The following is a 72089-nucleotide window of genomic DNA, read 5'->3' as shown; positions in this document are numbered from 1 at the left end:
TAGAAAATATTTCATAAAATTCACAGTTTTACAGATTCGATTATGAAATTTTTTATGAAGTCTTGGAAGACTTGTGGCCTTAGCTACACTGTGTTTTCAAACTCATTTCCTACATCAACATTTTTTTAAATACATTTAAAACATATGTTTTTAATATTTTTATTTTTGTTTTTATGTTTGAGCTTATATATCTCTATTATCATAACAGTCTGAGTGATTCTGATTCCTGAACAGTAAACTTTAAAGTGTCAGCTTTGTGAACATATGTTGATTATGTATCTAGTCAGAAAGAATCATGAGCAGAAACCTTTTTATTTTGGGTATGTAATTTCGGTCTCCATGCCAAAAAAGGGGGGTTACTAGTAAGGGGTTAACATTATTAAATCAAAGAAAGAATTATTTGTTTATGGTGGGGTGATTCATCATTGTGTAATTTTTACAAGGAAAAAAAAGATTATTTATTGTACCATGGTGAGTGAAAACAAATTACATTTCATGATTCATAAATCATAAAAAGACCAAACTGTAAACATATTTCTAATATTTCAAACATTTGAAATGCATAAATCCAAAAACAGGAAGCAAAAAGAGAGAGAAATAATGAAAATGAGCTTCGTCTTGAGGATGATCAGATCTTAACCTTAAAGTAAAAACTATTTGAAATCACAATTAGAAAATGTTAGATTTTTAAAAAATATATATTATTATTATATTCTTTCAGAGAAATATTAAATAATCATTCATTTTTTGCCAGCAAATGATACCACTAAGCCTAATGTTTCATAATAGGCACAACAGTATAATAGAAAGCTGCTGAGAGTTGAAAGTAAAGCGAATGTAGAGTGCAGCAACTAATTGGCTATATTGGCCTGAGGGAGTTCATTTTGTTCCTTCTTCCAATCTATTTATTCATCATCCCGTTCCTTCTGCCTGTCGCTCTCTTTTTCTCCCTCTCTGGCATCCCTGATCACACTGCACACATTTCACAGTATGAAGCGAATCAGTGGTTAACAGACATCTAAATATTCCCAATACATAAATAGCTAACTGTTAAATTGCTGGTAATTGGATGTCTGTTCTCATGCAGTCTGGCTGTAAAATGGCATGGGTGACCCATTCGCTCTGTGTCTGTACAATTCATTTATAGCCTGATCATTTACAACATTTCTGTAAAGAACTGTTTTATGGATACATCTGTGGCAGCTGTCACAACTGGAATCACATTCATAGGAACATTGTGTGGTATGAGGAATTGACCGGTGTTTTTACTGGTCTTTATTTTTATTTGCTTTGTATGATGTTAGTCGGTTATGTTATAGGTACAACAGATAAGCAAAGTAGAGTTAAAATGAACTACTCTGTTTACAAATATTTCTGGATGCTAAGTCATAGTGGTAATGCCGAGCTAGATGTGAGTGGCAAATCAAGTTGCTACCATTCATCACACCATAAGCAGGTGTCTTTATCGGTATTTACAACAGCAGTTAATCAGTGCGGACCTGAGCCAAATCAATAATCAGCCCTGCTTGCCCCATACATTTGTCTTCTTCCAACTTTGTGTACCAAATCAGCTTTGGTTTTAAACCTACAGACGCAACATTCAGAGCAGAGACATATCTTCCAACTGTTTGCTTCTCCTCTCTTTTGATCTTGTTTTGTTGATGACAGTAAGATTTAGATCAAAGCCCAAGGTTTGGAAAGCTACATTCCACTAAAGGAAAAACTAACATGAACCTTGATGTCGAAACATAGGGAACTCTAGACTCATCGAAGCGAAAATGTCAAGCACTGCGCTGAAATTTATACTATTCAAACAAGAGCTATGACTAAACTGTCAAAGTGAGGCTTTTGCATGAAGAGGAATATTATTTGGGACCTATATGGAATTGAGAGTAGCATTCTGAAACAAGACTATAACATGTATAATATATATATCTGAATACATATCCCCCATGATTATCCCTCAAAGCTGGCCACTCTTGCATTTTAAAAGCATTTCATTCTTAAGAGAAAATGAAAACTGGCAATCAAAAAGATGGTTCAGACCAAGAGCAACACCTTTCATTGTGCCGATTGGTGGCCTGGAAGTATCATGCTATCATAAATTGAGTAAACGACATAAATGTTTCGACTCCAAGCATGGTTGAGATTAAAATTAGTTACGACCTATCACCTGAATATTGGTCTTCTGACTAACTGCCGATGGAGCAATATGTGATGGTTGGAGTTTAAATAAGCATCCTTCAAGGGGTGGAAATGAAACCGATGCACTGCATTTCTGTCCCTTACTCTTGACAATAAAGCACATGCATTCCTTGTAAGCGGCATCAAGCATGTGCCCACCCTTCAGCCTGCTGAAGCGTTATAGGTTATTTCAGCCCATGGTCTGGCTAAATTTGTAAAGCTATGGCTGCTGTCAGGTTCCTTGTCATGGCGCGGAGTCTAATTGGGTACAGTCCCATGTCAATCCTCCCCTCAGCTTTCCGGCAACGGTTAATAATAATTCCATAAAGTGTTTTTCATTCCTCATTAATTCTCTTGAGATTCACTTTAAATTCACCGCTACCAGCAGGCAAAGCTGGTAATTACTCCAACCTTTTTTCCTCTTTTAAACACAGGGCTCTTTGTTTTGGGTTTAATTGAAACAAAAGAAGAGAGAAAATGTGGAGAGAATATAGGACGACCGTAATCCCAAAAGCAATCTAGCTCAAGCTGAGCTCCTTGGAGTTCTTTATCAATGGTTCTATTAGGAAGGAGCTTATCTCACGAAATTAGCTACGGGGTAATCACTCTCGAGCTTCCTGAATTATGCCAGCATTGTTCTTCTGACCAGCACTCTATCCAAGGCTAATAATTTGATTACTCTGACAGATACAATGATATCTTCCTCTCGTCTTTCACAAGGCGCAAATTTAGCCATCAGCAGCCACCCAGATGATCGGTGGAGATACGATGCCAAGTTCTCCGAAACAACAGAAAGCATTACTTCAAACATGTAAACATCATTTTCATTCACAACATCCGTAACCCTTCTAAACGGGGTGGCATGGAAGTAAGGCATAGGCCCATTCTCGTATTTTTGACTTTTCACATGAAGCTGTTATGATTAAATTTTAATGGGAGAGTCTGCTGCAGGGAAGCGACTCTGTGACCTTCTGAATACATTTGTGGGAGGCTGGAGTGAGTGTGTGCTGTCTGATATGCCACTTGGTCGCCTCTCACAGCGGCCCCTTGCTGGCTTTCCTGCTATGTACAGCCTATTTCAATAGTCCCTCATTTTGTGTGACAGAAACGAGCCGTTTCGCTGATGGCGTCCGATTCTTGCATCTCTCCACAATGAGGACAAACGCACACCCGGTCTATCTATGCCACCACAGACTGACTTCTTAAAAAGCATATAGAAGAGAATGAATAGGAAAGCAGAGAGGGATATGGCGGGTTCGCAATCGGAAAGGATCTGAATTTCAATTATTTTGGGGATTTGGCTCCCTTCTTCTGCTCAGGCTGCATCATTTACAAAAGCTATGAAAACACGAGGTCTGACAGGCACGGGTTGTAATCTACGTGTGACACACAGCACAAGAGCAAGAGGTGATGCAGTTCTCCTGTAGCACTGCCTTATCTTGTTTCGTCTGCTGTTTGTTATCAGACTGCAGCATTATCATAATGGCTATTACCACCAGCTGAGAATCTGCTCAATGGGGAGACTGCCTTTTAACACAATCGCTAACATACTGAAACATATATCAATGTATAGGCCGTTTTATTTGTATCGCTATTCAGTGATAGCTTTTCAGCCATTGCTCCTCTGTTTTGGCCTGGTTTTCTCCACTGGCAGCTACATCATGTTTAGAATGTGGCCAGGATACTGTTGCCATGCAGTTGTTTCATGTTCCCATCTTTCTACTCAGCACAAGCCTATATGCATATTGCAGATGCATTGTGTTTTGATGGATAACCCTGTTTTTCAGGTTTTTGGGACGTTGCCTTAGTGTCTTGGACTTGAATCTGAGAATTAGCTCACACCTGTGAATATTATTGGCCTGTATATGTAGGATGGTGAATAATAATCATAATAATAATAAAAACATGAATCTTGGTCTTTATAGATGTGTACTGACAATGCACCTTTACATAAGAAATCATGGATAGAGCGATCTGACAGCTGTAAAGGATGTACTAATGAGAACACCGAGATAGCATGAATCTTTGATGTATCCAGTAAGACTCATCTTAATGTATTTTTGACAGCCTGCCAAGATTAAGAAATGAAGTGTAATGTTGTTATTCCTTTAAATGCCACATTAGTTGCGGAGGAAGTTGCTTCCAAGCAGTAAAACAGAGGCAGAGGAAAAAGAGAGCAAGAAAGAGAGAAAGTGAGTGAGTGTGTGTGTGTTTGTGTGTGTGTGTGTGTGAGTGAGAGAGAGAGAGAGAGAGAGGAAAAAAGGAGAGAAAAGAGGCTCTATAATGAGGACTGTGAATTAAAGACTCAACCGCGTCAAAAGCAATACATTATTTTCTTCCATAATGCATCCTGCAGAATAAAAAGCCTTTAGCAATAAACCATGACAACAGCACCAAAAATACACTCAGAAGTCTTGCATAGATTCAAACCTGCACCCCAGACAACATGTACCTGGGCGTAGAGAAATGTATATATATATATATATGTATATATAAACAAAGTGCAGGTGAAAATAAGCATGAATATTTACTGGGCCAGATATTCATTTATAGCAAATGACCCCCTCCTTGTGCAATGACAGTCCACAGTATTAGGTCCCTTGTCCGGTTCAGAAGCATTATTCAGCATCTTTCTCTCCTGAGCCTGTGCCCTATCCCTCTTGAACAACCCCCCCCCCCACCCCCTTAAAATCCCAGTCTCGTCTCCCCCATTCAAACCATTGTAGAATCTCAGAGTTCATGAAACGCTTATCTGGCATTGAATGCAAACTGCTCTTACCAGAAACGTCATGCGGTGGAGTCTAAATTTGGCAATTCCATCCTGCCGGAGTGCAGCCTAGATCTGAATCGCTCCAGAGTGGCAGGGTGGCACACAGGAGGCCTATGAAGAATTCAATGAATGAGAGGGAAAACTAAAACGGCACACAATTCCTCAAAGCAAGCAAAGCGTCCAGAAAAATCTCAGAGTGGGGAGCATGAGCATCTTCAGTCCACAGAATGCGCGAGAGTCTGTCCCAGATGCAGGCATGCATGTAAACAGGAGTGCACCCGCTCACATACATGCCATACCCAGCAGAGCGAGAGCAGGAGTGTGAGTGAGGGAAGAAAGATGGAGAGGGAGGAGTCGACGCTGTGCAAGGTGGAGGGAGGAGCTTTGGCGCATTGAGATGGAGAGATGGAGGAGACAGAGGGAGCGAGGGAGGGGGACAGAAAGCCTGAGTCTGGCAGGCTGAGAGGGATAAGAAGTGAGAAGGAGGGGTGAGGAAAAGAAAGCAGCACAAAGCTCAAAAAAGGGACAATGTAACTAATGCAATTCAATTCTGCTGTTCATCAAACCGACTGCAGCAGGAAACAGGAGCAAGGACAGAGGGATGCCGGCATGGGGCGTAGGGGGTTGTCCCAGAAATTTGAGTATACATTTGTGAAACCTGTCTCTGCCTCTCCGTCATCCTGTCAGAACACAGCGATTAATGCCTGGCTTTTATGCAAAAGGCAGAGTTCGTCAAATGCAAACGGGAGCTGCAATGTGACAAATGGATGACTCATGGAGGTAAACAGGCAGGGTGGATAAACAACAGCCAATGGAGAGAGAGTGAGCGAGAGCCGGAGATACAAAACGGAGAGAGAGAGAGAGATGAGGAATTGTTCAGAATCTGAGTCTGCTTAGCCAAACGCAATAGGGAACTGCCAGGTCAGTCTATGGTGGATTCGTCCTGCAGGATATAATCTGGTGTAAATCCTTGTAAGTCCCCACACCATTATACTAAACAATAAGTGAGAGGCGGTGGCGCGGCAGGTAGAGAGACGAATTTGATTACTGGAGGGGAAGGGTGATGTGGAGCATGAGGCACAGGGGTTGTTAAGCTGCACAAACAAACTGAAGAGGTGCCTCAATTTTCCTGAGAGTGAGAGGGCAGAGGAGGAGGACAAAGAGCAGCAGAACCGACCCTATGTGTTTGAGGGATTTATCACTGCACAGTACAGCCAGATCAAGGCACGATGTGGGAGAGGGAGTGTGCGTGTGATCCGCTGTGGATCTGTCCTAGACGTTTTGTTAACGCTCTAATCTTCCCATGAAACACCAACGCAGAACTGGCAATGGTGTGACTTATTAGATGAGCTGTTGTGTGGTATATGGCACTGGTTGAGGTTCTTTCTTGTGATAGAATTATCACTGCATATTACAGAGCTGTGTGTTACATCAGTGGCAGTTCCTAAGTGGCATTTTGAAATAATCATAGGCGGAAACCCCAGGGGGTCTGAGGGTTGTCCCCCCTAAAAATATAATTAAAAACCATGCTGTGCATTGTAAATAACAATGTTTTATACTTAAAATGATGAGTCCCCTATTTTAGCAATAACAACGTTACCTGTTTGAGGGAAAGGGTTGCCAGATTTTCAAAACAAAACCCGCCCAATTGCTTCTCAAAACTAGCCCAAACTATCCATGTTTCAAGGGGGTGCCCTGGTAAAAAATGTATTCCTGGGGGCTAAATATCACATTATTAGGGTCGCTTAAACCCACAGACATGAAAAACAAAAAAGAGGACTTGGCAACACTGAGAGCTATCCGTGGAATAGGCGACATAGGGAGTTGCCTAGGGCACAAAAAGACTGTTTTTAATATATGCACACCCATATATTAAGCAAGATAATTTCTGACAATTAACATAATTTTAGTACTGATTGATCATCAAACTGATTAACATAATGTTAGAATAAAATAAAACTGACATAGACGAAAAATCAGATTTGACAACATGTCTTGGACTAATTTAAACACTTTCTGCGTCAAGGTACTTATAATAAAAACATTAATTATGCATGGCACACACAGTTAAAATAGTTTTGCCATTTATGTGCTCTTAAAGTATAATTTCTGAATAATTAGTGAAAAAAATTAAATTTTAGGGGCACAAGGCAAGAAGCGACAAACAAAGAAGAGGAGCAGAAAACCAAATATCAATATAGAAGTTAATGACTAAAGTTAATAAAGTTAATGAGTATTTGCCTGTGATGTTTATGTAGTATTTTGAAATAGCCTTTTTAGAACATCTTAAATGGCAACACTGACACTGTGGAACATTTTTGCTTCAGTTAACTGCTTATTTAAATGTTTATTTATCTTTAATATTGTTTTAATGTCAGTTACATTACTGCATGCTTTTAATTCACCAAAAAGTGTCTAAATGTCTTTTGAAAAAGACCATGACTAGGACTATAATCTAGCATTCATAAAATGAAACAATTTAGTTTAAGTATGTCATTTTCCACTATATGCACAACATTGAAATGAAAGGTATGGGTTTGCTTATAAGACTAACCTATAAGCCCATTAGTGGAAGTTGTGGTGTGATGGTTTATCGAGTCAGACTCGTAACCCAAAGGTTGCAGGTTTGATGCTCATACTGGCTCCCTGGGCACTGAAGCTAAAATGGCTGCTCACTGTTTTGGGTGTGTGTGTTCACTGCTGTGTGTGTGCACTTAAGATGGGATAAATGGGCAACAACAGAGCCTGGGCCAGCCCTAAATGAGATGGATAGTAATGTCTACAACCGTCATGAGCGCTGTCACAGCGCGACCACAACATCTTGAAGTTGTCTAATTTGGCATGGTCTCTCTGCTGCAATAATCGTAGTAAGGCGTTCCTTGGTGTATTCATATCCTTGCAAGTACTTATACAATTTTAGCTGTATTATTTGAGTCCCCTTCAAAGGTTTACTTCTGAGAAATTTTATGTTTATTGTCCCCCACTACTGTTAGACTAAATTTGCACCCCTGGAATTAATATTTATGGCATGGATGCATCCTATGAACAAGCTGCTTTTTGAAGCAGACAGACAACAAAAAAGTCTGAAAAGAATGAAAATAATAAGTTCATCCTACAGATGCATTAGTACTTTCTGAGTGCAATCTGCAGAGCAAAATCTCTATAATGGTGTGAGCATAGTCTTAACGAACTCCATTTCCACTTTATGCTTTTTTACTCAATTAGTTCACTGAACTTACCTGATTTGACCTGGCAAGACATGCTGAAGGTCTCAAGAGCCCAGGAATCTTTCCTGCGCTGGTGTTTTTTTTTTTTTTTTAGGAAGTTCAGATGGGATCATTGAATAGCCTTTGAACCATGATTTGTGGCATGGATGGATCCTCTGAACAAGTTGCTTTTTTATGCAGACAGACAATAAAAAAGTCTGAAAAGAATGAAAATAATGAGTTCATACTACAGACGCATTATACTTTCTGAGTGCAAGCTGCACACCAAAATCTCTATAATGGTGTGAGCATAGTCTTAACGAACTCCATTTCCACTTTATGCTTTTTTACTCAATTAGTTCACTGAACTTACCTGATTTGACCTGGCAAGACATGCTGAAGGTCTCAAGAGCCCAGGAATCTTTCCTGCGCTGGTGTTTTTTTTTTTTTTTTAGGAAGTTCAGATGGGATCATTGAATAGCCTTTGAACCATGATTTGTGGCATGGATGGATCCTCTGAACAAGTTGCTTTTTTATGCAGACAGACAATAAAAAAGTCTGAAAAGAATGAAAATAATGAGTTCATACTACAGACGCATTATACTTTCTGAGTGCAAGCTGCACACCAAAATCTCTATAATGGTGTGAGCATAGTCTTAACGAACTCCATTTCCACTTTATGCTTTTTTACTCAATTAGTTCACTGAACTTACCTGATTTGACCTGGCAAGACATGCTGAAGGTCTCAAGAGCCCAGGAATCTTTCCTGTGTTGGTGTTTTTTTTTTTTTTCAACAGGAAGTTGAGATTGGATCATTGAATAGCCTTTGAACCATGATTTGCTCGATGCAAGTGGTAGCGGGAGCAACATTGTTATACTAAAGAGCATTTAATTGGACAAAACATTATTTACACCCATTAATGCAAGATAAGTCATGTGTTTTGTTCCACGCTCCATAAAAGTCTCAGTGGAAATTCTAAGGTTTTGCTCTAGGTTTTACACTTGGGTGAGACAACGAGTGATGACATATAATAAACAGAACTAAACAAACAAACACGTGACACATACGTACAAGATATCTATATATTAGGGGTGTAACGGTACGCAAAAATCACGGTACGGTACGTACCTTGGTTTTAAAGTCCCGATTCGGTTCATTTTTGGTAGGGAAAGAAATGCAAACTTTAAACTGCAGGTTGTTTATTACTATACACTTTTCTTTTTTTAAATACTTTTTAATAAAATATATATAAAATAAAAAAAGAATAAGAAATAAAATACTGCTGAAAAGTTATCCACTAAATAAAATACTCTCAGTCTCAAACCAATACCATATAATAAAATATAATGAAAAATATAAATAGATAACTATTATTACAATGCAGCATTACCAATCCCAGTTTGTAGGCCTGCTTCACCAGAACCGTGCCGTGCCTGCTGCTGTAGGTGACAGGGAGACCGCCGACAGACCAGGCTCTTTTCTTCATGACAACAATATCTATACTTCATGTTGAGCATAAATATAATGCCTACTGATAAAGGACACCGTCAACAGTATTGACGGCAAAATAGACTATGTTTGACAAGTGCAATATTTGAAAACCAATAATTATTCATGAATTTTTTTATAATTACATTTATATCTGAATTTATGTCAACCTATAGACTTTCAAACATCAAAGTGTCATGAATTAATATGTTTTTGTGTACAAAATGACACATAAACATATTTTCCTTTTCTATTTTTCCAACACGCTTGCGTGTCGCGTGAAAAATAGGCGCCGGTTCATATCTAGCATTAACGAGTTTTCCGCGTTTGCGCATCTCACTCAAGCAGTCTGCAAGCTCTAACCTGTTAACATGGGACCCGCACGCAGCTGAGACACTTGCGCCATGCATCCAGTGTGTCGCCGGTGTTCTGTCGATTTGTCCTATGCTGTCAGATTTTCCTACCTCCCACTAAAACAGTGGGTAGTACAATTCCATAACGAAAAAAGCTACTGTAAAGTTATGGTTTATTAACGTCTACACCTACCACAACCCTAATCATACCCTTAAAGTACTGCAAATACAGTAATTATGTGTTATATTCGCGGTTGTAGCTAGAAGGGATACAGTTACATGAAACCGACAATAAATATTATTTTCTACCAATTAGATTGCGTTTTTATTAAAGTCTACACCTACCCCAACCCTAAACCTACCCTTACAGTAATGCAGATACATTAAATATCGTTGTTAAGCAAGAGACAAAGGACGCGATATTGATGTGCGCGTGCGCAGTAAACCCGGGTAGGAAAATCTGACAGGGTAGGATAAAATGTCAGGACACCGGCATTAGAATTAGCTTTAGGGCGGGATTTGCGCCGAAAGCGGAGACTTCCGCCACTTAATATGTTCGTTTGGAAACACGAAAATGTACTTATTTTCCGCGCACAAAATATTGCATTCCGTCATTCGGTACACACGTGCACCGAACCGAAAGCCCTGTACCGAAACGGTCCGGTACGAATACACATACCATAACACCCCTAATATATATATATATATATATATATATATATATATATATATATATATATATATATATATATATATATATATCTTGTACGTATGTGTCACATGTTTGTTTCTGTTTAGTTCTCGTCTGCCCTCATTCGGTTCAGTTCCCGTTCTCATTTAGTTAATCGTTGTTTATTCAGATCACCTGTGTGTATCATTCATCTCACTTGCTTCTTAGTTTGCCTGCCCCTATAAGCCCTCAGTTTCTTTGTATTCTTTGTGCTGGATTAATTTCATTTTCAACGGTCTTAGTGTGTTGATGGTTTTTAAAAACTTCTTTAATTCTACTCCTTCGTCATGTGTCTTTCCAACAACCACGACCGTGTGACAGTGTGATTATGTAGGGTCAAAAATAATCAAAGACTTCTGCTGTCCTGTCCCAAAGATATCATGGGTATCAAAAGTGCCGTTTGTCTTTCTTTAAAGCACAGAAGTTCTGATATCGATCAAGGCCTGTAGGCCAACATGTGTATACATCGGGGGTCTGCTAACTCTCACACCTTTTACACTGTGGTTGAGGCTGTAATCTTCGGATTGGTCAGTTTGAATGTCTCACATTTGGTTTTAGTCACATGGTCAAGAAGTAGACAAAAGAAGACTGTAACTGTTGCTCTGTCTCTTTTCTTTGCTGACTCTTTTATTTGCTGGAACTCTCTTCTCGGGGCTCTGTTTCTTTAGTCCATTCAGCAATCCTACAGCCTGAACCACTGTAGGGAAACCACCCTTACTATTAGACTTTAACTTGCATTTGACCATTTTCATGTTCTTTTTTTTATTATTTTCTTCTCTTTTTTCCCTCTAAAACTTGATTGCTTGGAATGCTGGAATGGAGCTGATTTATATGAGCATTTTTTTCTTATAAATGTGTTCAATGCTTATAGATATTCTTGGGATGTTGGATAAAATATACATTTAATATATAAAATGACACAAGCAAAAACAAATAATACACAGTAAAGTATATAACAATGTTCCAAAGACCCAGCTTAAAGTAGCAACAAGTATAATATGGTCAAATAAAAATAAAAATATATATATATTTCAAGAGTGGTGGGGTGGAAGTAAATGAAGTGTGATCTGCTGTGATGTCACAGTCGTGTTGCATTTTGTTATGTGGAGCTGCCTGTAGTCAACATATGAGTAGACACCCTAGGTCAAAATCGAGGGGACAAGCATCTCTCCAAATAAATTTCCCTCGTCCACTTGATGAAGTGGAACACATTTTAAAGTTCAACTGAGGGGAAGTGCTTAGTGAAGTTTGTGAGTGTGTCTAAAAGCCATGATCTCCGTTCCGCAACATTGTTCTAGAACAGTTTAAGGAATTTGATTTAAGAGCTTAATTTAATGGCTGCAACTGTGATCTCCTAAAAATGTGTGTTTAACTTCAGAATGGCTTGGCAGTAGAGGTTGACCATTGAAAATCTCTATTTTTTCTGTGATATTTCTCAGTGTCCCTCTTTTAAATAATGCAGGAAACATAAATCAGAGGATGTCAGCAGTGCAGCAGAGGCGTTTTTTTTTCTTTGTCTTTTTTTTTTTTTTTTTTACATTTAAGGAATAAGCTCATTCTCCTGAGAGTCACTGGAATGTTGTAAACCCTGCAAATGGGTAATAAAGAACAAAAAAGTCCTGAAGCTGAAAATGTCCTTAAGTATTCACACCTGACAGTGACAGTGATGGAAGAAAATAGGCTTACTTTGGGGATGTGGTTGGTACAGATGTGCTTCAAAGGGAAATAACATTTTCCTTACTGCTCTCCCAATTGTCTCATGGACCTCTCGGGTAGGGACACACAACCACAGGTGGCAAATGACTACATCAAAGTCTGGTTTAATTAAACTTGGCTTTTTGATCCTGCCATTTATTTTAATGAGTCTTGGCTGAAGAAAAGGAAACCAAGTTCTCTCATTCTTGATGTCTCTAAGAAACCGTCTTCATGATGCTCGTGGGTTCATTTTGGGTGTATTTGTTCTATTTTGCTTGTGCTACAAATAATTCCTATTTTCAGGGCAGCTGTTTCATGGTTTGGGGCAATCTAATTTTAAAATACATAACGCTTGCAGTGTATGCAATACCCAGCGCCATCATAAAACAAATCTACTCTGTCTACAGGGGCATCAGGTGATGACAAGCATTTGAAAACATTAGGTATGCTATATTTAGGTTTCCACAGTTCAGAAACACTATGTAAACCCATTTTAGACCATAAACAAGCATCCAGTACCTCCATATCTTATACAAATATGTATATGTTTCATCAGTGCTAGATATGTAACACAATTCTATCAGTACCTGAAGCTGATAAAGTGTAAATGAAGTATTTTCCCCATTGTCTTTTACAAGTATATTATTGCATGTGGGATTGTCATGTTCTGATAAAAATGGCTTGGAAACCTTAAAAAAAGAAAGACAACTTTAGAGTAAGTTTCAATTATTTAAAACCATATATAAACACATAAGAATCATGAACTAAAAACGTACTCAGTTACTAACGTAGCCTCAGTGAAAACCGACCATTTAACCCTTACGAAAGGAAAATATATTTACCAATATATTTCTTAAAATATATTGTGATATATTGTAATATATTATTTCCCCTTTTTATTTTCTAATATTTAATATATTTGAATACATTTAATAATATATTTATGATACATATATTATATAATATATTGCAAAATATACAAATGATTGCCGCTTTTAATATATTGCAATATATTGGAAAAATATAAATATATATAAGAATTTATTATATATTACATGATATTTTCCAGTATATTGCAATATATTTTTGTTTCATAAGGGAAGACTATAGAAGCACCTTGTCGATGGAGCTCTGGCCTGTAATATGGTATTCATGACACTCTCTGGGAGGTGTACCAACTCCCGTTGAGAGGCCATACATGGAGAGCCCACAGGTCTGAGGTGCCATATTGTTCATTGAAAGAGGAGGTCCCATCTTAAGGGGATCGGTCATGGCTCTGCTAGCGACAGCTGTGACAGGTCTGAGAGCTATGGTTGGCTCATCCAAAGAGGGGCTACCAGGAGGACATTGTGGACATCCTCCCTGATTCGTCTGATGACCTGGGGAATCAGAGCAATCAGGAGAAAAGCATAAAGGAGGAGACTGGGCCAGTCATGGGCTAGAGTATCCTTGACTTTTGAAAAATAGATTGGGCAATGAGAATTGTCTTCGGAGGCGAAGAAGTTGACCTCTGCCCTCCCAAGGACATCCCAAATCCTTTGAACAGTTTGGGGATGGCGCCTCCACTCCTTTGAGGGGAGGTTACCCCAGGACAACATGTCCGCCCCAGTGTTCAGAATACCCTGCACATGCGCTGCCCTCAGCGAGACCCACTCTAGGATGCTTTTCACTAGAATGAATAAAGGTTTTGATGAGAGCCCACTTTGGAGACTTATGAAGGACACCATTGTGATGTTGTCCAACCGGACTAAAATGTGGTTCCCTGCTAGGAATGGTAAGAAAGCATAGAGAGCTCGACATACAGCCATCATTTCCAGGCGGTTGATATGGAGCTTGTTTTCTGTATTCGTCCAGGTGCCAAAGGTCAGATGGCCTTTGCACAGGGCCCCCCGGCCAATCTAGGAAGCATCCGTGAACTTTCCGCCTGCCAACTATCCCCACCGTTGCTCCCTGCTCATACCAGCTGGGCTTCATCCATGGGGCCAGGGTTGCACTGCACGGCTGGCCCACCTTGATCATGTGGCGACCGTGCCGCCAGGCATGGGGAGTGACTTGATGTTTTAGCCAAAACTGTAGTGGCCGCATATAGAGCAGGCCCAGCTGCAAAGCTGGCGATGCTGAGCTCATGAGACCTAACATCTTTTGAATCATATTGAGCGGCAGAGCCATTCCAGGTGTAAAGGTTTCTGCGAGCTGCCAAATGGCCAGAGCGTGCTCTGGTGAGACTACGGCCCTCATATGGGTAGAGTCGATAATTATCCCCAGGAAAATGATACACTGGCTGGGGGATAGCAAGCTCTTCGAAAAATGTTTCCTGAGCCCCAAACACTCTAGGTGGTTGAGGGATCTTTGAGCAACCAGCTCCGCCTCTGACAAAACAAGCCAGTAGTCAAGGTAATTCAGTATGCACACTGAGACAGTGGGGAGAGAGCCGCATCTCTCCAGGGAAAAGAACCAGTCCCCTGGGCATATTTGCATGAGGATCTGCTTCAAAGTGATAATTCTGACTGAGCACTTCATCAGGGCCCAGTTCAGATGCCTCAAATCAAGGAAGGGTCTGAGAGCGCCATCTATTTTGGGGACGAGGAAGTACCGGCTGTAGAAGCCTGCACTGGGGGGACCACTTCTATGGCCCTTTTCGCCAGCATAGATTTTACCTCTGAACAAAGGACATGCACATCTTCAACTGTCACAGAGGACCAGGCCATTGAATAACGGGGGCCTCTGAGCGAATTGTAGTATATTACCTCGCTTTTCAACACCCATTCTGACACTCCGGGGATGCCGTAAGATTTGCAGTGAAATTTGCTCTAGGAAATTTGATCTTTTTATACAAACCTCAAAGAGCGACACTGCAGGCAAACGTTGCGCTGACTGGGTGCTAGGGAAGTGGCACAGGAGCAGAGCAAAGCTGGCAGTTGGCTGAGAGCTGGGAGAAATGGCTGATCTGCTGCACAAAGTGGCGAGCTGGTCAGCAATGATATTGTAATGATGAGACAGAGACGTTCGGATCCATGTGCAGAACTTTAATGATGAGAATGGTTAGACAGGCATTGATCAGTAACGGCGTCAGGTATGTAGGGATAATCAGAATCGATAACAGAAACAAGCAGATGTCGGGGGCAGGCAGCAGAGAATCAGAGTCGGTATAAACTATCCAAAGGTCAGGTACAGAAGGAAAACACAAGGAAAACACTCGGAAATATCAGACTGGCTAAACAAGACTTCGCAGTGAGTGTGCTGCTTATATGTGTGTGTGTAAATGAGGTGCAGGTGTGGCAAGGAAATTGGCTGATGAATGAGGTGCAGGTGTGGCAGGGTGATTGTGATCCAGTGACTTATGGGTAATGTAGTTTGGGTGTGGTGCAACAGTATGAGAGGTGCTAGTGTCCAAGTGACATCTGGTGGTTGATGGGTGGAATGGTCCTGAATGGAGTGCCCTCTACTGAAGCTCATGGGCACTCCATCTAATGATCGTGAGAGATATCAGCTGATCTAACAGCTTCAGGTCTCAAATCCAGCGAAGAGATATCAGTCATCACTGAAGGAGAATTAATCAGTTTTCCTGGGTGAGAGGCGGGTTCAGGTGGGCTCGCTCACCATAGGCTCCGCCGTGCCAACATTGGTTCATTTCTATCAAACTCCATGAACCAGTGATCGTGCAGTTTCACTGCGTGATTGAAAAAGGTTTCAGAAATTGGAGAAAAGTGACTTTCCCCATAGTGTCTAAGCCTAACGGCTTATGACGCAGTACAAGTGTAATATCGAAAGGGTACAAATGTTTTATGTATTATCAAGTCATGTTGTTTAAATAAGACTAAATAATATTAATTTATATAATCTTGAAATTAACATTATACTAGATTAATAAATGCTGTAAAAATTGTTGAAGGTACATAATGCATTAACTAATGCTAACCATACTTAATTGTAAAGTGTCATCATACAATCAGACATTTAGCCAGATCACAGCCTAACATTTTACCCTGGTTTCATGTGTTTAGTTTTTTAACACCACAGTGTGACAAGCGTTTATAAAAACAGATGGATTTTTACCACTCAGCAAAATCCCTCCCAATTTGTAGGGAGTTTCACAAGTCCATGAATTATTAAACACCACCTGCAGCAAATTCTGTGCTTTTGTCCAACTGTCCAAGAGTCACATGTGCTGCTCTTTAGACCTTTATTTATGTCCATAATGAAGTTGTATGCAGTACAGGGCTATTCTCTGAATGTGTCATATCCCACTGGACAAACACGACAACAGTTGTTATACCCAATTGAGTCCATGGCCAGCAAAGCATATGCCTGACAGTTTGGGGGAGCTGTGAGCATGGTTTACTATTCAGCAGCTTGACTAAAGAACATTCTGAATGTGATCTATAAAAATTTTCACCCAAATGTGCCATATAATCAACAAAGACATTAATCATTCAATCAAATACTTAAAGTGTCTCTGACTTTATTTACTATCAAACTGAGGCTCTGTAAAATTTCAGTTAGAGTTTTAAAATGGAAAGATCTGAGTTAAAAACGAGTAAATGAGTAAAACGGTAAATGTTGTCTCAAACTGCCAGAAACCTTCCGGCTTGCCTGGCGGTTATACTTCATTTTACATTAGAAATTCATTTCAGAAATCAGAACACAATAACAGTGGTGTCTACAAAATTACAGATGAGAAAAGAGATGCTCTGGCATATGTCACACTCAGTCATTCACACTATGTTGGTAAAAAAAAAAAGAAAGCAAAACAACAACATGCGATCCATCAGAAATGCATTCAGGACTTCATCATGCAGACGAACTGCTCAGGGACAAAACCAGTGAAATAGAGCTGCAGAAATCATCAGAATCATGACAGCCTGCCATTAACCGAGACGACTCTGTCTGTTCTGTCATTATGAGTCAGGTTTGCCGCCAGCCACCTTTTGTTCCCAGGCCGCCCAGCTCTGCTGCATCAAAGGACGATGAATGACCTCATTACATGCAGACTGCAATATCAGTATCACCGAACAAAGGTTGCCTCCAACGTCCTGGCTTCTTACATCTCCGGTAATTTATGGATGATACATGTAAGTGGGGCTTCTGGTTAGTTTGATTTAAAAAAAAATAATAATCTAAAAAAAAAAAAATTGTGCTAGCAAATGAAGGATTTGGAAATGTTGATCCAGAGGTCAAAATTTACATTTGAATGAAAAGACGTGTTGCTAGATTTCTTCTGGCCTATATCCAACTGCCCCTCAAGCCGCCCTCAGTAGATCTCCCAATCTCATGAAAGTGCACCTCAGGTGCCCAATACAACCTAAAATTCTAGATTAAGGACAGCTAAATGTTAATAAACAGTCATATTTTTGACCACATATACACTGTGTGGGTTTGAGAAAAATGTCAGGGGAAAACAAGAATAGACATAAAAGAAATGCGGGTCACCTTGGGCAAAACATAGTCATTTTTCTCCTGAACACATTTTAAGAGCACTAATAGAAAAACAATAAAGAGACTGATATAACTAGAGAGAAATGCCCATGGCAGAGCACAATGGAAAAGTTTTAAGGTTGGCCAATTGGTATGCTTAAGCCTGAGATGGTTTGCAACTTTGTTTGAGACCCAAGGGGCATATGATTACTAGAGCTCTGCTGTCACAGATGTTGTGTGTTTAGGGCACTATTAAAGCTGCGGGGGAATAGTTTTGCATAGATGGAAAGATAAATAATAAAGTATAGCCTATTACCGGTAGATTGTGAATGGTAGTACATATACAATAGTAGCATTTTTGCCTTTTGTAAATATTTTTTACACAGCTCTCCAGAAAATTTGCTAGATATTTGCTAACATTCCTTGTCAGTGGCAATGCTGTATTAGACCACTAATTTTGGTAACTAAAACTGGCATTACTTTCATGTCTCTCATATCACATGCCAGACTTGCTCTCTCATTTCAAATGATTTTCAGTGCGTTTTTCACGCATTGCATTTCAATCCTCTATCTTGAATCTCAGTTATTGACTAGTGAAAATGACCTTGGAGGACTTCAGTTTTGATATTACTCCAAGTGTTCAGCTTGTTCCTATGCCAATTGTTTTGCACACTTGGTATATTTTTTTCTATGAATAAGATAATAAACAATTTTTAAGATCAATATTTCATTTGGTGAATGGCCATGTAATAAGCAAGACAGTTAGCAAGACATTACAGCAAAATAAAACTCTTCAGGTTGATACAAGGCCCATGTGCTCATTGTTGGGGTCCTGACCACCCTGTCACAATTTATTTTGCAGCAACACTTGGACAGAGTGTACATTATTCTGTACATACTCTTTACAGTAGGAACATCTGCATTGTTGCTTTTCTGTTGGTTTATGATTAAGGGTTAAGTTCAAATCCATTTCACATGGACACATTTAGCAGTACAGAGTTATACAATTTACAACTAATGACCTCCATCACACTTCAACACTGAATCAAATTCAGCTACTAAATTAAATTTCTTTCCTTTATTGATTGAGTTGCAACAGAATGAACCTCACTGGTAAGGACCTATGACAAGGTATATTGCCTTTTACTGACTAAGTAGTCATGATTAACTGGCAGCGTGCAACTTAGTGTGACCCACACAAAACCGCAAATATACAAAGGCCTAAATGTTCAGAGTGTCTCTTGACTGTGAGAGAACACAGCAAGCCGTCAAAGCTCGATGCAAACCTCAGGAGGAAAAGGACTAATATGTGTCAAGAAGCAGCAGCCACTCACCCATGCCCTTCTCCTCCAGTAAACAGCATGATGCCAAATAGCATGGCAAGCTGGAAGACAGCACTGAGTGAGTCAAAACAAATGAGGTATTTCACTCCATGAGACCATGGGAGGATGAAGATAAGCCTAGGCAACTCAAACATAGCCATCTGGAAAGCGTTTCTTGTCATATGAATATTTTGGCTATAATAAATTACTTAGTGCTTTAATCTGTCACCTTTTTTCACTGAATGCAAATTGATGGTTTATTTTCAGGAGTCATAAAGCTCTGCATTCTGAAGAATCCAACTTGCTAAAAATCTTCCTAACAAAAGGAAACCAAGCAAAGGCAATGCCCCGACTAATAATGATTGTGCTAACGAGCATGCTTTCATGCAACATCATGTTGTACTTCATCTTACTACTGCTAGCTCAGACAGCAGGGGTCTTTCTAGCTTTTTATCATTACATGGTCACAGGCCCTCAATCATAAATATATGTGCATATTTTGATACTCGTATGTGATACTATTATGGAAAGTAATTGTCATTGACTGCAGTAGAGTGGTTCACAAGTTACATGTGCATAAAGAGCTGCATCGTTTACAACCAGTAGAATACATTAACAAGTTTTGTTTCCAGCAATGGATTGCAGTTAAATATCCACCTCTTCCAGCACTATTTTTTTTAGTTTTCTCTCTAATAAAGTATCCTGTTACCGTTTTGGTGTGAGAAACCTTAAACGATTCAGTGCATGACTAAACTGCCTGAATGCAGCAACTGGAAAAATAATAATTTCAGCCCTTTTAGCAAACCTGTCTGACCAAGATCAAAAGTAGTGTGGTCACAATACCACATTTTCTGTAGCAAATTCATGTAAAAAAAAGCACCAATTCATATTGATTCATATTTTAAATTTATTATATACAGAAAGTGGTCAAATGGTGCTCTCTGAAGGAAAATTATTCACAGTTTGGTAAACTTAATCTCTTCATTAAGTATTTATCAGTAATATTTTACTTGGCTATAGCGGTATTTCACTGGGGCTCTTGCCCCACTAAAAGGGTCAAGCATCACCCCTGTCAGGGACTTCAACAAAAAGCAACAGCACAGAGAAATCATTAGTTTCTGAGGTATTTTCGCCTTTCTCTGTGTCAGTCCTGTCTCTGACATATCAGCACTGCACAACATGATTGTTCGCCAGGAGATTCAGCTTATTGAGGCATCTCGATGGATATGTCCATCCTCAGATCTGACTGCCTCAGCAAAGGCAGAGGAACAATAAAGGAATACACAATCTCATTCAGAGCTGTCTGACAGCACTGGGCACCATTATACATCACACTTAGAATGAGCACATTTACAGGATGAGCCTGAAGAGGGGGAAATGGGGAGTCGGGCCTGATGCACAGGGCCATTTGTCAAATCCCTGAGATGCTGGCAGAAATCTGATTACCCAAGATAATAATGGAGGTATCACGCTTGGACCTAAGTGCACAAAACAGAGAAAGGTCTTGGAATGTAAGTTGCTAAATATGTGTTGTGGATGACGCTTGCCCAGAAGCATTGCTGATCGGCTGGACTTCTGTCCTCACACTTTGCCGAGCCTTCAAATGTCTTGTTTCAGTTGTCAAAGGTCTCCAGCCTGAAGAATAGACACAGCACAGGGGACCTGAGGGGAGTCTGATTTGCCAAGTGGACACAGAGTGGGGACAAGGACGGAAAATCACAACAGGAACTCTCAGCGTGAAAGGAGAATGAGACAGAGGATATGTAAATGAAAGGACACAATAAACTGAAATCTCCCACCTCTGAACGTTTCGCAGTCGTACGAGTAAGCAACAGTTTTGTGGATACCTTTACTGGAGTTTTTAATGAAAACCTGATTTTGATCTTAGAAGGGTTCTCGTTGGTAATTGTAGATTTTAACAATAAATAAATTTTTATTTTTTTGCATGTGTCTCATCTTACAAGTGGTTGTCTCTCTTTTCAAAGATAATATCGTTAACAGCAGATGTTTTTTTTTTTGGTGCAATTTACAGATCTCTAGAGATTGTTATGGCACTTCAGAAGACACGCTGACAGAGTCTGAAATGGAGATCACGATGTGACAACCATATGCATGGGTCATCACCACAGCTGAGGGCTCATTTGACCTCCACTGCTTCAGTGTTTATGTTAAATGGATATTTGGCAGAATGACTACTTGAATTTGCATTAATCTGTCGTTTCTGATCATCGTGCAATTTCTGATGCCCCCACGGGCATGTGTCACGCTGAGGATAAAGTCGCTATGAGCTGCTGAAATCACATTACCACATGTATAATATTGCCTATATGTTGCAGCATTGCAAAAGCAATCCGAGTAAATGCTTTAGAAATACATCAAAGCTGTTTTCTTCACATCGTACTATAATATTTAGTCAGTACATAAAAGGAAGAAGTCACAATGGCAAAAATTACAGAGAACCAGAGTTACTGGACTGTTGCAAAGCATCTGTTCTGTGGCCATACATAATTTATGCACCATTCAGTAACTCTACTCTGTCATCTTTATTTTCATGCAATCTTTCACTTATGTATTCACTTAATGCCTGCAGCCTTTCATATTGCCTTACTTTTACATAATGTTTACCTGTAACACCTGCAACCTCTGCCAAAAAAAAAGTTCAATAAAATGTGTGTAACTGTTATATTTTAGGAAGTTGTGGTCTAATGGTTAGGGAGTCGGACTCCCAATCGAAAGGTTGTGAGTTCGAGTACCAGGCTGGCAGGAATTGTGGGTCGGGGAGTGCATGTACAGTGCTCCCTCCACCTTCAATACCATGACTTAGGTGCCCTTGAGCAAGGCATCGAACCCCCAACTGCTCCCTGGGCACCGCAGCATAAATGGCTGCCCACTGCTCCGGGTGTGTGTGTGTGTTCACTGCTCTGTGTGTGTGCACTTCGGATGGGTTAAATGCAGAGCACAAATTCTGAGTATGGGTCACCATACTTCACTTTACTTTTACCTTTTTTGATATAGTCAAACAAAAGAGGATTTTCAAGGCTTATAATGCTTCATTTTTATGAAGTACCATGCCCGATTTAAGATCTATCACAAGGAGTCATCATGTAAGGCAAAAAAGTAATTGACATGGGGGATTCTTTGATATAGATGTCTGTGGGTTATGATAATTTTTAATGAAAAAAAAACCAAGGAGGACAGACCCAAAACACTGACAATATACAGAAAAAAGCATTATGTTTAAAAAGGCACTTCATTTGTGTTTTATGTACTGTACCCTAACAATAATAAAAAAAAAAATCTTCAAATTCTTTTGGAACTTGCCAGCTGAAGTATGTAATCTGACCATTCTGACACCAAACAGTTTAGATGTGCTGCACGTCTTTTTTACTTTTTTGTTAGCTATATGTAGCCATCGTATGTCCTCAATACAGGTGATTTATTTTAAAGTGTACTTATTTCCTAAGCAAAGATAAAAGAGGGCAGCACAAAAAAAAAAGTACACTTAAGTAACTTAGGTCTGAAGCAGGGTGAAACACACACACACACACACACACACACACACACACACACACACACACACACACACACACACACACATTATCATTGTAAGTGGACATCAGATTATAGAAATAAATAAATACATTTTAACTAGTAGGCTATATGTTTCCAGGAAACAGAGTTTTGTGGCTCACTAATTACCTCTGAATATACAAGGTCAATGGCCCTCTGTAGACCACAGAATTACTTCATTACAAACTTCTAGAATAGTGGATTGGGACTTGTCCCAAATAAATCTGTGCCAGTCTCTCCTAGAAGACCCTCAGTGAACTGACCTCTCAGAATCAACATCTCATTAGCCAAACCATCTTGTAAACCCTTAAAACAGAGCTGGTGTAATGTGTGGGAATAATTATGGGGGTTTAGACTTCTCAATAGTAAAAAAAAGTCCACAATAACCGTGTATATTATCATAAGCAATGCATACCATTTGTACAAGTGTTCCAAAATAACCCTAACTACAATTTGCTGAATACTTCTCTTACTTCAAAAGTTTGACATTTTGTTATTGACACATTACAATATTTCAAAGATGTTGAAAAAGTTCAGTAGACTGAAAGTTTTCTAAGTTTCCACTAAATGCACTGTGTCTACTGAAGATCCTCTCAAAAGATCAAACCAACTCAATGGAGTGCTCTACTGACCCCCCATGTGATGGTTTCCCTAACGGTCATGATATCATTCCTCCATCTGCCAGTCTTCTATATTTGTCTCAGTGATCGTTTTTCATCTCTGTAAATACAGTTAAAATTTTAAAGCACAACAGTCCAATTCTTAATGTCTAAAAACATTATTTAATTGTTACAGCTTCCTGATGGTGCAAATGTCATTTCTGAAGTAGAATGTTTCTCTCACAGTCAGTAACTGTTGTCTTTGGTACTCTGGAACAGCACCAACACTCACATGCCAACAACTGTTCCTGCACCAGATTGGCCACTATAACTGGCTTCACTCACTTGCCCTAGAAACTTACACACTACCATATTGCACTCACTGCTGAAACCTCTCAGCTCACCAATTAAAAATGACAAAGTATTTTGGTCACTCTGTATTTTTGAGGAGGAAGCATTTGTGATTTGCGACCTTCTATACACCAAAACATACAAATGAAACAAGGAAGGGCCAAAACAACAAAAACTAAAAAAAAAAACAGTAATTAAGAGGCAAAGCCCACCACTGTCAATGTAAGTTTATTTGTTCGTTGTTTGAATAGAATTAGTTACACTACAATTACTAAAATATGTTTTTGCGAATAGGTGGCACTATTGGCACATTATATGATAGTGTAAGGGTACTGTTGCAATGACACATTAATGACACTTAAAGTCACTATGAAATCAAAACTGAACATCATTTTTTATTGAATATTGCAGTCTTCATTGTAACTGAGGTATCCAGGCAAGCGCATCATTATTGAAAATATATGTACAAGTGCTTCTCAATAAATTATAATGTCATGAAAAAGTTCATTTATTTCAGTAATTCAACTCAAATTGTATAACTTGTATATTAAATAAATTCAATGCACACAGGCTGAAGTAGTTTAAGTCTTTGGTTCTTTTAATTGTGATGATTTTGGCTCACATTTAACAAAAATCCAACAATTCACTATGTCAACAAATCAGAATATGGTGACATGCCAATCAACTAATCAATTCAAAACACCTGCAAAGGTTTCATGAGCCTTTAAAATGGTCTCTCAGTTTGGTTAACTAGGCTACACATTCATGGGAAAGACTGCTGATCTGAGAGTTGTCCAGAAGACAATCATTAACACCCTTCACAAGGAGCCACAAACATTCATTGCAAAAGAAGCTGGCTGTTCACAGAGTGCTTTATCCAAGTACGTTAACAGAAAGTTGAGTGGAAGGAAAAAGTGTGGAAGAAAAAAAAGATGCATAACCAACCGACAGAACCTCAAACACAGAACACAGACGTGTCAAGGAATACAGTTGATGTACAGTATTCCTCTTGTTAAGCCACTACTGAGGCGTCTTACCTGGGCTAAGGAGAAGAAGAACTGGACTGTTGCCCAGTGGTCTAAAGTCCTCTTTTCAGATGAGAGCAAGTTTTGTATTTCATTTGGAAACCAAGGTCCTAGAGTCTGGAGGAAGGGTGGAGAAGCTCATAGCCCAAGTTGCTTAAAGTCCCATGTTAAGTTTCCACAGTCTGTGATGATTTGGGGTGCAATGTCATCTGCTGGTGTTGGTCCATTGTGTTTTGTATATGCTGATTAAATTTTCCAGCAGGATTTGGCACCTGCCCACACTGACAAAAGCACCAAAAGATGGTTAAATGACCATGGTGTTGGTGTGCTTGACTGGCCAGCAAACTCACCAGACCTGAACCCCATAGATAATCTGTCAAGAGGAAATAAGAAACAAGAGACCATACAATGCAGATGAGCTGAAGACCACTGTAAAAGAAACCTGGGCTTCCAGACCACCTCAGCAGTGCCATAGGCTGATCACCTCCATGCCACGCTGAATTGAGGCAGTAATTAAAGCAAAAGGAGCCCCTACTGAGTACATGTGCAGTAAATAACCATACTTTCCAGAAAGGCCAACAACTCACTAAAATTGTTATTTTTTATGGTCTTATGAAGTATTCTAATTTGTTGAGATAGTAAATTGGTGGGTTTTTGTTAAATGTGAGCCAAAATCATCACAATTAAAAGAACCAAAGACTTAAACTACTTCAGTCTCTGTGCATTGAATTTATTTAATACACAAGTTTCACAATTTGAGTTGAACTACTGAAATAAATTAACCTTTTCACAACATTCTAATTCATTGAGATGCACACACACACACACACACACACACACACATATATATATATATATGTGTGTGTGTGTGTGTGTGTGCCCTAACCTTAATCAAAAATGATAACTTCCCCTCTCCTTAGCAATGGCAGCTTTTTCTTATGAAATCAAGTCCTGTCTCACATTTTTAATCATTCACAAAAGACAATCCCAATTTCCACTTTGTGCCCACTTTACGTTCTCTGTCAATATGCCAAACTATTGGGAAAATACAACCTCACATTAAGTTTGGCATGTTATTACCATTTGGTTCTATGAATCCTAGAGTCTAAGCAAGACAATAAATAAAAAAGCACAATCAATTAATAATTAAGATTTCATAGAAAGCTAAAATAAATAACCAAATATTAACATCAGGTGTCAAAAGCCAAGGAGAAAAGATGTGTTTTAAGAGACAATTTAAATAAAGACAATGAAGAGGCCTATCTAATGGGCAGAGGCAAATCATTACAAAATTTAAGAGCTGCCACAGCAAAGGCACAGTCCCCTCTAAGCTTATGCTTTGTTTTGGGCACATGCAGGGACTCAGAAATGTAGGTTGGGGCAATACAATTTAGGGATTTAAAAACAAATAGAAGAATTTTAAATTGAATCCTAAAATGTATGGGCAGCCAGTGAAGTGAAGCTAAAATGGGGGAGATGTGCTCATATTTACATGTTCCAGTTTAAAGACACGTTGCAGCATTCTGCACCAGCTGCAAACGAGCAACAGAAGACCCACTAACCCCCACGTACAGTGCATTACAGTAATCCAGCTGAGTGGTAACAAAAACACGGATTATGGTCTCAAAGTGTTGCCTCGTAAGATATTGCTTTATTTTGGCCAGCTGCCTCAATTGGAAAAAACTCGATTTAACTACTGCCCTGTTCTGATTGTCAAGCTTAAGATCCGAGTAAATTTTCACCCCTAAGTTACTGATGGTTGGCTTGTTTAACTGACCCCAGGCACCCATATCAACCAGAGGGGTCCCAGTGGTCCCACCAAAAAATCCCTAATTTCTGTATTTTTTTTAATTGAAACTTAAAAAAGTGAAGACAATTTGTGAAATTGTGAAATTGTGAAGACAATCAAGTAACAGTATGGCGGTGTCATTCTTTCTAAGTGGCACACAAATCTGGCTATCATCAGAATAACAATGAAATGACAATCCATGCTTCCTGACTATTGAACCAAGGGGGAGTGAATAAAGAGAGAAAAGGAGAGGGCCTAAAACTGAGCCCTGTGGTACCCCACAAGAGAGAGGAGCCGAGGAAGACACGGAGTCATCACAGCTTCACAGAAAGTCCAGCCATCTAAATAATATCTGAACCATTCAAGCGCTATATGCCCTTAATGACCACCCACTGATCTAAATAAGAAATTAAGATTGACTCACTACAAAATAGCAGTTTTTTATTTATTTATTTATTTTTACAGGGGTTTACTTATATGATGAGTAATATTAATGTCATTAATAAACACTGCTGACATCTAGTTTACTTTGCAGTATAAGCTGGATCAGATCTGCTTACTTAGAAAAGAGACCCAAGCAACCAAAAACAAATTGTAGTTTTTTATGTGCCGTTATATTTTATCTTAATTAAATGTCACCCTCAAAAGACTCACAAAGCCATACAATGAACACACGCACTACAAAAGAAAAAAAAACATCATGACCTCGTCTTTTCCTTCCTTCATAAAAACTACTTCTCAAAATATATCTCATAATGCAGCATAAAAAACCTTACTGTATAAAGAATGACATCTCATCTATCTTGAATCAACATTTTGTCTGTGCCACACCAGACAATCTCATCTACACCACAGTAAATGTTACGGTACTGTAGCTGTAGCAGTGGTGGGAAGTAGCCCCTCTAGGCCTTATAAGCATCAGGCAAGACACCAATGTAATATTCTTCTGAAAAACTCTATTACTTGCACAATGATTTCCTGCTTAGTCAGATTTCTGTTAGTCTTACACAGAGAAGGACATGGTCAAGCACAAATCTCATCATTGAGAAATGTTTTTATTGTCTTTCCTACTGCTTACCACCTTCTCTCCCTTGATCATATTTTCCATTCTTTTTATAATTCCAACAACTCACGTGTGACACCAGATCTTGAGGTCCTGACGGGTGAGTGAAAAATTAAACTTTTCTGCTGTTCCCATGGTGAGAATTGTGATGGCGTGATAATTAATGCACACTAGAGCTTTCTATTATAACACAATGCAACATGCTAAATATATGTAATTATAATTGTAATAAAAACCTTTGCAGTTTGACTTAATCAGGAATAGGTTTTATAGTTTTGAGAAATCAGTCCTGGTGTTAGAAAATCTAATTAGATTTTCACAGAATGAGTTTAGAGTGTGTGAGCAATTGAGGGAAACTGCCAGAGCTGATGGTGAATAAGTATAAATTTGGACCCATGGCATCAGTTGAAAATGCCCCTGTGTGCAAATCATTATTCATGATTCAATAACATGCAAGGGAGCTAATTTTATTTACCATGTCTTTAAAGAGAGAGATTAACAACAAAGAAATTACTCTGTCTCCCTCTGCTGTTGTGGGTCCCTCCATACAACACTATTCATCACAACAGAATCAGATATGTTCTCTCTTATGTACAGATAAAATCATAAAAATACTTATTTTTACAACTGCAAATTTTATTGTATAATATGACCTTATATGTATTAACAGTCTAAACATTCTAAATGAATAAAACGTTTTCATTTTTAGTTTGAAACTAAAGAATCCCTGTTGGGACCACAAGAATGTGCACGTCTTAAACCCTTTTTCTAGCAACTATTCTGCAAATTTGAAACTAGTAAATATCTAATATTATATCATGAAATATTTGTTGTCATTTTTTTTTTTTTTTTATGTTGCAGAACACTGGAAATTTTGAATGGCCATCAATGCTAAAAAATGCTTCTGGGTCCAGATGGTGTTGTTGTGTCATCTTTGAACATAAAATTAGAGGGTCATGCAAACCAGGCAAATCTTTGACCCCTTGGTTTAATTCAGCAAGATGCATACATTTTTCCATCTTAGAAATAAATGTTTTTATTTTCCCCTTTTAAAGGCCTGGTTTATGTACAAAAAAAAAAAGACATCAAATTTTGTCATGGGGCCATGGAAACACCCTTTCACTAAAACTCAAGATCTTCACAATTCACCATTGCAAAGGCCTTTAAATAAGACTGACCAAAAAAATTATAATGTGTCATAAATTTTCTATGAGAAGTTTGTTACAGCGTAAAACATGTCACTTCCTGTTGCCAGCAGGTGGCACTATGGCTATAACTGTATATGGGCATGTAGATATATTCAGGTCAGGAGTCTTATCAAACGTGAAGTTTGGGGCAAAGTGGACATTGAGAGGCATTCACAGAGGCATGACTAAACATTCCAGAGCTGTTTAATTTTTGCAACTTCCTTTCTCATGGCGAAACATAACAATTTGACAAACTGCCACATACACGCCTTTCAACGAAAACTCAACATCTTTGCTATTTAGCATTGCAAAGGCCTTTAGATCCCTGAAAATGGCAAAAATGACATAAACTTTACAGAGGAAATTCTAAATAACCGACTTCCTGTTGGGAATCGGATTTCATACCAAGGGATTTTTTTGTAGGTACTGATGTGTTACATGTGTGTACCGATTTTCGTATATGTACGTGAAACGTAGCTCGAGGCGCAGTCTGTTGAAAGTTTATAAATGGTGCTGTTGAGCCATTTTGCCACATCCATTTTAGAAAACCATATCATACATAATTTCATTTTATCAGGCATAATTTCAACTCTTAATTTAGCCATTTTATAGACAGTTGACAAAATTACTAAAAGTCTCAGTGTTTCCTAATAAGTGAATGATTCAATGACTCATTCTGAACACACTTCCCATGCTTCTTAATTCTGATTGTCTGCAAATAATAAAATAAATAAATAAATAAAATAAAAATAAATAATCACTGGATGCAAAAGTGAACAGATCTGCACTTGGTTCAGCCCCGGCAAAAACGGTGGAAAACGTTATACGTGTGTTTTACGTGTGTTGAACACCCTGTTCTGATGACGCAAGAGTTGCAACTATGGCAGCTGAGAAGGCCATTCTTTGTGTTCTTTTTGAAGAATTTTCATGCCTGATATGATGCCTTGCCATCCAGAATAAAAGAGAACATACCAGTCGAGTGAAATGATTTGTGGAAACTGTGGTTCCTAATTATTATGATCCTACATTTACCTCGCAAACATTTCAGGTGAAGAATAATCCACATCTTACCTCCGAGAGTGTGTTATGATCTAGATGACCTTATTATTTTTATTGTGAGTATTAGGCTTATCATTATTGCTGATCACTGTTGTTGTGCTATGATATTGTTAATATTCACCATTATATAATCAGAGGAGTATAGAAAAGTTTATAAAAGTGACATTCCACAATAGCAAAATATATGAATATGTATAGTATTTTTATGTTACATTAATCTGTGTCTAGCACACATTCCTAAGGAAAGGGTATGGACCAAAAGACAATGAAATTACTAAATTATATTTAGACATATTTATAGAAGTTCCAGATATATAATTGTGCTTTATACAGTACAGATTATTTTAAAGATAGTGATTAATAAAAATATTGAAGTAATATAATATACATAATTTGTTGGCAGAGACTGTTTACAAGTATTCTGCCCACCGATGCCAGCCTACGGTAAGCACTGCAAAAGACGTCTATTTATCTCTAATATATCAGTAGCGCAGTGGAGATAAGACGTGTGATGAAAGATTTTTTTTTTAAGTTCGAGGCCGCCCTTTAAACTTGTTCTAGGTTACTCCTTTTCCCACCACATATCAGATCATTTATTTTCAATAAAGATAAAGGAAATATTATTGGAAATAAAACTTCTGATTAATAATACAGTGTTATTAGGTGGATAGCAGTATAGGTGCAGGGAGGTTTTTGTCCCAATAAACTTGCATTTATTTAATAATATTTTTAAGTATGATCATTTAAACACTATGTTATTGCATACTGTTTTATAATGTACTACAGTACTGAAATATAAATATATACCACCTAACTACTATTTACACAATTGTTATTAGTTCTGTTCAGTATCTAAAGTCAATTAATTATGAAATGAATTCAATTGGGCAATATAGCATTTTTTACTAGTATGAATCCTTAATTAACAAGCCTTTGTAGTACATCTATGAGGTAACCACCTCAGCAGCTGTGCTGAATGTTTTGTCATTTGACAACACTTTAGCACACTGCTCTGAAACATTTGTTGATTATTGTATACCGTTTCACACACTATTTTTGAAAAAGAAAAAAGTAATCAGTACACACACTGTGTTCTAGGCACTAATAAGCAGCATGCCATTTCGAACACAGGCCGTATCTTAAAACCTAGTTGCACACCGTTTCCAGGAAACATGTCGTTCTAACCGGAAACCGTAGCAAAACGGTGCACCGGTTTTAGCTTGAAGTTGCCCTGTATGAATCTTTAGTAAACAGATTCAAAAGAGTCGAGTCACTGAGATGAATCAAAATCCACACTACTATTCCTTTTGTCAGAAGAGGCGGGCGGGTAAATCCTGCAGAAATCTGATATATTCGAATGTCACCAGCGCTCCACCAATCGCTGTCCTCGGTTGGAGTTTGTTGGTACCGCCTCCTCCAAAGACCACGCCCTCGATCGAGAGGATCCTCCTGCTGAGGTTGTTTTCCCATGTTAGCCAATTAGCAACCTAGCATGCAATTTTTAGGTCTGGCGCCTAGACTGAATGGTGCTCGCGTGTTTTTTTTTATTTGCCATTCAAATCCGAACCTTGAACGATTCATCGTTTGAGAGCGCTTTTACCAAGCTTCATAGGTTTTGATTTTTCGGCGGAGCAGAAAGAAGTGATCCGGAGTGTCTGTTGCGGGGTGAGTTGGCTGTTGCGTGCTAGCGGACGCTCGCTAGCTGTCGTCGTCGTCGCAGTGCTTCATTCAGGCTAAAAGTGGCTAACTCAGTAGTTGATGACGCTTAAACCGCTCTCCTCACCAAATGGCCATTAAATCACCCGTGTGACGTGAAATGCAACGATAGCGACATTAAATTATGTTCTTTTGAAGCGATGCATATCAAACTGCTGATTATATAAGAGTAATTGTCGAGACGCTAGCTAGCCGTAGTTAGCCTGAATGGCTACATAAGGTTTATAAGCTCTGTTGGATTGATCAGCTGCTCATCCTGAAGGTCTAACTATAATTTTCTGTCTTTGACCTGTCAGCGATTAGTGCTGGCTTATTGGTTTCTTCTGCATTACCGTACAGTATAATCGTGCTGCTTTGATCACCGAAGTTGTGTGTTTACCGGTAGAAACCGTTCAAGTAGGACTTCCTGATTTGTAGCTAGAAACAGTTGGCAGCATCGGGCGCTACACAAACCGCTGGTGTTTGGTGGTTTATTAGATGCTGTTTGTTGTTTTGGCCGATTAGGGGAAGCAGTAGTAATTTGGTCGTGTATTTTGTTATTTTATTTTGGTGAGATCAGATTGTGTTAGTCTGAACTCTGCATTGGACAGAGGCGGTGACTGCTTGCCCCCTCTTATAATGCATCAGAAGGGTTCAGGAAGGTTTATTGGTTTGATAAAACGCTTTGTAATAACCAGAACACCAATAAATATCAATACGTACATATTTAAATATACTATGTATGTCCGATCATGTTTTACGGTGCATTTCAGTGTTAAGTGTGTAGGTCATTTAGTCTCAGGTCTGACATGCGCACTCACACGGACACACACACACAGAGAGAGAGAGAGAGAGAGAGAGAGAGACAAACGACGAGAAACTGTCCAGTTGGATAAAACAGCCATTCAAAAAAAGTGAGACCGCGTATGCCCCAGCAGGTTTCCCCCACGAATCCACGATGTAACAGTCTTCACACCATTCTCCGCCTACACAGGTTTATAGAAAATTATAACAGTGTTTAAAGGTTTGTCGCAGTCTCATGTGAGTAATAGCAATGCTCATAACATCGTGGTATCTGTTAGCCGACCTGCGCTAAATATGGAGAAAATAATGGACCGTTTAAAACCAAGTCGAGCAGACATCGAGTGAGCGTCATTATGTGGCAGGTGTCACTAACTTTAACACTAACTCTTCTCAGTTGACACTTTGAGTTTTTCAAGATGATGTGGGATTTAAATGCTTTCGGGTTATTATGCATGAATAAATGGTGCTCAATTTCCTTAGACACGTCTGTTTTTGTAATAAACGGATTTGTAGACAACAAAGTGTGTGTGTGTGTGTGTGTGTGTGTGTGTGTGTGTGTGTGTGTGTGTATATATATATATATAACATTAACTAAGATTAATAAATGCTGTAGAAGGATTGTTCTTGCTTAGTTCATGTTAACTAAAGTATTTAACTAATATTAACTAATTGAACCTTATTCTAAAATGTTACCAATAAGTCTTATTCCAAAAAAAAAAAAAAAAAAGTTTGTCCATTATTTATGCATTTGTTGTTGGGACGTTTTGGAATATTGGAATAATATATAATACATATTTTGCATATTAACAGTCTAGGCTTTTCTCAACCAACTTCATAAAGTGCCAGCTGTCTGAATTCATGGTCTAGTTCCATTCACGCATTACAATAATTTGTATTTGTTTTGACCGTTTGTCATGCGATTACATGTATTTGTTTACAAAATTAATTTAATATTTCTTAAGATCATGTGGTTTTTAAAAGAATAGTTTGCCCAAACCTTGGGTATTTTACCCGCCCTCATTTGGTTCCAAACTTTTTTACTTTGAATTAACAGTGTTTAAGATCAAACAAACATGAATTCGGTCAAGTGTGTCCAACCTTTTGACTGGTAGTGTATATATTTAACGATGAATTTCATAAGAATATTTGATGTTTGTTGTAGATTCCGCCTCAGTGAGGAGCATGAGTACACAATGAAGCGGCGCTTGGAGGATCAGGACACAGTGATCGGCTCTCAGCGGCGGCTCCCCGGGGGTGTAGACAGCTTTCAGCACCGTGTCCTCAACTCTGCCTCCTCCCTTTACGAGACTCCACCAGACAACATGCAGCCATCATCCAGCATGCAGTACTCGGTCTCACAGACCTATCAGGTACTAAAAAGTCATCAGCAGTTTTGCATTATTTTGGTATATATGTCTCTATATTCCGATGATGTCATTGATGACCAAATAAGCCTGAACCTTGTACTGAGACTCAAACACTTTGATCACAGCTATAGCATATGACACAGTGCTGCCCACATGGCTATTGCTCCTATAACAGCTCATTTTGATCAGTTCTTTTGTCTTTGGGTAGTTATATTTTTCACAGATTTCTGCTCGTTTTAAATCAGATCCAGATAAAGTAGCACAGTAAAGATTGCATTTATATGCATGCATTAGTGAGATTAATGCATTCTCCCATTCAGTTTGGAGCATCCAGATGGTATAATTACATATGTCTTGTGGAGCGCTTTTGGAGTGTGCATTTATTTTTCATTTTAATTGTTTGGAAACAGAGCTTAAATGTGGATTTCAAAGATTTATTTTCCTGTTTCACGCGAACCGCGGTAGCGCACACAGTCTGATCCAGTCATTGCAGCACGCCATGGGATTTTGCTAATCCTCCACCTTCCCCAGCACCTCCTGCCTAGATCTGCTCGGGGGTTCTCCCTATTTTACTTGAAGCATTCTGAATTCCGTTCACCATTTCACATGCATTTCAGATGTATCTTTACTCCAGCAGCAACGTAGTGGATCTAGTCCACCAAGACCAAGCCAATGCACATTCCATGCTTATTAATAAATGCTGGGAAAATTATTTCTGAGGGTTGTCTTGATTTAAATAAATATAAATGTGTTGGACCACAGATTAACCAACCAATAGTTTTTAAAATACTGAATGAAAACTAAATAGTCCTGAACATTATTCCAAAAAAAAAAAAGAAGCTGAACCATTCTTTTTAAATAAAATACAAATATTAATACGAAATATTAATTACAATTTTATCATCAATGCTAGTTCATACTAGTACATTAACTAATATTATAGTTAATTATAGTTAGATGCAACTTTAACATTTAAAAATGTACTGATATTGAAATTAACACACTCTAACAAGGAACAATATTTCTACAGCTTACATTAACCTTAAGTTCATGTTACAGATGGAACCTTACAAATTGTGAAGTGTTATCATTTCATATAAATCCAAAGAGTCATGTTTAGAAATGGCCATGTTTAAACATTTATTTTGGAACACTTGATCATCAAATCAAAACAAAATGTGGAGCGTTGCATCTATAACTCTCAAGTATCACAAGCTGGATGCATCGTGTTCATTTCAGCAGCTTTCCAGAACAGTTTATTCAATCACCAAGCAGGCAAAGGTTCACTATAGAAAAGAACAAAGTGGTGTCAATGAGTTTGAAGTTCGGAGCAAAACGGAAAGAGAAAGCACTGTAGCTCTCTATATGAAGCATACAGGCTTTATTAAAGACAAAAAGATTTCACTGAACAATTCACAATAAACAATCTTCCAACCCTGGGTGAAGTCACCATACACACAAACAGCGATCTGGGACAAATATAATGTCATTCAATGGAAAACTGTGAGTGGCTCTCTGTGGAGCGGCAGGATTTATTTTGGCTGCCTGAACATATCAATGTGCTTTCTCACGTCACAGCTTTAAATATGTAACTTTGATGCATAACAAACAACAAAACAAATGCATAAAAGTGGCCAATTGGAGATCAACTTAATGCAAATATTTGCATTTTTGGAACTTTTCCACCTCTTTGCAAACCTACATTTCTCCTTCTGCTCTAACAGTTGTCAATGGCCCAGAGTTCTGGGGGACATGGACATACCAGCAGTTCAGCTGTGCACACTGGACCTCATCACCATGGGCCAGCGGTCCAGCCAGTGGGCCAGGGTCACGCTCATGCTACGCCAGCCCCTGCCCCAACACTGGGTCAGCAGCAGTTTCAAAGGCTCAAGGTAAGAGATCTGTCTAAAAGAGCATGGGAATTATATGCATTATTTTAGATGGATTGCTGGAGACCTGAGATGTATGTGATTTCAGGTTGAAGATGCGCTTTCCTATTTGGATCAAGTTAAGCTTCAGTTTGGCAATCAGCCACAGGTCTACAATGACTTTCTGGATATCATGAAGGAGTTCAAGTCTCAAAGGTCAGTTTGAGTTTTGTTTTTGTTAGATTTTTTTGTTTTTGTTTCTGTCCCTTCTAGTTCGCTCTTGCTCCACACCACGGATGGGTTGATCTAGTTTTTGTGAGCACTCTGGGGACTTTATCCTCTGCCAAGGTAGCTGAGAGAGACGGTTAACCTGTCTTTGTACTTCCTTGTTGGCTGCTTTTGTGCTCTGGCCCCTCTTTCTTTGTCAGTGATAACGGAAAGGAATTGTTTGTGCCAATTGGCCAAGAAAAGACCAATTATTTTCTTGCTTCCAAATGTTCGGGATTTTAGGTCATAAATATATAGATGCTGGTCATATAATTATAATATCATCACAAAGTTGATTTATTTCACTAATTCCATTCCAAAAGTGAAACTTGTATATTATATTCATTCATTACACACAGACTGATATATTTCAAATGAATTTCTTTTAATTTCGATGATTATAACTGACAACTAAGGAAAATCGCAAATTCAGTATATCCGAAAACTAGAATATTACTTAAGCCAACTGAAAAGTATGAGCATATACAGCACTCAATACTTAGTTGGGGCTCCTTTTGCCTGAATTACTGCAGCAATGCATATCGCATCTTCCTCTTCACAATACATGAAGGTCAGGTGAGAACAGGGATACCATGGTCTTTAAACCAGGTACTGGTAGCTTTGGCACTGTGTGCAGGTGCAAAGACCTGTTGGAAAATTAAATCTGCATCTCCATAAAGTTGGTCAGCAGCAGGAAGCATGAAGTGCTCTAAAACCTCCTGATATATGGCTGTGTTGACCTTAGACCTCAGAAAACACAGTGGACCAACACCAGCAGATGACATGGCACCCCAAACCTTTACTGACTGTGGAAACGTTACACTGGGCCTCAAGCAACGTGGATTGTGTGGCTCTCCTCTCTTCCTCCAGACTCTGGGACCCTGGTTTCCAAAGAAAATGCTAAATTTACTTTCATCAGAGAACATAACTTTGGACCACTCAGCAGCAGTACAGTCCTTTTTGTCATTAGACACTTCTAACGCTGTCTGTTGTTCAATAGTGTCTTGATACAAGGAATGTGACAGCTGAAACCCATGTCTTGCATACGTCTGTGTGTAGTGGTTCTTGAAGCACTGACTCCAGCTGCAGTCCACTCTTTGTGACTCTCCTCCACATTTATGAATGGGTTTTGTTTCACAAGCCTCTCCAGGGTGCGGTTAACCCTATTGCTTGTACACTTTTTTTTTCTTTCTACTACATATTATCCTTCCCTTCGCCTCTCTATTAATGTGCGTGGACACAGAGCTCTGTGAACAGCCAGCCTCTTTTGCAATGACCTTTTGTGTCTTGCCCTCCTTGTGCAATGTGTCAATGGTTGTCTTTTGAACAACTTTCAAGTCACCAGTCTTCCCCATGATTGTTTAGCTCACAGAACTAGACTGAGATACTACTTAAAGACCTTTGCAGGTGTTTTATGTTAATTAGCTGATGAAAGTGTGGCACCAGGTGTCTTCAATATTGAACCTTTTCACAATATTCTAATTTTGTGAGATACTGAATTTGGGATTTTCCTTAGTTGTCAGTTATAAACATCAAAGTTAAAAGAAATAAACATTTTAAATATATCAGTCTGTGTGTAATAAATTAATATACAAGTTTCACTTTTTGAATGGAATTAGTGAAATCAACTTTTCGATAATATTCTAATTATATGACCAGCACCTGTAAGTGCTTTGGGAGCTACCAAACTATAGTATTTTAAGCTTAGGTGTCATGCTTTGGAGTAAATAAATGTATAATTAGATCCAGTTATCACAGGTTTAAAACCAACAAACCCTAACAGTTTTTGGAGTGATAAGATCACTGTCAAATTTAGACCTGTCTATTTTTTGTTGGACTCTATATTGCTCCATAAATAATCATGTTAAATGGTATGATTGTCTTTTTATGCCTCTTACTATTTAATGGTAATATTTCAGCAGTAGCTATCTGCATTAGTTTCATTGTTAAACCAGTGAGTCTTGAGTCTTAAGAGTGAGTCTATATTACACAATTCAATCAGTGCATTACCTGGGTAACTCATAAGCTTATGTCATCAAAAAATTTATGGTGTTGATTCAGTGCATTGAACACCAGTCATTGGAAATTCCCTTAAACTTTAAAAAGGATACAATGACAGAAATGTAGGTTTCATCTCCTGGCAACGGATGGTAAACAATTGGTTTTATTTATGAATGTTTGACTTGACCTAAAGAAAGACAGGTGAAAGATCAGCTACATTTTGGTGAAATGTTTTTTTTTTTTTTTTATCTTTTTTTTTTTTTTTTTGTAAACAAACACACGCGCATGTAAACACGATGGAGAATATATTGCATCACCAAAACTTATTTTGATCATGTGCAAATATTGTGCAATAGGTCGATTATAGTATTTTCTTTGTCAGTAGAGTAGCAATGTATGAAGCCCTGCTCACACATCAGTCACTTTCAAGCAGCTTTCTGTTGGTCAGTTCAGCGAGTTTGTGTGACCAATTTGAGCTAATAAACGTTCTAGGTTTATTATTTATTTGGTTCCACGGTGTGTATATGTATATAAATACATAACTTTATGTAAGTTATGTATTTTATATTAGGTCTATAGCATGGTGTGTTTTTATTTGGCTTGTTAACATAAGTTCTGTGTTTAATATATTGAGTTTGTTGTTGTATATTCAAGCAATGAATGCCGAATTGACGCTAGTTCGAAAGTTAAAGTAAAATGCGCCCAGGCACAAGTCTAAAATCCATGTAGTGCTTTTTTGCGAGCATTGTTATGATGATGTGTTCTTAGACTCAAGGACATTCCAAATCAAGTACCATAAATGTACCGTCCTTGTGTTGTCAGCATTGATACACCAGGTGTGATCAGCAGAGTCTCCCAGCTCTTCAAGGGCCATCCAGACCTCATCATGGGCTTCAACACCTTCCTGCCTCCTGGCTACAAGATTGAGGTTCAGACCAATGATCTGGTTAATGTGACCACTCCTGGCCAGATCCACCACATCACGCCGCATGGGATCTCTGTTCAGAACCTTCCCATAACCCAGCCAGCGCAACTCCAGACCCAAACAGCAGCTCCCACCAGCACTGCAGCCTTGGTCATCCCTAGCCAGCCAACCCCTGCCAAGATCAGCAAGGTAAAACAAAATATTTTTACCTTCTGTACATATTCGGGTTGTGCATTTGCAAAGTTGTCTAAATTAGTTTTCTGTTTCTCAGCCAATGCCGTCTCCTGCACTTACCCCAACCAGTCAGCCCAATCCGTCCATTCCCTCATACGCCTCCCCGCGCTCGCCCTCGGTCCAGTCCCACACTCCCATCAGCAGCAGCACTGCCGGTTCAACCCCGCTGCAGAACAACCAGCCTGTAGAGTTCAACCATGCTATCAACTACGTGAACAAAATCAAGAACCGCTTTCATAACCAGCCAGAGGTCTACAAATCCTTCTTGGAAATTCTGCACACATACCAGGTGAGAGCAGAAGCACTGAGGACAATTTCTGTATGTCAGAATTCTCTACAGCTTTATAGTACAACCAACCTTTTTATTCACCCAAGTACACCATCAAAAGTTTGGCTTCGTACGGCTGATGCTTTTATACTGCAAGTATTTGCTAAATGGATCAAAAGTGATTGTAAAGGCTTGCATAATAGAGATCGACTGATATGGGTTTTTCTATAGCCGATGCCGATGTTTAGAGGTCAGGGTCAGCCGATGGCCGATATGTGCTGCCGATTTTTAGGGCCGATATCTTGGAGTTTTCCCCTTGATTTGCATGCTAAAATGTCACACTTATAATAAGTGGATGCACAACCTTTCTAAATTTATCATCATTTATTGAGCACTGACTTGAACCATCCCTCGAATCTTAATTTAGTGCACTGCACGGTATTAAAATAAAAAAAATGTATCCAAAGTTAACCAAACAAATCAATAAACTGACCAAGTATTAAATATATGAAACAGGTAATATATAAAACAGGTAATATATATATAAGTCAATCATTTACATAAAAGTTTTAGAGCATTTACATTTATCAAGTAGAATTTTTAAAGTTTGTTGGAACATAAATGTAAACTTAAATGTACATTTAAATAAATACACTGAATAATAAACTATAAACTGAAAAATATAAAAATAGAAAAAATAAATAGGCTAACAGTAATGCTGCAAACACACTAGCAACTAGCAACATTTGTGTTTGGTATAAATGACACAGAACATATAAAGTTCATTCTAATTTCAAACTTACATCGCAGTCTGTTCATTATTAAAATAAAGTCCAGTCAACCAAACATTTAAAAGGTTACACTGGTCAGTTTGAATACACCGTATACCGTCCTCTCTGCTGTTATGCCAAGGACGTTTTTGCTCATGTGAAGAGGATGATTTGTTCCGTCTAGTTTACATATATATATATATATATATATATATATAATATTATAGTTTAACATTCAGATACATTGCAAATATGGAAACATTTTGGATATGTGCAGAACGAGGCGTGAGCAATAACCTCCAAATACGTCTCGTCAAACCCGCGCTCACTCGTCCTCGTATAGATCAGATAATTTTTCGGATCAGCAAAAAAGAAAAAATGGCCAAGACAAATAAACATAAGTTTTGTCTTTTTTTTTATTAACATTAAATTATTAAATTAAAATATATGAAATCAACTTAATGCACATGGCATAATATCTTCTTTTTAACATAATACCCCAACTTCTCATCTCTCAGTCTGCTGTGATGAAGTGAGCAGTTATCGTCACATAGCTCTCAATCCCCTGAGCGCAACAGGGGATGCTCGGGATAGTTCATCCTTTTCATAAAGATCTGGCACAATCTTTTCACTCTGACCTCTTTCCTTCATCATTATATCTGACAGGGAAGCCAAAATGCGCGGGGCGTTCAAGCTCCTCCGCTCCGCATTACCACTGAGTGTGGACTGAACATGCGCAACTTTTTTTTTTTTTTTTTTCATAATTCAATCCGCGGGTCACATGTGTGACGAACCGAAGATATCAATGATGATCCGTTGCACCACTACTATAGTGTAATTTGAAAACACTGCATTTTAAAATACAACAAGGGGCACCACGAAACCGTTTAAAGAGGCGCATTCAGCGGTCTCCTTGACGGGAAACGGTCAACAAAGTAACATGATCTCCAATGTACGGCGCGCTCTCTTCATTTTATCAAATGATCATAATCACATTTATTCATTTTACAGTCCTGCTAGTAGCATTTTATTCACACTAAAACCCCTTTAATTCGTGTGAGAAGGCTTTTTTTCCAAGTGGCTTTTGCACATAGTAATAATACCGCTGCAGACGCATTTTGCAGAATTAAGGTTATCACTTGATCGTTAATTTAAACGACGATCGATCATGGAAATTAATAAATGTTGACATCCCTAAATACAAATTAGTTGGATGGAAAACTGGTTTTTGTCTGCATCAAACCATGCTTCCGAACACATGTGATTCACCGTTCTGGGCAGCTCCAGGACAGCTGTCTCTCCGAGCACTCTGCTGTCTGTGAGCGGGGCGGAGTAACGGAGCCCTCAATCACGCTGCAGTGTTTGTAAGAGCTGCCAACTTCTCCACCCCATTTACAGAGTGAAATTCCCTGACGACCTTTATTTCCCAGGTCTGTTGTTGAATCTTCCAAAAGTTTTGGCTTGGGGTGCTTCACATGCAGTGGCAGCAGCAGCACTTTCCACAGTGCCAATAACACGGGGCTGCCCGCCGACGTGCCTGACTTTAAATCGGCGCTACTAAACACGGATATCGGCCGAGCGATATATATCGGTCGACCTCTAATGCATAATATTACAGATTTATATCAAATAAATGCTTTTCTCCTGAGCTTTACATTCATCAGTCGTGAAACAAAGTGTATCACAGTTTCCACAAAAATATTAAGCAGCGTTTATAAAAAATTATTTATAAAAATAAGAAATGTTTTTTTTTTTTGCGCACAAAAGCAGCACATTTGACTGATTTCTAAAGGATCATGCAACACTGAACTTTCAGCAGCTATCACTGCAGTTTTCAGTCTTACCATCACAGAAATTAATACCATTTTAATATATTTAATAGTTATCTTAAAATGTAATATTTCACAATATTATTGTTTTTTTTACTGTATTTGTATCAAATATATGCAGCCTTGGTGTGTAAAAGAGAAATCTTTTAATTAAAAACATTTAATTAACTTTACAGACTTCAAACTTTTAGAGAGCAGTGCGTGTTTAAAGCACATTATGCTGCATGCTAGCTGTAAACGTGTGCTCTGTTTGTGGTATAGAAGGAGCAGCGTAATGCTAAGGAGGCAGGGGGAAGCTACACACCCACTCTCACGGAGCAGCAGGTCTACGCTCAGGTGGCCCAGCTCTTCAAGAACCAAGAGGACCTTCTTTCAGAATTCGGCCAGTTCCTGCCAGATGCTAACAATTCATTGGTAGGTTTTGATCAGTCTGTTGAGATCCATGATAATAATATCTAAAAATCATTGAGCTGAATTCACTTGGCTTCCTTCTCTTCTCAGTTATTGAGTAAGACTACAGCTGAGAAGGCTGAATCTGTGCGTATTGATCACGGGGTGACAGTAAAGAGACCCCAACTAAACAACAAGCAGAGGTTTAACCAGAATGGCTGCCAAATCCGCAGACACCCAGGGCCGCCCACTACACCCCCTGTTAAGGTGATTTTGAGTAAAACTTTAAATGTAAACAGTTCTTTATTGCTTTTTATTTTGTAAACATTGTATTATTAACCAGTATTATTCATGCTCTTCAATAGAAAAAGCAAAAGCTATTGGGAAGAGACCATTCAGTGGCCGAAGCCAGCAAACTTGGAATTGGTGCTGAATCTCTCTTTTTTGAAAAGGTGATTACTTTTAACATGGTCTTGCAGAAATTATAATGGAATCCAAAAATACCTGCATAATGTTAGCACAGTATATTTTACAAGGATTATGGTGAGTTATGGGGCTTAAACACTGTTTTCTCTTCTTAGGTGCGGAAAGCACTGCGGAGTTCAGAGGCTTACGACAATTTCTTACGCTGTTTGGTCATCTTCAATCAAGAAGTGATCTCACGGGCGGAACTTGTGCAGCTGGTCTTGCCATTTTTGGGGTGAGTGGAATTCAGTTTAATTTCATATTGACCTCTGAGAGATACTTTCGGTCTGATTTAAAGACCTTTTTGCCATTGCTTTTTCTGGTTATCAGGAAATTCCCAGAGCTTTTTACATGGTTTAAGAACTTCCTCGGCTACAGAGAGGGTGCCCATATTGAGAGCTTTCCCAAAGAGCGAGCCACTGAAGGCATTGCAATGGAAATTGATTATGCGTCCTGCAAAAGATTGGGCTCCAGTTACAGAGCCCTGCCCAAGAGCTTCCAGCAGCCTCGATGTACAGGCAGGACTCCACTGTGCAAAGAGGTGAGTTCACCTTTGGGGAGCCGTCCTTTCACACCTAGTACAACTTTAAATTGATTTATTTTGCACACTTAACACTCTTCTGCAAGCTAAACATTTTGCAGCTGGTGTTGGTCAATGGTATATTGGTATTATGAGGTACCCATTCGATTTGATTTGAGTTTTCAGTAGTTAGGAATTGTGCTGTAGAGAGTTTTGTTTCTCTTTTTCATTGTTAAATGGATTATTGTTTTATTAAAGTAGGATTGAAGGCTCACTTGGCACTGGTAATAACTCTGTTACAAGAATACACCATGCAACATTTAGCTTTCCAGTGTGGGAGCAGTTTGACTCATATATAGTGAAAATCTTGGTGATATGACAGCCCTATGCTGAATCATTTTCAGGTGTTGAATGATACGTGGGTGTCATTTCCATCCTGGTCTGAGGACTCAACCTTCGTCAGCTCCAAAAAGACCCAGTATGAAGAGCATATATATAGATGTGAAGATGAGCGCTTTGAGGTGAGAAAAAAAGCAATATCACAAGTATAGATATTTTTTAAGTTTACCAAAGCTTCATTGTCATTAATGTAATAGGGTATTCAGTTCAGTGTTTGATCAAACGTGTCTTGTGTCGTGCAGCTTGATGTGGTTCTGGAGACAAACCTGGCCACTATCCGTGTTCTGGAGGCTGTTCAGAAGAGGATCTCGCGCATGTCTGCTGAGGAACAGGCCAAGTTCCGGCTGGACAACACCATCGGAGGCTCCTCTGAGGTCATCCATCGTAAAGCTATTCAGAGGATATATGGTGATAAAGCTCCAGACATCATAGATGGGCTTAAGACGAACCCTGCTGTCTCTGTACCTATTGTACTCAAAAGGTCAGCATAAATGTTATTGTCTTTAGGTGACTCCTTGCTAGAAAATTCATAAAACTATAAAAATGGCATGCACCGTCGTGAGGAAAGTCTCTTTCCTTCTTAGTTTTTACAACTTTTTTTTTTCTTTTTTTTTTTTTTTTTTTACATATTCTTTGTAGAACATAAGGGTGTCCCCGACTAAGGATTTTCATAGGCGAATCCGAATTTTCTAATCTTGCTGATATTCGACTGATAGTCGAATCATATGTTTAGGGGCGGGGCAAAATACATTGAGTCAAGTCAGACATTCGACAGTCATAATTACTGATGTCAACACACAGGGAAAATGTGTAACAAATGCTTCGCAGATATAAACATGGTAAATAATGTTTTTTGTTTTTTATTTAAAATATAGTTAACACTAAACGTCAGCGAAACCCTAACAATTCACAATTTTTACAATAGTGCTCTCATTATAAAGTTAGCCTATATGAAAGTAGTTAATAAGGTTCTGCATTTCTGTTTTGAGCTGCGTGCGCTGAAGATGACCAGTAAAGGGAGCATTTGATAGCACGTTTTTAATCAATGAAATTCAGCTCATAATTTCATATAGAATACGCTTCGTTATTTATACAACATAACGTTAATATTAGGCTATCTGCTAAAAGAGCCCGAATGCACATGAACATATCTGCGGGGCTCTGAACGTGAACTCCTTTTGTGGACGAGTTCGTCACGAAATAGTGTTCAGAAACTAACATTTCACAGCGTTTTATTATAATTGTTCTACAATGAAGCGCTTGACACAAAACCAAATGCATCTTATATCAGGTAAATGATATATCCACGATATATATACACCGGCTGAAATGTTTTGAAATCACTTGTACCCTACCTGTTCGAAAAATCCATTCTCTGCCTGTGTCAGTTTGAGTCTTGGTAAAGTTTTAAATCCCTGCTGCCAAGATGCTCCTCTGTCGGTCACGGATTATGGAAAGTGAAACATAAATCTTTTAGGGGTGGTTGGATTTATATTCACGCACTTTAAAATATTAATTTGAAGCTTCTTTCTTTTCAGATTCTTCCAGCTTTATCATAATAGGCTGCATATTAACTTATTAGGAGAAAACCGCAAGTTCTATGTGAAATCAGACATTTGAGCTCCCCCATATAGTCAGAATGGCATAATCATAACAGCCTGGGAATATTCGATTGTGAGATTGGTAGTCGATTCACGCTCATCGAATCTAAGCATCGTATTGTCGACTATTTGGGGTCAAAAGCACACCCTATTGTGTGATTTAATCATTGATATCTAAGCAGCTGAAATATGAGATTTTAAATGCTTATGTGCCACTATTACAAATCAAAAATGTATGCAGCCGTAGTACCCAAGTAATTTACAGTGTTATTACTATTACTGTCTTTCTTAGGCTGAAAACTAAAGAAGAAGAGTGGCGAGAGGCTCAGCGTGGCTTCAATAAGATCTGGAGGGAACAGAATGAGAAGTATTACCTGAAGTCTTTAGATCACCAAGGTATTAACTTCAAACAGAACGACGCAAAGGTGTTCCGCTCCAAGATGCTGCTCAATGAAATCGAGACTCTTTATGATGAGGTATGAAACATTCAAAATGTATACTTTGTGCTCAAAAATGCAATAGATTTCAAATATTGTCTGGTTGCACATAATGGCCTTTTCATCCACTTAGCGTCAGGAGCAGGCTTCAGAAGACAATGCCGCCCCTCCTTCAGGCCCTCACATGACCCTGGTGTACGAGGACAGCCAGATCCTGGAAGATGCGGCCGCTCTCATCATCCACCATGTCAAGAGACAGTCCAGCATCCACAAAGATGACAAGTACAAAATCAAGCAGATCATACACCATTTCATCCCCGACATGCTGTTCGCCCGGCGCGGCGAGCTTTCTGATGTGGAGGAGGAGGAAGAAGAGGAGACTGAACCAGATGAAGATGGGACTAAAAAGCACAACGGGACGACGTCAACAAAGTCTAAGCTCCTCTTCAGCCACACAGCAGCCGCCCAGCAGAAGCTGAGTAACTGTGATGATGCCTACAACCTCTTCTATGTCAACAATAACTGGTACATCTTCCAACGGCTGCATCAGATCCTGTGCTCCCGACTGCTACGGATCTACGCACAGGCGGAGAAACAGATAGAGGAGGATGGCAGAGAGAGGGAGTGGGAAAAGAACGTCTTGGGACTGAAAAGAGAGAAGAATGACAGCCCGGCCATCCAGCTGCGTTTGAAAGAACCCAGTAAGTTTCAGATTTCACTCAGGTTTTAAGCAGGTTGTCATTGTGTCAGCATGGTTCACACCAAAGTTGAGAACTTGAGTGTGAGACCTCTTAAATTTGTGAAGACGGGTGGACAGCCGATCCCGATAATCCTGGAAAGCAGGATGGCCGATAGAATTTGTTTTAAATTGTAATTAATATTTACGAAATTTTAAATCATTTGACAATGGATTAAAAAATAAATGTAAAATAAACTTACTTAAACTTTAGATTACAAAGTATTGTTTACAAATAAATAAATATTTCATAAAAATATAATTACCCGTAAAAATGAAGTTAACACTAGCATCATTTGAAATCATGAGTTTAAATTAAGTATTAACTTAACATGGACGGACCATCACACAGAGAACACGCAATCATGCTGGATGAAAATGCACACTTCACAAGATCTCACAGCTTGGATTCGAAGTTTGTGAGATCTGTGATTATAAATGTTCATTAATCATTCAAAGATTTTTTTTTTTAATGATGTAAATGTGTGTTTGCTTAAAAGTAACGGCAAACGAGAAAGTATTATGTTTGCCTGTTACTAATAATATAAAATAATACTTTTTGTATACATTTATTCCTTTTGTTTAACCCTTTGCTTTGATTTATTAGACAGACTTCTATCTGTAAAAATAAAAGTCCCGCCTCGAACACATCGGCCAAGCAGAAAGACTTATATTTACAAGACCGATATTTACAATATATCGCCTTCACATATATTCGTCGACATCTAGTTTCATCATCAGTTGCTTTCAAGGGTTTTAACACATATGAGAGCTAATGACATTTCTCTCAGATTTAATTAAAAACTGTTTGTTTTTGCAGTGGACATCGATGTTGAAGACTACTACTCTGCCTTCTTAGAGATGGTGCGAAACCTTCTGGATGGCAACATGGAGACATCACAATATGAAGACCAGCTGAGGGAAATGTTCACCATCCATGCCTACATTGCCTTCACAATGGACAAACTCATCCAGAGTATAGTGAGACAGGTAGGGTTTTTACTTTATTAGGTCGAGTTCCTGTTTAGTGAGCATTTTCAGTGTTTCTATCTCACCTTACAGTTTAATCGTTCTTTTTTTCTCTTTCCCACAGCTGCAGCATATAGTAAGCGATGAGATCTGTGTACAGGTGACCGATCTTTACCTTAGCGAGTGTGCCAACAAATCCACCGGTGGGTCCCTCTCCACCCAAGCTTCTAGAGGAAGTGTCGAGTCAGCCTACCAGCGCAAAGCCGAGCAGCTGATGTCCGATGAGAACTGTTTTAAGGTAAGACTATCTCTTTTTAATTTACACACTCGCTGCAACCGAGATCATGTGGTCACTAACGACGTCATTGGATCTGCGGCATGAGACCCCAAACCTGCTAGATTTAAATAGTCAGCAACAGCCACCACAGTATCATTTGTTTGCATGACTTTTGAAATTTGGACATACTCCATCTTCCATGTTGTAACCACAGAGGAAGTCATGGCCTAATGGTTATAGAGTCAGACTCGTAACCAAAAGGTTGCAGGTTCGAGTCTCATACCGACAGGGAATGTATTTGGGGGGAGTGAATGTACAGCTTGGATTCAATATAATTGTGTATATGTGTTCAGTTGTATGCATATGCTAAGTCTTCACATCAAAATTGAAGTATACTTTTGGATTTAAAGTTTTATGCATTCACTTAAGAAAAGCAAAAGGATTGAAGTGGTATCAGTAGTGTAGGGGAGATATTATTATGTGTTGAAAAAGTGTTTTTTTTTTTTGCACTAGAATTGCATTCATAGTGAAAGTTAGTTGAGTCACAGTAAAGAATGGTTGTATAGGAAATACTGATTGGTTTTTCCAAGCAAACTAATTGACCATCCACCAAGCTATCGGTCAAAGTGACTTAATCAGACAAAATCACTGCTCTTTGTTTTAATGAGCACATTTTTCAGTGTGACACTCTTATCTGCTGCCTCTCTTCACCTCTTCCTCTTTATTTAACTACTTTGTTTAACCCCAGTTTCATCTTTGTAGATAGATGCATATCTACAGTGTTTTTAGGTTCAAATATAAGGATAAATTAATATGTAAGGGAAACTATTTATGTGAGATCATAGAAGCTGATAGTTTTAAAGTATTTCATGTCTGCTGCTATCCATGCATATTTAAACAGGACGACTTCTTCTTTTTTTCATTCCAGTTATTGTTCCAGAAGTCTAAGGGGGCTGTGCAGCTGGCCGTGGAGCTGTTGGACACGGAGGAGGAGAACTCGGATGGACCTGTGGATACCGAGGTAGATGCCTGAGACTTGGCTAAAGATTTTTCAGTGTTAACCTTTTAATCCAAACTATGCTGTTGGCAAAGTGTTGCAACAACATCATTTGACTATTAGTAAAGCTTGGTTTACTTTGGAGCTTATTCAGTGCAAGAACCCTGTTGCAGTGTCGGAATGTTGCATCACAGTGAAAGTTGATCATCTATGCATAGACAAACAATTACAAAAAAAGTACAGCAAAATGCATCTGGTTTGAGGTCTAAGACTATCTTTAGACTGAGACTATTGGTGTGCCTAGACAGTAGTGTGATTATTCACAAATCTGCAGTTGACTTTAACAAACTAAATATGCTATTTAGGGCTACACGGTTTGGAGAATAAAATCTAATTGTATTTATTTATTTATTTGTATTATTATTATTATTATTATTATTATTATTATTATTATTATTATTTAATTTATTTTTTGGTAAAAATTGCGATTTGCAATTTAAATGTAATTTTGAAAACCAATTAACCACAAAAAAAAAACTATATAATAATAATAATGAGGTATAGGTTAATGATAAGATAATAACAATACAAATTTTATTTTACAGAAAACTGCAGGGTTACTTCAAGGTATAGTTCACCCAAAAATGAAAATTTGATGTTTATCTGCTTACCCCCCAGGGCATCCAAGATTTAGGTGTCTTTGTTTCTTCAGTAGAACACAAACCAATATTTTTAGCTCAAACCAAGACAGTCTATTTGTTATGTAATGCAAAGGGATGGGAATCACAGCTAAAACCAACAATAATTAAAAAAAAAACATACACAAACAGAACCAAATTAAACTCTGCTGCTTGGGACGATACATTGATGTATAAAGTCACCAAACGATCAGTCCGTGCAATGATATGACGGTACTTTCTCTCAAATGAAATGGTCGAGTGCTCATGTAGTGACTCTAGGTAGTTCTAGAGATTATTTATGTTCATGTACTCGTATATTGATCCGGGAGATGCTGATATCACTGCGAGAGTCACACACACTTCAGTCTGTGTAGTATCCAAAACCGGCACGTTTGCACCTTTTAATCACACAGAGACACACAGAAAATGAAGGATTCATATTTAAATAGTATTTTTGTTGCTTAATATTTACACATACTAGTCCGTATCGTGCTTTGTGTTATTGTGTAATTGTGTAATTACCTACTTTTATTAATCCACCAAAACACAAATTCCATGACGTTCAGCCTGAAACATTAAATTGCATTGTTCTGACTGGACTGCGCAATTCTGTCCACGATTTCCGTATAGCAGAAATAATAGGGCCCTACCTAATTCAATTTGTAAAAGTTTTTAAAGCTCATTATTTGAAATCTGCCTAAAATTCACTGTTAGTACCAGTACTACTACTTTTTTTGGGGGGTGGGGGGGCATGGGCTGCATAGTGTATGACATCAAAATCAGTCATTAAACACATCTGCAGAGCCAGTCCAGTCATGCTAACGGTTTATGCAGATTTGGTCCTAGCACTATTCCATTGCACTACTTTCTGTGCTGTGCAATAGCCCTTCAGCTGACTCGTTTCTTGAAGGCTGAGATCTATCATTCAGAGGAACATATTTTGTCATTCTGCTCCACCGCCGTATCCAACCATATCTGATCCATCTGTGGCACCTGCTGCTGCAAGTGTTGAGAGGAAATGGGGGGAAAAAATGATAAGTGTCGTTTTCTCATTTGTCTTTCTTGATGCACCTCAGAAAAGAGGTGACCATGTTGATGAACCAGATATAAAGGCACCTCATGATTCTGACCTGTAAGAACAGCTGGGAACACAATAATGTCTAAATGGACCAAATATCAGAAGGAAAGGATGTGCCATGGCAAGACATCAAAAGTTCTGCTCAACAGTCCTGGCAGACTCTATTTGTGCTGGGGATTTGGGAGGGAACATCTCTTTCAGTAAAGGCCATTTTGTGTTATTACTCAGTTATAGCCCTTGTGGTTGAAAATTGTTGACACTGACTGACTACAGTCTTTTTGTTGAGAACTTCTTCACCAGTCCCTCACTCTTCAGGAACTTCCTTCATAAATTGATTCAGGCTAGTGGCACTTGTTCGGGATGTAAGCCAAGTATGTTCCGAACAGCCGAATATGTTGTCAAGGAACACTCCTTGTGGCAATATCCACTGGATCAGAAACAACAAGGTGCTGTATGATGAATGAAGGGAGATCCTTCCATAGAGCTTACAGAGATGGCAAAGGAAGGTGACAGACAGTGGATCCTTACGGATTTAATGCTGTGGAGTTCTACGTGAAATCAGACCGTGGTGGTGGACTGTTTTGGTCATTATGGTTATTATGGAAGACTTTAGCCCAAGGGTATCAAACTCAGTTCCTGGAGGGCCGGAGCCCTAATTAAATCCACCTGATCCACCTAATCAAGTACTTCAGGTTTATTTGATAACTACATATGAATTTGACACCCCTGCTTTAGCAAACTGGCAAGGCGAAGATGACCCACACAGTATTTTAAATGGGTCTTGCAGAAGTGGTTTGTCAACGTCTATCTGTTTCTTCCTCTGATCCCACCGTTTTCCAGGACTTTTCTATATTCTGAAGCCCGTCAGTTAGTAGCACCACTGAAAGGCAGTGGTGCAGCCCGAGCCACAAGAAAAATAAATAATGTGTGTGTGTGTGTGTGTGATCTTGCAGTGTGCTCTCACCCAAAGTAGCACTGTGTAATATTTGATTCATCTGTGCATATTGTAAAAAAAAAAGATCGACTTGATTGTATTGCAAAATAATTGAAATTGGTGACTTTTGTTAAACCAGTTGTTAGTTTTTCTAATATTTACCCTTTTTTAGAGTTCAAAAAATTTGAAACAACTATTCCAGTCTATTAGTAGTAGTAGTAGTAGTAGTATGTGACTTATATTTTTTAAATACTATTATTATATTTTTAGAATAATTTTAATTAATCACTATCGTACATTATTATTAGTCTCAAATTTTTAATTCATTTACTGTATTTATTATTGCCTTTCCATAGAGACGTTTCCACTTTTAAAGTATTTATTAAAAAAACTTCTTAATTATGTTCTTTATTCTGCTCATAGTACTTTTGACTTTGTCAGTTTTGGACAGTTTTTTGTCGGGTTTTTTTCCTTCAAGAAATGAAATAAACGAACAGAGCTTTTCCTTAATACATGAGATTCGTACATAGAAACAAATCTTGTAAAACAACATACAAATCTGCCATGCATAATACATGATATTCATGTATTCAACTGTATTCAGTCGTTCCAGACAGTAATGCTATTAACCTTGACTTATATTCTGAAAAAGTAACCATGAACATCTGTCTACCTGTGTGTTTCAGCGCTGGCCCGACTATGTGGAGCGATATCTGAACACCAGCTCGGCCTCTCCAGAGCTGCGAGAGCACCTCTCCCAGAAGCCTGTGTTTCTACCCAGGTGAGGCTCAGCCAAGTACACCCATCTTTAGAGCCATGAGTCCTTTAAACTTGCCTCCTTCCCATCAAGCATCAGCTCAAGACAGGAACATCCCAGGAAGGCTTTTGGTAGTCTTGGGAAATGTCACACTGTACAAGTGCTACTTGTTTGTAATCACCTGTTTTTTTTTATTATTATTATTTCTACCCAAACACACAAGCTGTCTGCCTGCTTGCATTCGCACTTTATAGAGCATTTATTTAATGAAAACTCATTGTTAGGCTGCTTCTCTCTGCTCAGATGTGGCCACAGTACAGTCATATTGGTTCTTTTATGCTTATTTATGAATTGTAAGTATGGTGTGTTTGTGGGGAATGTGTGCAGAGGTGTTCTCTCAAATTATGTGCACCATTTGTTTTGTTTTAGGGCAAAAATCAAGGATGAGACTTTATAACACATTTAATGAGGTGGAAAGTTCATTTCAATTTTAATATTTGTTTTTCATCTGCGAATACTGAAGATGTTTTTATATGCCTGCTCTTAAGAGGGTCCGGTTGAGTCACCATGGTCTTTGGAAAAGCAACTTTCTAAAGAGGCCGAAGACATTTAGATAAGATGAGCCCGTTCTTTAAAAAAAAAAAAAAAAAAGCAGTGCTTTGTTCAGATCTGTACTTTCTTTTGAATAGATTTTCATAATCTTTTTAACGTTTCCCACTTTTGGGTTTCAGAAAAGTTCTTTGCTTTCTCACATAAAGTGTGCTGTGGTCTGTTTGTGTAATTCTCTTCACAGATATATTTCTGTATGTGACTTGATTTCATGATTTTTGTATAAATGTTCTTCTAGTCTGTAAGATTTGAGTGAGTAGACCTTGTATGCTGAGATCTCAGAGATGATGATGATGATGATGATGATGATGATGTGTCCTCCCGTTGAGTTCGATTTGGGGATGTCAGTTTACAAAGTGGTGCTATGACTCGAACTTTAACTCACCATGGTCTGACACAAAGACGGCTGTATTTCAGAGAGGGGCTTGTCAATAAAACTCTGGTCTGAATTTTATCTTCAAATGTGCGTGTATTTCTTTCCAACAGATGTTTGAGCTCTAGCATGGGAGGATGAGTGATTTGCTTGTTCTTTCAGCTTTTTTTTTAATGCATGTGTTTTTGTGCAGTGTTGGAGAGATGCTCTTGATGTCTTCATGTTCATCCACAAACTGACAGTCACACTTTTATTTATTTTTGGTTTGATTTATTTCAGTTTATGTGCATTGTGAGGTTGAAGAGCAGACATCTGCACCAGTCTTTGCTAGGAAAATGAATGGAACTAACACTTATATGTCAATCCATATCCTGGCCATTTAACCTTACTCCCTACCTGGTTTCTTTTATTTTTTATTTTGATGATGATTGGCTAGTTTCTTTAAGTGAAGTCCCGAATTCAAAATAACAGTCATGGTTTCTATGCCCATTCACATCTGTAACCTTTGGTAAGTACACTTCTAATTTTAGTCTTTAATTGAAGCAGGCAAATTAACTTTTTGTGTGTGTGTGTGTGTGTTTTTCTTTTCACCCAGCATCTTGATTTGGCACTTGATCAATATGGTTTTGCCATGGATATGAGTTTTCAGTGGAGATGATCATTTATGTTGATAATTTATCATATCTGTTGAGACCCAGGTGCACTGTAGACAGTTGCATTGGTGCATATTTTTTTTCTTTTTGATTAGGATGTTCCTCTCCTTAGGCTATCAGATGCTGAGCCTTAACGTGTTTGATAGTATTTGTACTAAATTTAAGAAAGATTTTGGTTTCTTGAAAATTAAGCAATGTTCCATTTCTCTTTTGAAGGAACCTAAGGCGAATCAGGAAGTGCCAGAGAGGTCAGGAGATGCACATGAGAGAGGCCAAAGAAACGGTCAAGAAATCCTCAGAGGGCGGCGAGGACTCAAAAATGGAGTGCATGTTTAAGCTCAATTCTTACAAGATGGTGTATGTCTTCAAGTCGGAGGACTACATGTACCGACGCACTGCACAGCTGAGAGCACATCAGGTATATAGATGATAGATCTGTGGTTCTCAAAATTGTTGACGTAAACGACCCCATTGTTTGACACAATTTGACAACAGAAGTGTTGATATATTAAAGGGATAGTCCACCCAAATATGGAAATGCTTTCAGCATTTATTATGGATGTAATGATTAACCACAAGCCGGTTGAAAATCAATCAAAATATGTGACGATTCAAATCAGTTGAGATGCTAAACAAATCGCGATTCAATTAGGTGTAGGAGTTTATATACATGTACCGTATTTTTCGGACTAGAAGTCGCACTGGACTATAAGTCGCATTTATTTAGAACCAAGAACCAAGAGAAAACATTACCGTCTCCAGCCGCGAGAGGGCGCTCTGTGTCTTCAGTGTTGACTACAGGAGCACTGAGCTGCATAGAGCGCCCTCTTGCTGCTGGAGACGGTAATGTTTTCTATTGGTTCATTTCTCTTGGTTCATTTCTCTCGGTTCATGTCAAATTAATTTTGATAAATAAGTTGCACCTGACTATATGTCGCAGGACCAGCCAAACTATGAAAAAAAAAAGTGTGACTTATAGACTGGGAAATACGGTACCTCTGAGGGGAAAAATTTAGATGGTATTTTTTCTTTTCATCTTGCCTCTGTATAATGCATATTAAAGTACATAAGCACAGCGCTGTTTTGTTTGCAGCGGAAGCCAAGGAAACGCTTTAAGCGCCACCTGCTGGCAGAGAGTGAATCTGCGTCTCTTTTGTTTAAAAAAAATTTCTGAATCGAATCAGTTGAGTGAATCGTTACATCCTTAGCTTTTATTTATATTTAAGTCATTTTTGCATGACTTGTATGTTAAAAGTTATTTTGAAGATTTTTGATTATAAAAACTGTATTTGTTTCCATTGGCTTTCCTTATATTGTTCAAAAAGTACAAAATTGGAACTGAAACCGTTATATATAGACTATTCTTCAAGACATATTTTATGTCCATAGAAGAAAGTAAAATATTTTGAAGAATATTGGTAACCAAACAGTTTTGGTTCCTGTTGACTTTCTTTGTATGAACACAAAATGGGAACTGCAAATGTTTGGTTGCCAATAATCTTAAAAAATATGTATTTTATGTTCTACAGAAGAAAGTAAGTCATACAGGTAAAGAATAACATGAGGGGAAATTGACAATTTTTTCAGGGTTTAATTTTATGTTATGATTTCCAAACATTTTGAGATCATCAAGAGGCTTCACGATTGGTTGATTGATTCCTTGCTTCTTTTCAGTCTCACCAGCGAGTAAGCACTCGTCTGCATCAGCGCTTTCAGGCGTGGCTAGACCGGTGGAGGAAAGAGCACGTGACCAGCGACATGGCGGCCGCCACTTACAAGTGGCTGATGGGAGAGGGCCGGGAGGGGCTACTGCCCTGCAGAACCGTCTGTGAACCCAAGATCCTCCACTTCCAGAACGTCAACAGATATAAAGTCACCTACAGCACTACGTCGTAAAGCTCAAGTTTTCCAAGAGAAGGGAGGGCTTTTCCCTCCGTTTTATGTTTTTACGATGACTGAAGTAGCACTGAAATTCAAATCTGACCGCCATTTGAGTTCTTTGAAGATTGCTCAATATCTTTTTTAATTTCTACCTTTTTAAATTTTTAGATAGGAGTCTTTTTTCGCCCCTTGACTTTATACCCAGTTGGTTAGTGTCCTTCAATCATGAGGGCAAGAACACTGTTCTTGCAAAATGCTGCAGCTCTAGTCAGACTTCCATTCGATTTTTAAGACGAAAAGAATCGGTTTTGTCTTTTTTGAGAGGCTTTTTGTGAAAAGGATGGTTTACAAATACAGGTCAAGTTCATGCCCATTTGTATTGTTTTTATTTTTCATCTCTTCGAGGTGAATAGTAGTTTATTAGCAATATGTCTTTTGTGGTTCACTTTAACCACATACACCACAATCTCGATTCAGTATAAAAAAAAAAAAAAGCCTCCAGGTTTGGGGCTACGCAGCTAAACCAAGACTGATGATGTGTATTTCCCCAGTGTATTGTCCGACTCCGCAATATACATGACATGTAATTAAGGTCTCTTTTCACTGGTTAACTACAGCACCATTAATGAAGGTCTTACCGTTAATTAATAGACATCTAAGATACCAGCCACAATGTGTCACAATCAGGAACACCAGAATAAGTACAGTCACAAAAGCTCTTGTAGTGTAAATACAATGTATATATGCCAGACTGTTTATATTCTGACAGCCTTCACTGTTACGTAGTTCAGCTCTTAGGCTTCCTTATCAGCTTAGTGGAGGAGGCTAAGAAAACACTTTATGACTATTCTTACCAAAGGGAGTACCTGTTTAAAGTGTTTCGTCTGGTCACTCTGTCTCCTCTCGTTATGTAGTCATGGAAAAGGTCCAGGTTTGTCCAACCTGAGATGTTGAATAGGATGGTTTTTCATGATGCTATATTTGGCCCTTCTGCGAACTTGTATTCAAATCTGTGATATCACTGCCTGTGTTCTGAGTAGAACTTAGAAACGATCCTGTTTGGTCCCGTTTTGCCCTCTTGTAACGAGAAGTCTGGAAATGTAACTTGGGGCACATTTGTATGTGCTTTAAGGATTTGGTCTATGCTGAAAAATATGTAAAACATATTTAAAGAAGGCAATGACAGCATGTTTCTATGTTCTCATGTACAGCCCTTTTATATTATTCATTATTGTTTTAAAGATTGAAATAAAACCCAATTGTAGTAGATTACTCTGTTGGGTGTCGAGCTTCTTGGATCAATAAAGGATCGATAATGCATGCTTGTTTTCACACTGAATTACATTCATGTTCTCTGAATATTGAGAACACCGTTAATGTGCAATGAAACACTAGTTTTTCCACACTGGCAGCAGATTCTCCTGGGGCACAGTGTAATATTTTACACTCAAATAGACTAGACTAGAGTGTTAACTTTAAAACATTAGCCAAACTCTCATTAACACACTGAGTGTTAATAACTGAGCATACAGTTATTAATTTGCAACGCTGGAGCTCTCACGCTAATTCTCTACAGCTAATTTTGTAAAATAGTAATATTTTATAGATTCTTGGGTAAGTGGGTTTAAATACCAAAGAGAGTAACAAAAGTCTACACTGGCATTTAACTTACCAGGAGAGGAAAAAAAGTTGTTGGTTCGATATGGCTCATTATTTAATTATGGATTTGGCTCCATATTATAGTTAAGCAGTCCCTGGAGAAATGGGTCATTGAAAGGCTCTCAAAGTCAATAACTTACAGAGCATAAAATGGAGACGGATGACTGCTTTTACTCTTGGGGCCCGCTGATTCTTTTACAAATTGTTAGCCATGACAGATATGTCTTTTGCATGGGACAATAAAGAAAGGAATTATGGCTGCTTAAAATTCAGTTTTGTCACATCAAGAGTAAATTACTTTTTAAATTACACAAAAATAGGAAAACCATTATTTTTATTGTAATGTATGTGTATAAATATATATATATATATATATATATATATATATATATATATATATATATATATATATATATATATATATATATATACATACATATGTTTTTTTTTCTCCAAATAAATGCAGCCTTGGTGAGCATATAAGATTTCTTCTTACAGATGACCCACACACATTTGAACAGTAGTACAGTCTTCTGGGAAACACAAGTATTTAATGAGGTGCAGTATTTAAACAAAAGAAGAAAAATGTACACCCCCAGCTCTTAATGCACCGTGTTGCCTTCTTAAGCATCAGTAAATGTTTTCACCTTTTATAATAGTTGTGTTTGATTCTCTGTTGTCCTCAGTTAATATCATACGGTCTCTGTATGATATTACAGAGGTTAGGGGGTTGTTTTTTATAAATTCACTATGATTTGTCTTTTTTTAGTAAAACATGCTGGTTAAAGAGATTATAATAATGTACAATCATATAAATAACAATTAACAAACTTTATTATTTCATGCACGGACCAAAGACTGAAAAAAGTTAATTAAGCTCATTAGATAGGGCTGCGGTAAAGTACAGTAAAAAAATTACAAGTGAGATAAGCATGAATAGAACTAACTGCTCCGTTCCAGCTCACCTTAATCATCTTAGAGCTCGAGCCAGGCTTTGACTGTACATAGAAAATTAATAAAAACATTATAAAAATGAATATAATGATTAAATTGAAAAGACAAATGGTGATGAAGGCAGAACAAAAGGAAGTATCGACTAACACACTATAGGGCAAGTTAATAATAAAGAGAAAAATGTTATTCCTCCCTCCAAAGCTGCAAGTGCTGGAATATCCCTCCATCCAGTTCACCTCCGTGCTCGTGCTCATTCCCGTACATAAATCCGCGTGCACACCACGTCATCAGCCCCAAACGTCTGAGCAATGAAAATAAATAAAGAGAGAATGCCATTAACTCATTCATTCTCCACAGTTTCACAGTTCATTTTGTTCCTTCATTTGCAGTCATAGATCGATTATATCTGACACTCCTAAATGAAGCTATTTTGTTCTGACATCAACATTTTGTTTGAAGCTTCTTGGACATTTTTTTTTGACTGATGTATTGATGGGATTGAGAGGGAGTGCCTCTGAAATCACATCAAAACAGAACGAGAGCAGCTGACAACACCATCGACCATCTGCGCTCAGGAGCAGCACCACTTCACACACTCTTTTAAAAATTAGTATTAGGACGGGCCATCTGAAGTGTGCGCTGGTGCAGTGGGACACATTAGAGAGAGGAGTGTCAGGCCCTTACACCAACAGTGTATCTACATGTAACATGATCAATTAGACCCATCTGCAAAGTATTTTCTGGGTCCCTGACAGTAACTTTGTTCCATAATGCCAGCTTTATCACAATGTGGTCATTTTTACAAAAAGCCACACACATTAATCATTAGAATGGGGAAAAAAGCAGGTAAAAATGAAGTTAAGTTTATAAACCATTTATAATGAAGACTGCTGTAAGGCATAAGAAAAATGGTTTCAAGTGGTTCATAAGAATGCATTAATTTTGATAAACAAAAGAACAAAAAGCAGTCGTCCATTATATTCATATGCAACGAGGCATTTAAAAAAAAATTAGCTGCAGCTGGTCATGATTATTCAGCTCATGACAAAACAGCTGGTCCTGAAGGGAAAGACATGCATCACCATCATTACATTCGGAAGGTTTTTCTCCTCGTGAGTCTGGAGGTGTTTTGATGTGAGCCAGCTGCATTACCAGTTCACTGTGATGCATCACATTTTCTGCTGTCTAAGACACAGATGTGACTCCTACATGTCTTGTCCTACATACTGAAACGCCACCAACTGTGTCGAGGTCCATGAACACATTCATGTGGACCAAAAATACGACTGAATGCAAGTTGTGCTGTTAGTAGATCAGCATATTTTACTGTTGAGCTCATTTATTTAGCAATAACTTTCCATGAATAGAGTACATACTGTAGGGTCTGAAATGGCCTCTTAAATAGCTTTTACAACAAATGGTACATGAATGTCAACATACAACAGAAAGCAACATCAAAAATAAACAAACAAAATAATAATAAAAAAAAAACATAAAATGGTGGAAAAATTTGCAAAAGAGCTGCAAATTTCGCCTATATCAGGCTGTCACTCAGCTACTGCTTATTTTGAATCAAATGTTGAATACAAATGAAAGTTGAATATTTTGTAATTATTTCTTAGGTGTTAAAATGTACAAGAATATAGCATTTTTTGTAATGCGGGGAAAGTGCATGCACAAAATTGGTAATCAAAACTTGTTGATTTGTTTTTATTTCATCTTATTTTATTTCATTATTATTCACTACAGTGATATAAAATATCAATTCAAATGATTGTATAAAATGTATGCTATCTGTTGTACAAAGATGTACATAGTACACCAGAACACTGTCTCATCAAAAGACATCTTGAGTGGTGTGGCCCAAAATCCCATTTTAAGGGAGTAAAGGCATTTGCTACTTTTTTTTTAAACTAGTGACATTTCATGCTAGGTCAATTTTTATATTTTCTACACTGCTTCCAGTGCTTTTAAAAATGCCTTAGGACACTGAAGGGTACTGAATTTTGCACAAGTGGTTACTGAATACTGCAGTAAGGCCTTGGTTTTAACTTGCGTTGTGTAGAGCCTCTAAACTTTTAAATACAGCCTACACATCATGTTACTTATAAATAGCATGAACTTTATCAGGATGCATGTGATCCAGAAATGAGTGTCACACAAGGTTAGCTGCTACTTTAGGTTGTATTCTCTTGTTATGCTCAAGTTACTTTCACTGAATGCTCATGAACTGCTTTTTATGGCACATATTCAGTGACCCAAGTGAAGAATGGTGAAAATGTTTCACTGCATGGGTGTTTCACCATCACAAGTCTTTCTCAAATCCTCTCTGAAGTTTACAACAGATACTGGAATGAGAGAGGAAGACATTTGATGTCCCTAAGGGGCAGCAAAGCCAGTAATAAAACCTCCTCAGTTATAAGGCCAGTTTACTGTTGTCCATCTGGCCTATAAAATGGAGCAGGCCAGAGTTTACCCAATGTTGCATTTTTGGAAAAATTCCAAACAAATCAAAGCAATCCGTTTCTCATGGGTGTTAGTAATCACAAAGCAGACAGAAACATATCACATTTAGAGATATTCAGCACAAAATAGAGAATAGCAGACACAGAATGAATCATTTTAGCCCTTGTGTGGTCTTCGATCATTTCTGTTTTTTTCAAAATATTGTAATCGTAGCTTCACCAGAATTGTTCAAAATATGGTGACTTTTACGGCACTTGGTATGTGAGCAAAAAAACTAAAAAAAAAACAAAAAACAATGAGGCCATGATTTGAAAAAGCTAAGGGGGGAAAAAAGCCACTCACATGGTCTTCGGTCAAAAATGGCTGACCACAGCAAATTAATGTGAAATGGGGAATTTTTTATAAAAATACAGACAATACAGACAAAAAAAACCCACAATGCAGAAACAAAATTTCACAGCAATGAAGGGGTGAAACTCACATACGTGCGGACACACACTTGTACACACACACACACACACACACACATACCTATGAACTGGTGTGACTGTAACACTGCAACTATGTAAAATAAAATCAATAATTCAACTACAAAGCAGGAAAAAAAAGTTGACAGCAAGCAAGGGGTTACACTAAAACATCAAGAGTGTAAAACATAAACATCCACTCACACACACTTACACACACTCTGAATTATACATACTCAAATGAATTGGTGTTGGCTAGAATGATATAGCCAAAAACAGTCAGAAGACTGAAATAAGAGGTTAAAATCAGATCAGACCAAGAAGGATTAAGCTCTGATAAATAGCTGTAAATTTTTGTTATAGAATTGTAATGTTTTGTGTAACGAAATGTTGATGTGTTCAGGTTTGAATGTAGTAATAGTAATGCAAAAAAATGTATGAATATGAGTGTGACTCCCAAATGAGGAGCGCACAAGTAGTGATTTCTAGAACAGCTACGCACCAGAATGAGTTCGTTCCCTCTCAGCTCTCGTGTCCAGTACGTCTTAGGGCCGTTACCATCCACAAGAGTTTGCCTGCAGCTCATCTTGTTCTCTGTCTCCCATGTGACCAAGCTCTGTGAACATTTACAGGCTATTGGCAATCTCACAATGCAGCCTTTTGAAGATGAACATCTGCATCCACATCCACTGCACACTGGAAAAAAAAAATTTCCAGGGAAGAACATACAGATTTTTCTCAGAGGAATTATTCTGTCCATTTGCACTTGGATTACGTCCACTGAATGTGAAAAGCTCTTAAGACATCAATTTGAGGGAATAAATCACAAATAATGGACTGAGGAGAGATGACCACCATAGGTGACCTGCTAGATCGTGCAGATGAGTAACAGCTATACACAGTATTTTACCCTTTCGATGTACCCTCTGCACACATTTCATTGTATTCATCAGCCTCTCAGCTTTACTCAAATCTTTTGTACATATAGTTGAATGGCTAAATATACAGGTGTCATGTTCATTTAATGTTGCCAAATAGCTAAATAGTAAAATTAAAAACGCTTGGGTGTCCACTGATGTCAAAAACAGATGTTTATTTCATGCTATGCCTGTGGTTACTTTTATTTGCCTGTAAAAAGACAGCAGTCACAAAGGTCAGCTTGTTAAACAGGCTTTCTAGCACATGACAGTTTGGCCTGCCCATTGCCCTTTCAGCAGCCTCTGATGAGTTGACAGGCTCAGAATGAAAACTCAGCGCCCTCCCGAAACATATCAGTGCTCGTCAGTTCTGTAGTATACGCACACATTATCTTACACACTGAGCAGCCGTTTGAGCCAGAAACGCCCCACAGATCCAGTCAGATCCAGGAGATTAAAGGTGGAAGACTTAAGGGTGACTATAGCTAGTTTAGATAAGCCTTAGTTTAGATATTGCTTTGATGCGCTTGTGTGTCATATAATCTAATTTACCAAACTGTCTGTGACCTTGCTAAGACGTGAAAGAGAGATAAGTCACATAATGTCTATTTAGCTTTAGGGATATTCTTCCATTGTGCTGTTTTGCTTAGTTTTTATGATCATATTCGAACAGTTCATTTGTTGAGACCTTTCCGAATAAAGGTATTAACTCCTATTGCAGAATCATTTCTGAAAAGGTACTGATCACAACAAAAACAACAACCCTAAGTCGTGTTACCTTGCACTTGCGCCCGTCTACGGTCTCCTCGTTGAACTCGTGTCCTATCTGGAAGTGAATTTCTGTGGTCCTCACGGTGGTGGAGGTTTTGATGTAGAACTGTTCGCCGTTCTGCCGGATCTCCACGTGGGGTTTAGACGCTGCAGCGCAGGCCACCTTCCTCAGCATAGCGTTCACCCCTGCATTACACAAAACATCTCATTACGCCACATGAGTTATGTCAAATTTGTCACTTTGCTTCTGTAAAATGTTTTCTGTTATTGAGGCAGAGTACACAACTGAAAAGATTATTGTTTACAATAAATGACTGAATAACTCCATGAGCACTCGTCACTCTTGACTGTGCTGTAATTATCCACTTGTTATCTCACTCTAATTCCCTCAAGATGGCATTTATTTGAATCTGCTGCATTAGATACTCGGGCAAAGGGGAATATCTGACCTGCTTTCATTTGTGTGGCTTTCATGGGTTTTTTTTTTTTTGTGACTGATGTTCATTTTTCCTAGTCATAACTAGGGCAAGTCAAGCATTCATAAAGCCGTGGTATGCCATTTTTTCTGCATAAATAGTTATCAAGGGAACACAAGAGTAGATTGTTATCAGCAGATTTTGCAAATAAGGAGCTGCAATGACAGGGTGTTGACTGGAAGGAACGCCACGGCTCTTGGTCTTGTGCAGTATCTACTTGGACAATATTGAAACTCTACATTTTTGGCACAGGACTGTAATGTAAACTATTAGGGTGAATAACTGTCTGATTGGTTTCCCAAACATTTCAGTTCTCCAAAATGTCTCTTTTTATATTTGGGAGTTTTCTGGAGAATTACAGGCATCAGTTTCACTCACCATGCCTTTTGTTTGTTTTTTATGATATGATATGATCACTACCGTTAAAAAGTGTGGGTGAGAACGGTGTGTGAATGTGTGTGAATGGGTGAATGTGAGGCAAATTGTAAAGCGCTTTGGATGGCCATGTGGTCTGTTGAAAGCGCTATATAAATGCAGTCCATTTACCATTTACCATAAGAAAAAAATAATACTTTTATTCAGCAGGGATACATTCAATTGTTCAAAAGTGACAGTAAAGACTTTTTTCAAAAATATATCTTACCCCAGACTTAAAATTAAGTTAAATTTATGCATTTAGCAGACGCTTTTATCCAAAGCGACTTACAGTACATTCAGGCTATCAATTTTAACCTATCATGTGTTCCCGGGGAATCGAACCCCAAACCTTGCGCTTGATAACGCAATGCTCTACCAACTGAGCTGAACACTTATGAAGACTTTGAGCAGTAAAGCAAATAATAATCTTAAAAAAAAAAGAAAAAAGAAAAAAAAAAAAGAAAAGACGTTCAGAAATGTGATCAAATCATAATTTCTGGGATGCACAAAATGTATTATTATTATGAAACAATTTCATATATATATATATATATATATATATATATATATATATATATATATATATATATATATATATATATATATATATATATATATATATATATATATATATATATAATTTTTTTAATCCACTGAGTTGGTGCATGTTTGTGCCCTTACTAAGTCTCGGTGGCTTTGAGAATTTGAATAAGAATCCAAACTGCCAAAGAAACAAAAGACACTGAAAACGCAGTCCAACAGCCTGAAAATAACAGTGATTTACTCTTCACACTAGTTAATCCATGAATATACTATTGAAGTCCAAACAGCAGAAGAAGAGAGGATTCTGGACTGGGCCTAAACAACAGGACAAATCAGCCTAAAGTGATCACATGCTACACACTCAGTGAAGGATGAAGTGAGTGGATCACTTACCCAGTGCTTTGAGGAGTTCTTCAAAATGTTCACTGCTCTTCATCTTCCAGGTTCCAGCAAAATTGGCCATCTCGACCTGCTCCTTTGAATCACTCTGACTTTAAAAACTTGCCTTTTAATTCAGAAAACAGTTCTTCAGCCACTTTTTATTTCTGGGATCTAAGAAGTTGACTGTTTCCACTCCGTTTCTTCTTCTTTTTCTCACCCTGTCTCTTCTACAATGTCACCCTCTCTTTCTTTCTGTCTCTGTGTTACGCCCTCTGGACCACTGCTGACAGCAAGCATCTGTGACGTACGTCAGTGGTCCCTCCCTCTCTTCCACCCAGACGGATGTAATGGCTTACAGGAGCACCCATTCTCTAACGCTTCTCATTCATCTCACACCCTTGAATTCATTGCTTTAATGCTAATCCGAGCTGTCACATTTATTCTCATATAAAGCGCCTAGAGACTTTAAGTAGTCAGTTCATGCTCTTCCGTGGTCTTTTTTATCGCTTTGCCAGTTCTTCGACTTTCAGATTAAAGTAAATGTAAATTATAGGCTTCATTTTCCACCAGTGCACTTTTTAAAAACTATTCAGCACTGCGACACTCAATATTGATTATTTTTTACAAATATATCTGGGTGATGAAATTTGGAGTGCACTATAAAGAAAGATTTTCGAACATTATCGGCGTACATTTTTTAAAAGAAAATATCATTTCAGTCTTTCTACTTCAAAATGTTATCTTTAATTCAGGATTGCTTGTCAATTCGTTCTATTACTTGTGACATGTTACAAGTCATTTCCAAGTCAAAACGGTTTCCAAGAAAATCCCACATCATTTTTTTTTTACTCCATATGCCCTCCAGATATAAACCCGAACAATTTGAGTCAGTTTTCATCTCTTCAAACTACAGCACATTATGAAAATAGTCCTCGACACATTTCCCATGAAGACCCATTCATCCTGGATCCTGCCTCCCGAGAGGGGAAGGACAGGAATCCCAGGAGAGAATTAGGGGCCCCAGGCAATGTCAATGTGTGGTCCATGAAATAGAAAGTGCTATGCCTAGACCATGATGTGGAGGGCCATTGTTCCCCAGGAACATGCAGAAAGGTTGCATTACGTACTGTATTGTATTGTGTATAGTATATAGCAATGGACTAGAAAACAGGCTGTTGCATTTAAGCAGCTATAGGTAAAATTGTATACAGCTTTTTTTGTTACCTGTTATATTGGTAATAACCATAAATTATTCATAATTACAAGTAGGTAACCATAAACCACACATTAATCCTAACCCTATAAATAAATACATATTGTTAACTAAAATCAAGTGTCACCCAGCTGTTGTTTTTTGTATGGGTGTCACAATACGCTGTTCAGGAAGAACATGGGAGGCACAAAAGAATGTTTAGCAGTCTTTAATCAAGGAAACAGTTCATCACAATAGGAGCTTGAGCAACACTCACAGTACACTAGTAGAACAGACTGGGGCTTATAAAGAGACAGGAAACAGACCAAATAAGGCAAAACAGGAACTGAAACACATCAAAACAGGTCCAATCCTGATAATGGGTAACAATTTTTAGATAATATACCAAAAAAGAAATACTCTCAAAAAGGAAACACACACACACACACACACACACACAGTATGTGTTTATCTATACATACACATGCTAATCAGAGGACTTCAGGCGATGGGGAAAAAACTTCCACTCAACTCCACTCTTCTTTTCCTGTTCTTTTGAACTTTCCAACTGATTGTGGTGGCCAGAGAATAAGCTCAGTTTAGGTTAAACTCTTTGTCCTGCCTCTGTCATTCCATGAACGATAACATGGTGTATCACAGTTGCTCCGTTTTCATCTGAGATGACTGTTCTTGGTCTTGCTCTTCCTTTCACCTCATATCCGCACTCCTCTGTACCTCTCAGATTGATGGATGCACCCATGCCATCAGTGCATTTTGAACTGGCTTATATTTTTCATATAATCGTATATTTAGAAACAAGTATGAACAGTTTTGAATTATTGTGTGCATAAATAATGACAACCATGCTTCATTTGTGCTAAACTTTTGCTTTCTTGTGTTCAGGGTTTTGCATCACAAGTTTAAAGTCGAAAGGGGCTCTTAAGGTTTTTTTAAGAATTGTTCACTGCTAGACTCTTTATGGAACCAGAAACTATTCTTTCTAAGCATGCGTTAGAACCTGTACATTTAAGAGCGCAGATGGACCTGGTTTGAGTCGTATACTAGATTAAACCACAAATCACCAATCGACATACACTAATGGAGAGCATCCATCAAAGTCCAGCTCTGCAAATAGACACAACCCTCTGTGACAACACCCTGTCCACTGATATCACAGATATTGAGACCCCCAGACTCGTTAGGGCATCTGTTATGTACCTAATGGAAGTCGTTCCCAGTGGGACAGCATGTGTCAATGCCCTGGGCGTCTGACTATGAAGAGCTGTGCTTCAATGTCCAGTCCATCTGATCTTTGCTTGATCATTTATCTACGTTGACCTCAAACTAATCAGCGATTGACCCATCAGACCTCAGTTCGCAAGCTTCCCATCTGCTTATCACTGAACGCTTCTCTCTCAGCCGCACTCTTTAATTAGGATTAAGAAAATGCCACAAGGTTTCATTTGCATATAAAGGTGGCCCAACAGTTACTTAATTCAAAAGAAGTACCTCTCTCAGAGAATACAATTTTGAACGCCCCTTTTGTTAATTTTAACATTTACTAATGCATTTTTTCACTAATGCAAGTTGTATCTAGTAACATTAGTTATGCACTGTTAACTAACTTGAACAAACATTGAAGAAATGTATGCAGATTAATAAATAATGTAAATTATATTGCTCAATGTTAGTTCATGTTAATGTAAAGTGGCATTTTATTTATGCATTTTTTTTCTTAATAAATGAAAATAAATCTAACGTTTTAATAAAGAAATAGACAAATATTATTAAATAATAATAATACAAATAAGTTATGGACCAGCCTAAGAATAAGGATAATATCTTTTCATAAAATGCTGTTTTATGGTAAATGACAGCAATGCTCTTTTCAGCTGACTGTTGCGGGAGCAAGATAGTGGTTTTGGCCGCAGTGATGTGTCGTTGTGTTCTGGCTGAGACATGGATCATTGGCAGCACTTTCCTGAGACCCTATCACAGCACTAGCTGATCACAGCTCCACATTTCACCCTCATCACAAAATATTGCTGCTAACACCCTGACACCAGGCCATTCTTCTGTTATGATTTAATTATGCTGCTTAAAATCTTGGGAAGTGTGAATTATGCAAGTGAAGCGATGGCATAGTCTGTGTTTTATTTATTTTCTGAGCATTAACTGTCCCAGTTTATATTTGTTTAAATTGTTTTGTGGTTCTTATGGCATTCAGTATAAAAAAAGTGTGGTTTTCTGCAGAAACCATTTCCATGGCATCCCAACTGAGCTAATCAACTTTGAATCTTTTTCTATAGGTTATTTTTCTGTTTAGGGAGTTGTTGTTCCCTTTAGATCAGATCATGCTGCAGCAGATTCATCAACATTTCAAAGCTCTCCTACTGACAGAAACGGATTGATGATAACTTGCAAACTTGCGATTTGAAATCTAAAGTTTGAATGAGAAATATGTTCCCTTCCCCTTCCCAAAGTTTGGTCTGAAGTGCAACTAACTATCATATGAATGTAGCTACAGGGAAACATTTGTCTCATCTCTAACCGCAGGCTCCACAGAAGCACTGTTCTGGCACTAATCATTAAATCAGAGCTGAAAGAGTTTCTGCTGCCTGAAGACAAACACACTGTAGGGGGCAGCGTACTTGCCCTGAAATGTAAATAATAAATATACTCTTCTCAAACAGTCAAATCTTTGTGTACTTCTGCTGCAGTGCTGAAGACATATCTTTTGCTTTTTAATTTACAGCTTCTTATGGTACATGATTTCTGCAAAAACACTCTGTGAGAGCTTGAAATCACAACATTTCTGACTCCAAGCCCCCCATTATCCACAACCATATTCCATGGATTTTTCAGTTGCTCCAGTAGTGTTTATATATATAGTTTAGCAACAATATAAGCATATTACAGAGTATAGGAGAACTAGATAAATGTATATTCATAATAAAAAATGGCCACAATCATTTTATGATTAAATGAATTGACTTCTCCAAGTCTAGAAATCACACTATTAAAAATGAGGCTTACTTATACCTCCAGTCCTGATAAATAATAATAATAAAAAAAAAAAAAAACAGCATACACTGGTTAGGTATGTTTTGAAGCTGGGATGCTGGTTTGAGCTGGTCCTTTGCTGGTTTAAACTGGTCCTAAACTGGTGCGACCAGCAGAAACCAGCATCCCAGCTTCAAAACCTACCGGAAGGTTATTGATGGCATTCGTTAAAATAAGTAAATAAATATCAATTCTATTTGTTTTGTCTTATTTTGAATCATTTAATCATCTCGAGGACCACATAGGTTCCCCCTCTGATTGAATATATAACTATAATCTTTACTATGTATATTACATATACTTTTACAGATCAGCGGTTACAAATGTGCATCAAACAGTATTTCAGAAGATGTGAATCATAGCACTTTTATTTAAAATGATTAAATAATATATTTCTTGCCTCAAGTTACTTTTGCATTTATATAATTTTTCATTCCCATAAACTATTAATTTGTTGATGCTCACAAAAATAAAACCATTTCCTCTAAATACAAATGAATTTTTATAAGTTAAACTATTTGCTATCTACCCTGCTGTTCTAAGGTAGCCATGATGAGGTTAAAATGAAAATAAAAGTAAAAACTGCGTCCGAATAGCAGCAGTTGCTAAATATGTAATAAGACATACAAAAAAAATCACAGTACCTTTCAACAAAATAAAACTATCGAGTATATAACTTTTTAGAAGTGTCTGCTCCCTAGTAGTGACAAGTAGAATCACACAGCACAGAATCTGAATGCTTTATAAATGCTGTCCTTCTGGATACAGTTACTCTCTACTTTATATTTACAGGTATTTTTTTCTTTTGAGATCTTACATCTGCTTCTCAGACATCAAAAACAAAAAAAACGTCTTTCTATTCCCATGGTTTACTGCATTATACGATGTTCTCAAAAGGATAATTCACCCAAAAATTAACATTGTGTTATCGGTTCCCACTTTGACTGAACACTGTAGCAGAGTGTCCAAAATGGGATACTCCACAGAGTGAAAGATTTGCAGAAGTTTTCCACTTCGAAAGGATGACTTGACCAAATGTTGAATATTGCGCACAAGTTGGATATTTTGATGCACTATTATAATGCTAAGCTGTCCTTTTTAGAGCGTGACCGCTCATCCCCATTTACTTTCAGTGCTTTAAGAGCAGCTCAAACATTACGCTAAACATCGGCTCATGGTATAGAAGAAAGGTTGGAAAGACTGAGTAAAAATGGAAGGGCACACACACATATAACCCCATATATTTACAATCGGTTTAGATTTTTCATTATTCATTGTCAGCAAAAGATTTTCCTTGAATATTTGTTTAGCTTTGGCAACTTTAAATCCCAACACCTCACAAAAACGACGAAAAGCACATTCAGAGGTGAACAAGGTGCACATGAAGAGACCTGGGTACATAAACTTAAAGTACAATATAAACTTTACAGCTACTGATAAAAAGGCTTTTTTAGGGACAGAACAACAAAGTGAGCGCTCTAAATTAAATCTTAAAAGAAATATTGTTTATATACTACTGACAATTTAACAATGACTGAAGACTTATCCCACTTATACAACGAGCAATAAATTAGTCATAAAATAGTATTTTTCTAAAACATTCAATCTGTTAGATCACATACTTCTTAAAAATTAATTCAAGAAAAACTTTTGTGCCTCATACACTGATTACAAACCTGAGCAGCATTTCCCCCATTGACAGACAGTAACACAGAGCTCAAAAGCTGCAGTGTTACTATTAGATAAAAAAAAAAAAAAAAAGATTTATAATCACCCAAAAGCAATCAGCACTGTCACACTGAAGCATCACAAGGGAGGAGATTTAAAAGGCAAACATGGAAAATAAGGTGGAGTGAAAATGTCATAGTGGAGATGACACACTGTAAAGTTTCTTTTTCTTTTTTTTTCTTTTTTTACCAGTGTCGCGAGTCAACCAGCTCTGGGCGTAAGCTGAGCTTTTTCAGAGTTTCATAACCGACTACCATGACTATTGCTGTGGGCGCTGAGGCTATGATGCGAGCAGAGAGGCCTTTGGTCATCCCCCAGAATCCCTCCTCTCTGATCAGCTGGTTGAAGGTCTCAGTGACTGACGTCCTGCCCTCCACCTGCCCCCCCCAAAAAAACAGTCAGATACTCAGCGATTAGGTTTTCTGGGGTTCAAGAGAAATTTAAGTAAAAATGGGAGAACTGAAGAAAGCGCACACCAGAAAAAAAAACAATGCAAGTATAAAAATGTTTTACATACAATGGACATAAAAAAGAATCACCCCCTTAAAATAATCACATTTTGTTGCTTTGCAGCCTGAAATGAAAACAGACACCAGTTTTGTTTTATCCAGCTGTACAGGTGCTGGTCATATAATTAGAATATCATAAAAAAAATATTTCACTAATTCCATTCAAAAAGTGAAACTTGTATAATCATTCATTACAAACAGACTGATATATTTCAGATGTTTATTTCTTTTAATTTCGATGATTATAACTGACAACTAAGGAAAATCCCAATTTTTTTTAGAATATCATCAAAAAGTAGGCTACACAATCATGGAGAAGACTGATGACTTGACAGTTGTCCAAAAGACGACCATTGACACATCGCACAAAGAGGGCAAGACACAAAAGGTCATTGCAAAAGAGGCTGGCTGTTCACAGAGCTCTGTGTCCACACGCATTAATAGAGAGGAGAAGGGAAGGAAAAGATGTGGTAGAAAAAAAAAGGGTGTACAATCAATAGGGATAACCGCACCCTGGAGAGGATTGTGAAACAAAACCCATTCAAAATGTGGGGGAGAGTCACAAAGAGTGGACTGCAGCTGGAGTCAGTGCTTCAAGAACCACTACACACAGACGTATCAAGACATGGGTTTCAGCTGTCGCATTCTTTGTGTCAAGCCACTCTTGAACAACAGACAGTGTCAGAAGCATCTAAAGACAAAAAGGACTGGACTGCTGCTGAGTGGTCCAAAGTTATGTTCTCTGATGAAAGTAAATTTTGCATTTCCTTTGGAAACCAGGGTCCCAGAGTCTGGAGGAAGAGAGGAGAGCCACACAATCCATGTTGCTTGAGGTCCAGAGTTACGTTTCAACAGTCAGTGATGGTTTGGGGTGCAATGTCATCTGCTGGTGTGTTGGTCCACTGTGTTTTTTGAGGTCCAAGGTCAACACAGCCGTATACCAGGAAGTTTTAGA

At 38.2% G+C, this 72089-nt stretch overlaps 4 protein-coding genes across 8 annotated transcripts in view; 1 reads left to right on the top strand and 3 right to left on the bottom strand.

The window, feature by feature from the left end:
• Window positions 1–5308, bottom strand: part of LOC113051333 (leucine-rich repeat and immunoglobulin-like domain-containing nogo receptor-interacting protein 1-B) — a 14990-nt gene extending 9682 nt beyond the window's left edge. For both annotated transcript variants that reach the window (XM_026214976.1, XM_026214975.1), the window contains exon 1: window positions 4964–5308. In XM_026214976.1, the coding sequence (XP_026070761.1) occupies window positions 4964–4975 (12 nt within the window). In that variant the 5' untranslated portion in view covers window positions 4976–5308. The remainder of the gene's footprint in view (window positions 1–4963) is intronic.
• Window positions 5309–31247: 25939 nt separating this feature from the next.
• LOC113051325 (paired amphipathic helix protein Sin3a-like) lies at window positions 31248–55759 on the top strand. The gene is made up of 21 exons (XM_026214955.1): window positions 31248–31472; window positions 33469–33676; window positions 35398–35565; window positions 35651–35757; window positions 38632–38923; window positions 39006–39257; window positions 42097–42249; window positions 42337–42492; window positions 42591–42677; window positions 42807–42925; window positions 43021–43231; window positions 43615–43731; window positions 43852–44090; window positions 45503–45686; window positions 45781–46348; window positions 47204–47373; window positions 47477–47650; window positions 48558–48650; window positions 52005–52099; window positions 53927–54128; window positions 55385–55759. The coding sequence occupies exons 2-21, from the start codon at window positions 33500–33502 to the stop codon at window positions 55604–55606; spliced, it is 3786 nt and encodes a 1261-aa protein (XP_026070740.1). The 5' UTR covers window positions 31248–31472; window positions 33469–33499; the 3' UTR covers window positions 55607–55759.
• A 2303-nt stretch (window positions 55760–58062) lies between these two features.
• Window positions 58063–64984, bottom strand: LOC113051324 (cellular retinoic acid-binding protein 1-like). Its single transcript, XM_026214954.1, has 4 exons — window positions 64655–64984; window positions 62833–63011; window positions 61640–61753; window positions 58063–58505 (listed from the first exon to the last, which is right to left on the bottom strand). Exons 1-4 carry the CDS (start codon window positions 64722–64724, stop codon window positions 58455–58457), a joined length of 414 nt encoding a protein of 137 aa, XP_026070739.1. The 5' UTR covers window positions 64725–64984; the 3' UTR covers window positions 58063–58454.
• A 4639-nt stretch (window positions 64985–69623) lies between these two features.
• slc25a44b (solute carrier family 25 member 44b) overlaps window positions 69624–72089 on the bottom strand; it is a 5985-nt gene continuing 3519 nt past the window's right edge. For all 4 annotated transcript variants that reach the window (XM_026214949.1, XM_026214950.1, XM_026214951.1 and 1 more), the window contains one exon: window positions 69624–71002. In XM_026214949.1, the coding sequence (XP_026070734.1) occupies window positions 70811–71002 (192 nt within the window). In that variant the 3' untranslated portion in view covers window positions 69624–70810. The remainder of the gene's footprint in view (window positions 71003–72089) is intronic.

This window comes from Carassius auratus, chromosome 32 (assembly GCF_003368295.1).
Source record: "Carassius auratus strain Wakin chromosome 32, ASM336829v1, whole genome shotgun sequence".
In the NCBI taxonomy this organism is placed as follows: Eukaryota; Metazoa; Chordata; class Actinopteri; order Cypriniformes; family Cyprinidae; genus Carassius; species Carassius auratus.
The sequence above is the reverse complement of the archived record's forward strand: the minus strand, read 5'-3'. Positions and strand labels throughout refer to the sequence as shown.

Coding starts and splice junctions, on each gene's coding strand:
- LOC113051325 (XM_026214955.1), top strand. CDS start 33,500: ATGAAGCGGCGCTTGGAGGATCAGGACACAGTGATCGGCTCTCAGCGG. Junction 48,651..52,004: donor ATGGACCTGTGGATACCGAG/GTAGATGCCTGA, acceptor TGTGTGTTTCAG/CGCTGGCCCGACTATGTGGA. Junction 52,100..53,926: donor AAGCCTGTGTTTCTACCCAG/GTGAGGCTCAGC, acceptor TCTCTTTTGAAG/GAACCTAAGGCGAATCAGGA.
- LOC113051324 (XM_026214954.1), bottom strand. CDS start 64,724: ATGGCCAATTTTGCTGGAACCTGGAAGATGAAGAGCAGTGAACATTTT. Junction 63,012..64,654: donor AGAACTCCTCAAAGCACTGG/GTAAGTGATCCA, acceptor TGTGTAATGCAG/GGGTGAACGCTATGCTGAGG. Junction 61,754..62,832: donor TAGACGGGCGCAAGTGCAAG/GTAACACGACTT, acceptor AAATGTTCACAG/AGCTTGGTCACATGGGAGAC.